We start from the raw sequence: 67523 nt of genomic DNA, 5'->3' as shown, positions 1-67523 counted from the left end.
TAGTACGCGTCAAATTGAGACTACCGACCACGAACCAACAGTCGAAATAACGAAAGACCCATTACCATTCGCAGATGTAGAAACTGAACCTCATGAGAATTCAGGATATATCATTTATGCAGCTGATACTCATGTTATTCCTCCAAATTCAGAATGTGTCATCCCAGCAACATTTAAGGACAATTATATAACTGAAATAACGGGTTTGATTGAGGTTAACTCAAATTTACCGAAGCGATTTAATGTTTGTGGCGCCGCAGCGCTTGTGTACGTATCCCCATCAGGTCTTGTCCCCTTCGGTTGGTAAACCCTACTGAAAAACCGGTTAAAATTTATAGGTATACTACGTTGGGCACGTTTTTTAAACAAAGTGAGATTAGCAATATTATGTCTTTATCAGCAGAACAAACATATAACCATGATTTATCCACTGAGCAGAATTCTTTAGCTGAACAAACAGATGATGAATTTGACATTTCACCAGACCTGACGACTGATCAATTGAATGCATTACATGGCTTTTTATCAGATAATGCAGATATTTTTTCGCAAGGCACACACGATTTAGGAAGAACTTCCATTGTTAGACATCAAATTTTTACTGATGGTTCTCCACCTATACGACAGAGACCATATCGCACTGCACCAACACAACGTGATACGATAACCGAACATATTCAGACAATGCTTGAGGCCAACATTATTGAACCTTCAGTCAGCCCATGGGCAAGTCCAGTAGTGCTTGTAAAGAAAAAAGACGGTTCAACTCGTTTTTGTGTTGATTACAGGAAACTGAATGCTGTAACAAAAAAGGACTCTTATCCTTTACCACACATTCAAGAATCATTGGACTTATTAGGCCAAACACAATTCTTTACCACCTTAGATTTGTTTTCTGGCTATTGGCAAGTAGAAATGGACGAATCGTCCAAAGAATTAACTGCATTCACCACTTATGATGGCCTATACCAATTCAATGTACTGCCTTTTGGATTATGTAACGCCCCGTCTACGTTCCAGCGGTTGATGGAAAACGTTTTACGCGGACTAAACTGGAAAATATGTCTGATATACATCGATGACATAATTATATTCTCGCATTCCTTTCAAGAGCATCTACAACATTTGAATTTGGTATTTTCGCGCCTAAGACAAGCAAACATTAAACTTAAGTCTACTAAATGCCATTTTGCATTTTCTAAAGTCAAATACTTAGGCCACATTGTTTCGAGAGAAGGAATTCAGCCAGACCCAGATAAAATCAGCGCAGTAAAAGATTTTCCTGTTCCAAAAAAGATTAAGGATATTCGTAGTTTTCTTGGCTTAGCTAATTATTATCGTCGCTTTGTGAAAGACTTCTCAAAAATTGCCAAACCACTGACGCAGTTACTCCATAAGAATGTAAAATTCCAATGGACCGATGCTTGTCAACTAGCTTTCGATATCTTAAAAACGGCATTAATATCAGCTCCAATTCTGTGTTACCCTGATTTCACAAAACCATTCGATCTTTATGTGGATGCAAGTTTAGACGGATTAGGCATGACTCTAGGACAAATACAAAACCACCGGGAAGTTGTCATTGCATACGCAGGGCGCAGTTTAAATTCGGCAGAGCTCTCGTATTCCGCTACAGAGAAAGAAGCGTTGGCAGTAATCGACGGTATAAAGAAATTCCAACCGTATTTGTATGGGCATAAGTTCACGGTTCACACAGATCATAACGCTTTAAAATGGCTTATGAGTGTCAAAGATGTCACCGGAAGATTAGCGCGTTGGTCGTTATTTATCCAGCAATTCGATTTTGAAATAAAACACCGCCCAGGCATAGCTAATGGCAATGCTGATGGTCTTTCGCGACGCGCTTATCCAAGCACTGATACCTTAGCTGCTTTAAAGCCTGTCCCAACTGAGCTAGCACGAATTCATGAAATGCAACGAAAAGATGCGGATTTGGCACCACTTATTACATATCTAGAAACAAAAACACTGCCAGGCGATGAGAAAAGTTCCAGAACTATTTTACATCAAGCGGACCAATTTCTATTAGACGAACATGGCTTACTGCATCATTTGTTGACTCCGGCGGGGCGAAATCGTCCCGATACTAAAATTCAACTAGTCATACCCACTCCCTTGCGTTTCGAAATATTAAAATCATTTCATGATAGCCCGCTAGGCGGACATTTAGGCTTAGAAAAGACGTACGAGAAAATTAGGACGCACTATTATTGGTCCGGTATGTTCACTGACATACAGCATTGGGTAAGGTCGTGTATTGATTGTCAAACGCGTAAGACACCGCGAAATAGGATTAAGGCTCCTTTATTACCAATTCCTGTCGACGGAGCGTTTGATAGAGTCGCTGTGGATTGCTTAGGGCCATATCCGGAATCGTATTCAGGCAACCGATATGTTGTAGTGTTTTCAGATTACCTTACACGTTGGCCAGAGGCATTTGCAGTTTCGACAATTGAAGCCTCAGTAATAGCTAAATTGCTTGTGAATGAAATATTTTGTCGACATGGAGCGCCAAAAACGTTGCTTTCAGATAGAGGTAAAAATTTTCTGTCAAAGTTAATCCGTGAAGTATGCGGTCTCTTAGATATTAAGAAACTGAACACAACCGCCTATCATCCACAAACGGACGGGCTTGTCGAACGATTTAATAGCATTATTTCACAATCATTATCAATGTATGTGTCGGCAAATCAAAAAGACTGGGATGAGTTTTTACCATCAATATTGTTCGCGTATAGGACCTCACCACAGGCGACAACTGGGGATTCCCCATTCTATCTCCTATATGGGCGCGAACCACGCTTACCTATAGATGTCAATATATTACCGCCGCAAACTGATAAGCTCTCGACATCCATTGCGGAGCACAGGGCCCGTATCGTCTCTCAGTTAGAGGAAGCGCAGCGATTAGCTAAAGCAAACACAGAACGAACACAACAACAAATGAAAGCCCGCTATGATTTAAAGTCGAAACCAGATACCTATAGAATCGGACAACGAGTCTGGGTATTTACCCCAAAGACCCAAAAGGGTTTGTCAAAGAAATTGTTACATTGTTGGCATGGTCCTTATCGCATTGCGGAGAAAGTATCACCTGTCAACTTTAAGTTGAGGAATTTAGCAAATCGCCTAATCGCGACACCAGTACATGTCAATCGTATGAAACTCTTTTATGACGCAAATGAGCGACCAATTGAGCCTCCTAATGACTTAGTTGATGATGATTTTAGTATGCGCGAAGACGATATTCCACTTGACAGCTTTGAGACCACAAGCGACACTGAATCACACCCTGACGAGGAAACGCAAGAAATAACGTTGAAAACGCATGCCTCAAATGTGCCTAATCAGCCAGATCATTCTAATGACGATGAAATATACCAAATTGAAAAAGTTTTAAAGACACGCTTAAGAAAGGGTCAGAAAGAATACCTAGTAAAATGGTTAGGTTTTCCGAGTGAACAAAATTCGTGGGTGACAGAATCTGATATGGTAACACAAGAACAACCCTCTATCAACTCCTTGACCTTGACATCGAACCAGCAGCGGAATTCCAAGTTAGCACAACGCATTTTCAGATCAGTATATCATCTGGTCGCAATATTGATATTACTAGTAACATGTATCACAATAGGGTCTGCTCACCCCATTAATCTTGGACCTCTTTACGACTGTTCACGCGTATACCATACCGCACTATATAAGTTTACCGATTATTCACATTGGAACATGATATGCACCTAAGTGATTCTAAAGTTAAATATTTCGAAGCTGATGTTTTGCAATATTCGCCAAGGAGCTCCAGTTTGCCTATTTTTCATTGCACTGCCCAACGATTACGGATGACGTGTTCTGAAGTTTTTTCGGTCACAAAAGCAGACATCATACCTTGCATACAATTTCGGTTTCTAATCGCGAATGTATTAAAGCGGTAATTCATCATAAGACACGCTATGGAAAACTGAAACAGCATTCACATGGAGAATGGCGAACTCATACCCCTGATTCATATAGCTGTAAGTGGCTGAAAACTAGGACGAATACTTATATTCATTTTCGAGTGATTCAATATTTAGCACGACTTACAGGAAAGGATAGGTATATTCAACAGCACTTGACACATACTCATTGTCGTTATTCTCGATATTACTGTCGACCCCGCGAAAAACCTAAAAGTTCGATTGTTTGGAAAAAACTCAGGCACCATGATACCCGGTTGTATCATTCGCTTGGTAAATTTACAGCGCATCGCATTGATAATTACATACTCATTCCATCTCTGAGCATTAGCGGCACAGTTGTAGAAACCCGCGAAAAAACAATTATGGTTCTTGATACCGGATATATTATAATTAATTTAGCACATCGTAACGGCACACTAGCCCAACTCGAAAACAAACTGAAGTCATTAAAAGTTAGGGATGTGCACCTTAAAATGGCTGGTCAGGCTACTAGAAGTCTTGCACGCGTGTTCTCCGTACAAGTTAACTTATTCGTTAGTCATTTAGCTGCCTTGTCTGAACAGGAACGTATAAATATGATTCGTTCATGGGAAAACATATGTCGCCAACGCCAACAAATGTCTAGGATATACAGGTGGGCAATTGAAAACTTCCCCCACAGTAGCTCCCGATGGTTCTCTAGCAGAGAAGGTCACACAATAAGCCCAAATGGAGATGCATATCTGTTGAGTCGATGTTATAATGAAACCAATTACACTTTATTTTTAAATCGGACTTATAACGGTACATGTTATTCGAAGTTTCCAGTTTATCGTCATGCAAACAATCAGATTCAGTATCTCTCACTTACCGAACGTCGACTTTATAGCCATTCTAAGTCAATACCATGTGATAATATTCCGGACGCCACATATATTGCTGATCATTCAGGAACTTTGTGGTATATCAACCGCAATGGCACTGCGTTTAAAACTAATTATACCAAGACTTATTTACCGGCCTTCTCCAATTCCATACTAAAACTTGGCGATCTTAATCCACGATTACTACGATATATTCCAGAGCCATTTGAAACATTCTCGCTCCTTGATATTCTTGCGCAGACTCAGGAAACAATAGAACAACTAGACAACATTCGAGCAGCAGACGAGGATAATAACGTCGCATTAGGAATAGGCAAAATAATCGGTATTACTCTATCAGGCATATCTTCCGGTGGAAGTCATATCATAAAGGCTGTAGGATCAGCGTTACATGACGGATTAACGGGCCTTGGCAATCTCGATGAAAAAGTCATTACCAGCTTAGGCAAAGCCACAGGAAACGTTATAGATTCATCCGGTCGCGCATTTGAGCACGCTGCCCGTGGCGCAGGTGGATTCTTTCATGATGTTTTGGGAGGTTTAAGTGGTTCCCTACTCTGGGGTGCGCTCGTACTTTTGACAGTATTCTGCCTTTATCAATACATACTGAAACAACGGAACTGTTTTCAAAAATCTGATACATCAGCTGACGTTGATCAAACTGACATTAACCAAGGTGACGTTGACGTTGAGATAAACAACGATCAATATGAGTTACAGGACATGACAATGCAGAACGAATGTGTTGACTGTGGGTTGCCCCGATGCCCATCCGTTTCTAACAACTTGTCCCAGGAGTCATCCGTTTAGGAAGGCAAGCAGTTTCGCCCCTGCCTTCATGTAAATAGTTGTTTTCGTCTATATTGTGCTACGCTTAGTAAACGGAATATTCTAAATTGTAGATTACCCCTGAGGTGCATGTAGGCATAAGTCAATTATATTTAGATCAGTTGTATCTCGTATAATCGATTATGTAGTGTTGTCATAGATTAAAACAACACGTACTATGTGTATAGTCTCAGTTATTAGGCATTTGGTAATATGCCCGTGATAGCCACGCCGAGCTCAAAAGAAAATTAAAATAGTTGGGAAATTGTAGACACATATATGTATGGTATATATTTAACTTAAGTTCGTTATAGCTCACACGAAGCTGGGGACAGCTTATTCTAGGTGAGGAGGATTGTTACGCAAGGCTTTATTATGTTTAGTTATATGCATACAAAAATAGTATAAAAACAGCTGCAAAAATAGGAATATCAAGAGCATGACAGGGATTAGTGAATGATTTTTGCCACAAGACGCCTGAGTAAATATAATTTTCGGCCATTTGCAAACATTAATCGCTTTTCCCTTTCATGTATGACATATCGTGGGATTAAATAAGTAATAAGAGGAAAATATTTATAATCCTCTCAGAACTAATACCTGGATAAACAGTCTTAAGTCGTCACTTATCTTAATGGTTGCATTCTTTAAAAAAGTGTGCGTGCTGTAGGCCATTCAAATTCATATGTCAATCAATTGTGTTAAAAATGTTGCTCGGTCAAGCATGTAATAGATTACGTCATCACAAGTTCAATTCGATAAAATAAGAGTGAAAATAGTTTAAGTTGAAAGATATTGTTCACAGACGTATTGTTGGTATATTTTACTAGTTGTTGATGATAAACATTTTAAGTTGTGAACATTTTTAAGTATTGATCGATTGAGCAGAAGACCAACTCGACTAGTGCGACAACGCCTTAAATAAACAAGATATGAGAGCTGGAACGAGCTTCTAAGACCAACCCACTGGTTACATGTACAACGCTGATTGGCTGGATAAGGATCAGCCCACTATGGTTGATGACGTATGCAAGAGTCACTGAACCCTCATTATAAAAGGGCGTGCACAGCACCTGAACCTTCAGTGGACTGACGGAGTAAAGATTAACTTATGAAACGTTAGAAAGCTCAACCTACAGGACAGACGACCAAAGACAAGAACGCAAAACGACGAAGATAGAGAAGTAGAGAAGAGAAGAACGGAGAAAGAAGAGAACAGTAACGAACTTTAGTTGAATTATTGTAAAGATCTCCTACCTCGCGTATCAATTAAAGAATCTTATAACAATATAAAAATCCCACCCAAACAAACTCTTTGCTGCATAATGCATTAATTTTACTTTTTGTTCCAAATAAAGAAACAAAACTTTGGGAATACCTAAAGACCTCCATGAGTTGACTTGCTCACTTCAGTGGCGTCGCCAGCTTGATAAGTGGTGTGGACTTATTCATATACATTCGGGTTTTAAATTATTCATTTCTTTTCAAATTGATTGTTTTAACGGTCTGTGAACATGAATATTTGAGTATGTCTACCCCACTTATCGATGCTGGCGACGCCACTGCCGAACTTTCTTGTCTTGAGTCAACAAAATTTTTACACAAATGTACAAGATAAATCTATTTCTCTTTTCGTAAGAAAGAAAAATTGAAGGAGAAAATATGTAAACAATCAAATATAAACACGTTAACACGAGGCGGATTCGGCCAATAAGAGTTTTTATGATTCACTTTATCGTATTCTTAATTTTGATTGGTTAATTTACCTGCAGTTAACTGCGTGCAAATAATTCTCTGAGCATGTGCGCGGACATAGTGTTATCTGTCGGGCCCGCCAATTTTTTGCCAGCGGACATAGTGTTATCTGTCGGTGCCCGCCGTATTTTTCAGCGGTTAGGTTGTTCTGTAGAGGTTATATTTGAAAATTCTGTAGAGGTTATTGGTTCGCGCCCGCGGTTTTACAGCGGTATCGTGCACAAGCGCGGGAAATTCGCGAGCTTGTCGTCTCTTTTACATAATGAAATTTACAATGCCTGCAAGCACGAGTGCTCAGTTTCAAGGCAGGAAATGGAAAAATTACTCGCTAATAAAGATTTGAAAAACAGGAAGGAGTCTACAAAGTACTATTTTTGAAAATTGAACGTAATCATTGAAATACGACTAGTAAATTTGTTTTGAATATTTACGATTTATTTACACTCATGTGCTTGTTTTTCAAAATCCAATGAGTAATCACGTTGGTCATATTCGGCAAATTTTCTCCCGGTAAAGAGGGCTCAGTTTTCCAGCGGTCTTCGCATAAAAAATTAAAAGCTTTTCGTTTTACGTCTTGCTCTCAATTTTGTGTAAGTTGTCCGCTGACAATATGAGCCTGCACGAGTGGGAGAAACTTAGCTAAGTTGGACCTGCGTGAATAAAACAATTATTCAATTCGGCTTTCGCGGGATATCCAGAATAATTCAGGCCTAGGTCAATGTTATCTGCTTCAGCCTTCGGTAGAAAACATTGACCTCGGCCTGAATTATTCTTGATATCATGCTCAGCCTCTTCCAATAATACAATAGTACAAATATTCTCGCCCTTGGCATTTAGTGTCACCTAGTTGCTTTAACCAATAATTGGTCCAATAAATTACTCTGAGGTGACCATTTTAAAATTGTTACTATTTTTACAGGGGTTTGCTTCTCGGACTCACAATTTTACATGGATAAAATAGGCAATATTTATCTTGTAAATGCATTGCATTGCATATTAATCTTGCGGATGGGCGGTTTAAAGTGAGAAATCTGGTGTCTCTTTGGTATTTTCTATACGCAATTCCTTGTTGTTTTCGAATTTTATATCACGTTGAAAATACCAATGCAGTACTTTGATTTAGTTTTACATCGCGCTTAAGAAATTGTACCCTAAAATGCTGAAAAAACATGCAATAAATTACAGATTAGGAGCAACAATTATTTAACAGATTCCCTAAATTAAGAACACAAATTAGGTTTATTCAAAGTTATACTCTAAACAAAAGCAATTTCGGAGCGTTTAAAAAAATACTACGTGGGATGGGAATTAGGAAATGTTATCAAGCGCTCGTATATAACCGGTCCTTTTTGTTGAACAATATTTTAACATTTCTTTTTATTATCACGTTTTAGTTTCAATGCAATATTTTGCGCGCCCTATATTTCCGGCGATAAATACCTAACGCGCGGATATTGAACGATGGGTAAACAAGATAAAGTTATCAAGGAACAAAAATATCACATTACAAACAGCTTTTTATAGCTATTGAATTAGTTGTTAGAAACGCTTCCCAAAACTTGAAAATTAGAATCCTCGTCAGCTCTACTTGTCTTTTTTGTAATTAAAAAACGAACAAAAAGTTTTCAAACAAGTCACTGATGTTGATTCTCCATTTGGATGACATATTCATATCTAATTCGTTTCGAATTTGCATGCATATTTTATAGTCATGCGATGGCGAGTACCATTCGGATTTGTCTCTTCAGGACTGTTTGGTTTGTATGCCAAAACTTTTCAATCGCCCTTCAGTAATTTTATCATGCTCATAATAACACAGCTAACGTGGCAGCCGTTTCTTTATCGAACATAATTTCAAAAATCTAAGCAACTTTTTGTCCCATATGCCATATATGAGTGGGTTGACGGAATTTGATCCGACAGCTTGTAAAATGTATGCGGAATATGAAATCCATGGGTTCCTTATTAGTACATCTTTTTCTCCAGCCATCCTCAAGATGAGGAACAAGGACATGAAAATATTTCCAATACCATAACAAAGGACTGTAGCAAGGCAAACAAACAAAGTTCGTCGATCGCGAATATAATTCACGATTCTAAAAGATGAGTCATTTAATGCCACTCTAGTTAAACCCAAGCTCTTCAGATATTTATTTTGTTTCGCCAGTGCTCGATATACTTTATAATACAGCACTGCCATGAACGAGGTTGGGGCAAAATGCAGTAGCAATACAACGTATGCGTAAACGAATTTCTGCATTGAGGCTACAACGTTTTCTTGCAGAAAACATCGGGGGACACTTGTTCCACATTCTGCAATGAAGCCAAGAATGTAACCAAACGCACAAATAATATTCAATTTCCGTCGATTGAAGAAATTTTTAAAAGGATGTATCGCGCCATGATATCGCACTACGGCAATGATCAACATCGTGTATATTCCCGCGACTTGAAAAACGAATCTTATATCACTTAAGAGACAATAGATGTAATGTTTAGAAAGTGAGTGTTTAACAAAATAAAGGTTAATAATGACGACTAGCAAAATAACGAGATATCCAAGATCACAAATCGCAAGTTGTAACACAAGAAAGTAGTAATTATTTTTCAACAAACATCTTCGTCTTAAAATGGAGATGATAACCAAAGCATTGCCAAGAATGCCAAAAGTAACAACTACCACGTTGAGAAATCTGAAGACATCCTCTCCTGTCATTTCTTTAGGTCTACTTATGGTATACTTTCATTGGAAATTATACTTTTATAGACAGCACGATCGAATGACATATGGCAGATGATGTTAATATCGACTTCTGAACGACAAAATTTAAGGGAAGTATATACACTTAATCTCGGCCAATAAGAACTCTCCGCTACAATGGTAAACTTTAAAAGCATTATAAAAAAGATAAGCTATCAAAGAGATCTGTATTCAATGAAATGCCGTATATCCCTTGCTATGCCTTTTGTGTTCTCGGGCATGCGTGCACTATCTAAAGGAGTGACGTGCAAGATGGCAGTCGCATGCGTGTAATGTAATCGTGGCATCTCTATACATATCACTAAACATTTTAAATCAAGTGGTTACAAAACTTCTGCTTTTTAAGGTCGGCAAACAGTACTCAGACTCGACAAAGCAAAGACTTTAGCTCCATTAACATTAGGTTCGGCATGAAAATGAGTGTACATTGTAATATATATTGCATGTATTCTAAAAGTTCATGCACTCACATCAGTCACATGCACTCAAACTCGTTCAGTTGAAGATTGAGATCTTCGCATATAGTTTCCATTACAGTATTTTAAAGTGAATAAGAGCTTGATTTTCAGTGTTTTACCTTAGATCAGTGATAACAATATTTCATGGTCACACTCAAAGCACCAGTGTGTGAGTGAATGAGCGTTTTGAACACAGACTTCAGTTACATCACAAACACTCCATAATATATACGCTTTGACGTCACGTGCAAAGGGTCTGATATAGGTTACGTTTTACAAGAGTATATAATTGCAAACATAAAATGCACATATAAACATCTATTACAACAACGTATCTGCATGTCTAGAGGAAGGAATAGATCAGTCAAACACAATTTTATTGTAGCTACAGTGGCCGAGGGAGCTCGATAAGTGGGATTTAAAAAGAACTAGTTTAGTAATGCTGACCGCGAATGTATGAATGTTAGGCCTAGGTCAAACGTCGGTCTTCTCATGCACCGAAACTAATGCAAATGATCTGAAACCAAGTTCATTTGCATTAGGTTCAGTGTATGAAAAGAGGGACGTTTGACCTAGGCCTTAGCTCCTTACTAAACAATACAGTTAGCTATTATATTATACTATTGAAACAAATTAATATAATAATTATCTTGAATGCATGCATGCATGTAGACTGAAAATGGGACAATTTTAGACCTTATTTATGAAATAATTACAAACCGCTAAATTTCATAGTAATAAAAGTAATAATAAAAATGAAGTTCTGTTCCGAACCGAAGAATTTTAAAACTCTGTAAATTTCTTTCCCAAATTCCTAAATAAATTTTCCAGCCGGTGCTATTATTATAGCGGCTATGTCAAGTTTATATATATACATACGAAGTAAATAAATAAGTCTTCATAATATATGTGCTGTTTGTCTACCATATGCTACTATTTAACTGTAATTGTCCCGCCGTCTTCCTGTCTTTCTTGAACAAATTTTCCAAAATATGAGAAACTTTTTGTCTAATATTCCATAATTACTGGATTTAACAGAACACGACCCGGCAACTCTTATAACCAAACCAATATATTGTAAAAGTAGATTAGATTCGCCAGTGATCTTCAAAATAAAAACCAGAGACATGGGAAGATTTCCAACTCCATAGCAAAGAACGGTACCGACACAAACAAGGAAAGTTCGACGATTTTTAATATAGCTCACGATTGTCTGAAAGGACGAGCCTGAAGAACCTTGTGTCGCTGGATTTGTACCTAAGCTCTTTAAGTAGTTGTTTTGGTTCACAAGTTCCCGATATACTTTATAATAAAGTACAGCCATAACTGCCGTCGGAGGGTAATATAGGAATATATAATATGCATCACCGAACTTCGAATAGATCGTATAAGCAAGGGAGTTCTTCTGTACAAGGCACGATGGTGCGCGTGCCCCGTAGCCTGCAATGAATCCAAGCAAGTAGCCCAAAGCGCAAACAATTTTTAACTTCCCTCCGCTGAAATCTGGTTTCAAGGGATGAACAGTAGCGCGATAACGAAGAACAGCAATGATCAACATCATGTAGACTCCTGTGACGTGAAAGACGTGCCTTATTCTGTTGGAAAGACAATAGGTTTTTGTAAAGGTCTTGCCAAAGAATGGTTCGCGCAGGACATAGGTGAAGAAGACCACAACCAGCCATCCCAGATCACAGAAGGCGAGATTTAAAACAAGAAAGTAGTAGTTGTTTTTCAAAAGTTTTCTTCGCCTCAATATAGAGATCATGACCAAAATGTTACCGAGAATCCCGAATAGCACAACTAAAGTATAAGAGTACTTAAATGCCTCTGGTTCCTTCATCGTTTCTTTAATTCAAAGAAATTTTGAGTTTCGTTGCTGAAATCCAATATGATATTTTTTGAGAAAACGATAGCTCCCTTGTTTTGTTCCGTTGACAGACAAAACAAATTAAAACAATTGAAAATTCACCTTGAGCGTCTCGTTGTAGAGTAAACGACAATATATATTTATATAACAAATTTATTCGACAATCTGGAAGTCATGATCAACAAGCGTAATTGAACCCAAACGTAATGGAACCCAATTGAACCCAAACAAATTTCACTGTCTTGCACTTCATCTAATATAAAATGCAGTCGAAACTTTTGCACATTTATATGCTGTATGATTTTTCAACCTTTTCATATAGCATAACCCTAAGGTGGCTGAATCTATATACACATGCAGTGGCGGAGAATGATCATTAAGTGATTGTTGGGGCTAATATTTTACAGACCGTAGGAATAATCAACTTCAAAAGGAACTAATAATGCCAAACTCGTGAATCAATAATATATGAATATTAGATCCCCCAGTTAATGATCTTCCACGGTCCTTGTTTATACAAATAATGAAATAAAAGTTTATGCGTATATTAAACTCTTAAAAACACAACGAAGTGCTTGACAACACACGACAGTTCGCCAGTTATTATTGTTGAATATTTACACAGCATTAGCCGTAACATAATTTGACAATTTGGCATAATTAGATTTGCTTTCCACAATTTTTCGTCTTCTAAATGTAGAGCAACCTTATGAAACGTTTTGCTTATTGATTTTTTACCCTGCGTGGATAATTTAACAAATCGTTAACTAAGATTTCAGTGTTGATCAGACGTTGCTAATGTTGATCAGACGAAATATTATTATTATGCATTACTAATGCAATCTCGATTGTGATTGGCCGAAAACCTACAGATAATTCTCAATGTCTTGCCACCTACGCGACATTGAAAATTATTCGTAGGTGACATAATTTTTTACCGCTATAGTTTGTTGTCAATAATGGCGCAGCGTTCCTCTCTAAAAAGAAGATACGTAATAAAACAATTGTTGAATTCGGTTTTCGCATGATATCGAGAATTATCAAGCCTCAGTTTGCGTTATCCGCCTCAGCTTCGCTTCGGCAAATAACGCAAACTTCAGCTTTATAATTCTCGATATCACACTCAACCTCATCCAATAATTGTTATTTAATTGTTGCAACTGATTAATTGGAAGCGTGTCGACAAATTTATGTCGCGAATACAAAGAACGGGATCCGAAGGAAATTTCGTGGGATTTTACACGTTATTTAACTATCTCAATCGCAAGTAATATATCCAAAAGTCACTCATTTGTTTTTTTCTTGTTTGCAGTTGGCGACTTTATATCTGCAATATAATTGAAAAACCAGTATCGTAGCCAGGGGGGGAGCAGGGCAGGGGAGCTAAAGCCATCCCAGAAACGTGGGGTGCTTAGCTCTCCCCCCAAAAAACACATGAAGAATTTTCATAAAGAGAAGTAGAAAAAAAACTGCGAATAGAACATTGAATAAGAACTTCGCTATACATAGCAATGTATTTACTGTGTTTATTATTAACTATGTGTCAAACCGGGAGTATGAACTACCAGATGAACAGACAACAAGATGAATTCTTTTTTACTTTCAGTCCCCCCCCCTCAAAAATAAAATTTTCCGCTGCGATGGATGGAAATTTGTAAGCAGTCGTAATATAAACAAACGCATGGACTAATACAACTAGGGAGCAGCCAGCGTGGCAGCGTCTTTAAACAACATAGCATAAATGTGGCGTAACAACTGCCTAAATTAGACAAAACACTTCTCGACGTTACGATCTGAGGGTATTCATCAGGAGAGTTAGTATGAAAATGAAAATGAAAATGATGACTAACTCTCTTGACGAAGACCCTCAGGTCGAAACGTCGAGAAGTGTTTTTATCTATTATAGGCAGTTGTTATGCCACATTAATTTTGATGTTAAAATGCATGCACTATATTTTTGGACTGTATGCATTATTTTTCTACACGCAGATGCAAAGCACAGCTGTTTGTTTTCATACATATGTTCCGTTTTTGTAATGCTTTAATAAAGTCAATAAAGATAAAGATATACTGATGAGTCATTCGCTTCGTTGTTTTGTTAACGAGTGTTCGCGCTGTGCCGTTATATTAATATTGCAAGCAAAGTGCGATAAGCAAGATGGATACGATACAAAAAATGAGAAAAATATCGATCAAAACACCCTGGGGTGGGTTTAGCCGGCGTCGTATACTTTATTTTCTAACATAGTTTACCTAATCGTTTTGTCATTGGAAATTTAAAAAACACGAAATTTTACCACACTTTCGTCAAACATTCGGTTATGTTCTTTGGCAAGTATATCAAACTGAATTTCACGAAGTAGGTAAAATTACCAGCTTCGATGAATAATTTGATGACGTTGGATGTAAGTGTAACTGTTTTTCAATTAAAATTTACGCACTTTTATAACGCATTACTGAATCAAAACAAATTTTGCTGGTTGGTGCTCAAATCAGTCATTTGAATACATTTTCATAAACATCTTATTGCTCTTAATTTCATACTAGCATTATATCAGAATTTAGAAGGAACATGAATAATATGTTTACAAGTTAAACTCACTTAATCCACATTTCATTGCTTTTAACATGCACAAGCTTAAGCCGTATTATAAACATTTACCAAAAGATGAAATTATATGAATTATGGAAAACATAATGTTTTTTTGTTGCGGCTTTATTGATAATAATAAATCCGCGCTTAGTAAGGCCAATACTGTTTATGTTTCGCCAAAGGACATTATCTTACACCTAATCTTTCTATTTCCCTTCTAGTTCCTGTTCGCGGCATGTGCTGTTCGGCTTTTTGCCGCAAGAATATGATTTGTATATTGTTCACAAGTACAGCTATTTTGAGCGTAACAAACACTTCCCATATTTACCCTCTCACGATAAAACTACTCGATCAACTTTATATAAGGCTATTTTTAAAATATTCGACGAAACGGAATAGCCCAATCCAAGTTTTCCACTACTTTTTCTTAGAGCAGAGAAATCTCGCCCAAGGTCGTGTCGTTTAGGCTGTGAAAAATGGGAAGATGCATGTATGCATGTTATTTATTCACAAGCTTGAGATCAATCGGTATCAAAAAAATTGGTTTGGCAAAAGACGAATATAAAATAATGTTTTTTCTGCGCTCTATTCAGAGTCTATACCTGAAGAGACGGCCCTGCAACCCCTGCACACACAGCAAGAATGAATATTTTCGATTACATGAAGAGTTTGTTAAAATACATGGTTTATCTTCAAGGGTGGATAATCTATTCAAAGTTAAAAATACTCTCAATTGTCTTTTGAACGACTATATATCGGTACTTCCATTAAAAGTTGAAATATTTACATCAAAATATTTCAGCCCAGTTGTTCAAGAAATAGCTAGATAATTTGCACCAAATTTGAAACTTAGGCAGGCCAATGTTTAAGCTGAACCCATATCGAACAATCGGCCTTTTGCTTTTTAAATGTATTCAAGGAGCATTACTGTCAAATGACTATAATTATGCATCTGAGCATATGCGTTTAATTTAATAGAATTTACACAACAATAGGAAGCATATTAGACTTGCTTTTAAGCTCTTGACTTAAGCTTTGCCGACGTCAACGTCATATAGAAACCAGGCTTTAAGCCGTTTTCCACTAACGATATTTTTCGCGCGAAGCGACATTATTCCTTTTGAATTTGAGCAATTTGTTCCAGATGGCTGCAGTTGAGAGCTTTGAAACAAAAGTAAAATGTCGCTTCGCGCGAAAAATATCGCTAGTGGAAAACCGGCTTTAGGCCTGGTTCTCATTGTTTCTTCGTCATTCACCGGCCATTTGTTTGCTTACGCAATCAGTCAAAATTCGTAGCCGTTGGGCTTTCGAGTACGAAGTTTATCAAAGAACTCGTACTCAAAGAGCTCGGCGACTACTTTTGACTGATGGCGTAAGAAAACAGCGCGCGAGAATGACGAATCTCGTACTCGTAGTCGTTGCTAAAGCTCCCTAATATGAGAACCGGGCTTTAGATTACAGCTTACCCATGTCTAAAATTTCTAGGGAACTACCATAATTTTGAGCAAAGTGGACTAAAATGTCAAGGTATAAGCGCTGTCTTTATAGGTCTATATATAAGATGTATAGGTGATTATAGCTATGTAACTTTTTAAATGTGGTTACAAGATGTTTCTAGTCTCCTGCAGTCTTGATTTTCGTCCGTAGAAAATTTTCCAAAACTCGAGTAACTTTCTGTCGAAAATCCCATATATGAGAGGATTTAATGCATTTGACCCGGCAAGTCGAAGAAGCAAGCTGAAATATCGTATCCAATCCAAATTTTTCGGCGGATATTGTTCTGTCGCGATGAACCACGTCAAGCACACGGCAACGGGGAAGGTACCGACTCCGTAACAAAGAACGGTGCTGAAGCAAACGAGAAAATTTCGTCGATTTTGAGTGTATCGGCTTCTTGCTGCATTTGAACACACCTGCTTCATATGTTTATTCTGCCTGACGAGAAACCGGCTGATTTTGTAATAGACCACGGACATAAATATGGTCGGAAAGACAAAAAAGCACAACACGCTGAGACCAAAGAAGTATTTAAGATAAGCAGTTTGAACATCGTCCGAATGCATGAAGCAAGTAGGGATGACTCCTCCGTACCCAATGACCAGTGCAGTGATGTAGCCAAAACCACAAGTAATTTTCAATCTTCGTCGAGACATGGCAATATGCAAGCCGTATACGGTGGAACGATAGCGATGCACTGAAATGAACAACATCATATAGAGACCAGCGACTCCGAAGACCCAGTCTATTCGCATGAAGAGACAGTATGAAACGGGGTATCGTTAAAGTCGCGGAATCGGATTTTAGGACGTCCCCGAATGTTAGAACTAAGCAGGAAAGATCGCAGATTGCCAGATGCAGGACCAAATAATAGTAGTTGTTCCTCAGCAGTCGCTTCTGCTTCAATATTGAGATAACAACAAAAGAGTTACCGAGAATTCCAAACACAACAAGGAAGATATAGGAATATTTGAAAACTCCGTAAATTAATGTTTTCGTCTCCATTATTAATTCAACGTATTAATTCGAACTGTGATTTGACTTTGCTTTTTTGGGAAATTTTTAGCTCTTTTAAATGAGACAAATATTTTATAGACGAGCAGCGAACAGATGTAATAAAGTTTCCCCTCTTAAGGCAAGCTGGACAATACTAGACAGGAAGATTGACATACGACACTTGATTACCGTGAAAAGACTCTTGTTTCGTTTTTCTTCTTCCGTCTCGTGGCTTATCCGGATGGTTGCCTTGGTTTTCGCTATTCTAAAATGAAGTATGTTTTTCTAATGGATTTCAAAATGAAAATCTGATGATTAAATTTTTAACACATAATCTCATAGCTGGAGTAATTATGTACACATTTCTTATCATGCACAACGGCATCTACCGTCTGATAGAAAGCCGATACTATCATGCATGCATGCATATTTAATAGATGTATATAAGGGAAAGATTAAAGCCGTTTACTGAAAATTTTTACAATCATTTTTGCGCGAAGTTGGGAACAAATTCATACATAACGAAAAAATTTTCTTATCCGCAACAAAATTTGTCTTTAAAGATGTTCGGACATCGCTAACCACCTCTTGAGATACGACTAATGAATATTTATCTAAGACTCGAGGACGTTTTTGGGCATGGAAACATAGCCTACGGTCATTAATTTGTGATTCTATCGAACCTGCATGACAACAATCTACAAACTGGAAAATTGATTAAAATTTAGACAAAATCAGTGGGGGACTTCAATCCATTGCCTCTTATAAAATACTTTTGACTCATTGAGAAGAATCACCTGACAACACAAACTTTCGGCCATAGCTACATCATAATTATTAGTAGCTATGAAAAACGTAATGCTGTTTGTTGACTTGATTTCCAGAAATGCAAAGTAAAGTAAATACCGATATTTTGCTACTTTTTACCTTATATACGGGATTCATTTACTTTTGTATTTATCGCTTCGGTTTTGATATTTCCAACGCCGCGAATGAAATTCCCATTACATTCGTTTTGACAACGTGAGCGTTTGAAGTGAAGTAGTTTTTGCTCATAAGTTTTATAAGTTTAAAAATGACTAGACTTCATGATCACCGGGCATTAGAAAGATTAGAACTTTTTTAAATTTTTTGTAACTGCATGTAATTATAATTTGACGTTTTATAATTATTTTTTTCTCTTAGAATTATCTTAACCGTGCAGATAATTCAGTCATGTATTGAAAAGGCATATGCGTAGTATTATTAAACTTATTATTATTATATTAGTTGGGTTATCATAATCTACATTACTGCCATTAGTATTTATTAAAACACTCGTTTCTAGGGTTCGCGAAGGGTTATTTTAATTAGGTCTCCGGCAATGCATTAATTCTGGTTTTATCTTTGACTAGCATAATTCAGTATGCATGCAGGTGTCCCAAAAAACCTCAAAACTATTAAAATCGCTTATTGTTAAAATTTGAATGACTTGTTTGCGAATTTCTGCTCCTGGGGATTAATGCAACTTATAAAATGCTAAAAAGGCCTAGATTTAAAATTTAGAGAATTGTTATAAGAACATGTCGAAGGCCATGGTGCTTGAGTTGTAAATTTAAATGTTGTTATCCATATTTGTAAAGCGTATATTGGTAATAAAAGTCATTCGTATACAAACAAATTTCACTGTCTTGCATTATGCAGCTATTCTAAACTCCAGCTATTACATTGTTATGGGTGATTTCAATGATTTTGGGGTTTTTTGGTACACCCTGCAGGTATAAGTATATCCAGTGTACTATGAGTTTGAAAAGCGTATTTGTAATAAAAGTCATTTGCATACAAACAAATTTCACTGTCTTGCATCATGCAAAAAATGCTTATGTCAAACATTTATTTATTCACTTGTGGGTTCCAACAGGGAGCCTATGATACATACGATCGTTCTGGAACAAAACAGTGTTACACGACAAGGAATATAGTTAGATAATATGTCAAAAATGTACTATGATCATTTGCCATCTAGAAAGATTTTTACATACGCAAATACGGTTCATTGACTTAAAGTTTACAAAGAATAAATCAGCAATTTAGGCCCGCTTCACTAGACATATAAAATAAAAAACGGAAAACACTTAAAGACGATTCCTACTCTTATACCGAAATATTCAAAGAGTAAAAAGACCCAAAAAAGTTATTCTTCAAGTTATTCTTCCAAAAAAGTTATTCTTCAAGTTATTCTTCCAAAAAAGTTATTCTTCACGTTTGTACGTCACCAAATCAAGCAAATCTGAAATTCGGTCACCAAATCCAAAACCTGTTGTGCCATGAATTACAATACGGATTTCAAATGTATAAACCTGGAGGATGCACCGATAAAGGCCTGCCTAAATTAATCAGTGTATATGGTTATAGTCGTTGTCATCGTTATCGGTATCATCCTTGTATTTATCGTCGGAACTGCTTCCATCCACTGGTCTCGTTTTGAGACGACGTCGCGGGCAATACAGTTTGATACTTTTGCTATACTCAAGCCCAGCAGGGAATGTGATAATACCACGCACATCGAACGTACAATCGTTCTCAAAACAGTGTTAAAGACACTACGGTTATACTTACAGAAATAATAAAGAGTAATTCAAATAATAAAAAGTCCCAAAAAAGTTCTTCTTCAAGGATACGCTGTTTGTACGTAATTCAGTCACCTCACAAATCGGAAATAATATAAACTATACTATTACTTTTCATTCATTTATGATATATAGGGACTGAGTAAAAAACCGATACATGGTCATGATTCAAGTTTGCCACAGATCAATGATCCCTGCTGTAATTTGACAGAAGTTCTATCAAGAGAATCATTATAAATTCTTCGTCTTCAGGGAGTTAAAATGGATTCAAAGCTTAAAAAAACTGTTTAAGGATTAACAAACATTTTCCATACTTAAAAGTCACCATGACTACTAAATGTATCTTAATCATTTTCGCACGTAAACACGGACGGACCCAGCATTTTGGCTGGGCATTCTGAATTATACTGCACACCTCTGGTGGGGTGCATATTTAGGTATATTCGGCATTACCAAGATAGAAGATATCATATTCCTGTACCACATTCTGGTATATTCGACCTTACCAAGGTAATGGGTTATTTGAATGAGATCGCCGGAAGTTTATTAATTCTAATTTTTATTTTCAAAGGATACTTCGGTTTAGATATAAGTGTATCCAGTGTACTATCAGATCAGTAATGCGGAAGTAAACTATAGCAACTAAAAGACGAATCTTGTTTCCATAAATATCACGAACATCCTTTCAAATCAAAGCCACTTCGACACATCAATCTCTTTGTCACGAATGGAGTGTTCACGAAAAATTATATTTTACTGTTTTATTTTGTACACAGTGCTTTTCCGTCAAATAGAATGCAAGGAGTGTGATTTCCCCTCCGACTGCCCGGGATCGCAACATTGCTGCTTGAGAAATTCTGCCGTAGACCATGTTTGTCGGGACAACTGTATTGGCGAGCCTTGTGGCCAAGGTTACCACCACTGTGCCCCGGGTGAAGTTTGCTGTGGCTATGATGAACAATTTGCTGGTATCTGTGCAAAATCTTGCAGCGGTGAATCGTGTTGGTGGAGACGCGGTTGCGTAAATCCGAGAGAAACTTGTTGTTCCGTGAATGATAATACGGATTTCAAATGTAAACCTGGAAGATGCATCGATGAAGGTCTGCCTGTATGGTCAGTCGCTGCCATCGTTATCGGTGTCATCATCTTTGTATGTATCGTCGGATTTGTTTTAATCCGCTGCTACGTCGCTTCGAAACGACGTCGGGCTCACAGAGAGGTATTACAGCTTGATACTTCTACTTCTCAAGCTCATCAGAGAATGTGATGATAGTGGCACATCGAAGGTACGATCGTTCTCAAACTGACAAAACAATGTTACAAGAAGAGGAGTGTAGTTATAGATATAATAGAAACTGCCAGAAACTGTACCATGATTAATTTACCTTGAGATATTTACAGATATACACGCAGTTAAAGTATATCATATAACTTATTAGTATATATAACTATAATTCATAACTCGTAAGTCGGATCTTCATAATTGATAACATTGCACCGAAAGTAGTGATCGAGTTCGCATCAAAGTAAGGCTAAATTTATATGAAAAACTGACAGAATAGAAAAGAGTTTAACATCGGAAATTGCAAAACCGAAACAAGCTTAAGCGAGCAATTAGGCCCGCTTGACTGGACGAATAAAATAACAAACGGAAACACTAAGAAAACTCCTATACTGTTATACTTATGTCGAAGTATTCAAATAATAAAAAGTCCAAAAAAATTATTCTTTAAGGGCACTTTTTTGTACGCAATTCACTCATCTCACAAATCGGAAATAATATGCACTATATTTAACGAATATTTAACCTTTCCAAGAATAATAACACCTATACACGAAGACGGCAGCTCAAATTTTCAAATCACATGCACTCTTGATATACAGGGTGTATAAAAAAAAACGCAACCACTTAATATTCATGAATATCCTCTTTGTTCTACAACACAAAAGACGTTTGGCCCCTGGAATGCGAGAAAGCTTGTTATCATATTCTAGCGGCACAATCGTCGGTAAACAAAGTCGAATGCGTAAACCAACGAGCTGAATTGAAAGTATTTAACGAGTAAAATTTACAATTTACAATTTATTTTAGAAGGTCGACAGTTAGCATTCAAGTTATCATGCACGACAATAAAGACTCGTTGTTCGGTTGTTAGCTGCACCAATATTAGTTTAGCTGATTTGACTATTAGCAGTTGAACTGTACGATTAGAAGCCATTTTAAAATCCCAGGGGCGTAAAATCTATTGAGCTTATGAACAATATGAATTTTAGAATATTAAGTGGTTGCGTTTTTTTTTATACACCCTGTATATCAAGAGTGCATGTGATTTGAAAATTTGAGCTGCCGTCTTCGTTAGTTGTGAAATGAAAGACGAGGAAACAGCACTGATTGGGCTGTCGGGTGACAAATTTGCCCATGTTCCTGCTGTCTACTAGTGTGTTATTTGTCGTGATTGTCGACGGTTTGAATTGTCTGTAAGAATTGTAAAAGTTAGATGTAGACTCTTTTTGCCGCATTAATTATTAATTTGCAGGATGTATAAAAAAGAGAAAACAATTAAAAATTAAAAAATTGACATAATTTAAATGCCCCGTCACTACGCTAATGAATATGAGGTTTTTTTAACACAAATAAGACGAACTAGTAACAAAGGAAATAGATAAATGTTTATAAAAGGTAAGTCTATTGTTGATGAATAGTTCTTATGAGTGTGTAAAAAAACGTATGTTCAACACCGTATAATTATTAAAATGTCTGTTTTTGCAGCCATACGGCAAATGCCTCGGTCTCCACTTTGGGGCAGTGTTTGAAATTGTCTTTCCAGATGGTAGATGATGACCATGCACAGTTCTCCAACAAGCCAAGTCGTGAAAGAGGTGCTTCGCTTTCGGACAGCCAAGATCTTCCAAGTCAACGTACGGAATTTGCAGCTTTTGGAGCAATTGTTTTTCGTTTTGCCCGCTTTTAACAGCCATTGTTGAGAAAAGATGTTTTTTGTTTTCATTGCAAAAGGCCTGGTTAATGGAAGTGAGATGAGATAGGTTGTTAGCTGAGCTGTTGGATGGTTCGTTGAAGGGTAGATGATGAATGCGACGTGCGTAACGTATTGACAGGATTTTCTATCCTTTGCAGATAACGTATGTCACGACACTCCAAGAGGTAAGACGATGTAAATGTCGCACCAACAGGCAAGAAAAACAGGAAGAGAAAAGAGCCGGAGTTAACTCACTTTCGGGAGTTTTATAAATACGTTCAAAATAATTATCCGTAAATCCTGATTAGTCTACCGGGATGAAATAAAAGTTTCAGTTCAGTACAGCGTACGTACGCGATCATAGTTTGCGTACGTACAAGATGATACTTTGCGTACGTACGCGATCATAGTTTGCGTACGTACGCGATCATAGTTTGCGTACGTACGCAATCATTCTTTGCGTACGTACGCGATCATACTTTGCGTACGTACGCGATCATAGTTTGCGTACGTACGCGATCATACTTTGCGTACGTACGCGATCATACTTTGCGTACGTACGCGATCATACTTTGCGTACGTACGCGATCATACTTTGCGTACGTACGCAATCATTCTTTGCGTACGTACGCGATCATAGTTTGCGTACGTACGCGTTCATAGTTTGCGTACGTACGCGTTCATAGTTTGCGTACGTACGGGATCATAGTTTGCGTACGTACGGGATCATAGTTTGCGTAAGTACGCGTTCATAGTTTGCGTACGTACGGGATCATAGTTTGCGTACGTACGGGATCATAGTTTGCGTACGTACGCGTTCATAGTTTGCGTACGTACGGGATCATAGTTTGCGTACGTACGCAATCATAGTTTGCGTACGTACGCGATCATACTTTGCGTACGTACGCAATCATTCTTTGCGTAGGTACGCGTTCATAGTTTGCGTACGTAAGCGATCATCTACCATCATGGTCATCATCTACCATCGAAAGACAATTAATTCACGTACAATAGCGCGCCAAAGTTGGATTACCTTTTTTTTTATCCGCTGTATAGCTCAGTGAGTCAGTGTACCGTAACCGTGTGGGTATAAAATCGATTATGATTTTTGGCAATTCACTCGATGTAGGTAAATTCTAGAGGTTTAAAGCCAAAGGGTCTTACATAATTTTGAGTGGAATAATGGAGTTATACACACTTCAAATTCAAGCCAGGAGCAGTTGATGGAAAATGAGTCAACTATCGGTCCTCCGGCAGGAATCAAAGCTACGCTTTTGCGATGCCGGTGCAATGCTCTTGCCACCGGGCTACAGCACAACTGTTTTTCCATCAACTGTTCCTGGTTTGAATTTGAAGTGTGTATAATTCCACTCGAAATTAAGACCCTTTAAACCTCTAGAATTTACCTACATCGAGTGACGTGCCAAAAATCGTATCGATTTACCCTCACTTATTCCCGGCATTACCTATTACCATCCTATACACATTAACCACGCTTGCTCTTGTCAGCTACCTCTGTAGCTCAGTGGCAAGAGCATTGCACCCAGTGATTGCACCGGCATCGGAAAAACGTAGGCTCGATTCCTGGCGGGGACCGATAGACTCATTTTCCATCAGCTCTTCCTAGCTTGAATTTGAAGTGTGTATTCCACTCGAAATAAAGACCCTTTAATAAACCCCTGTACGGCTGTACCACTGTACCGTGTCTTTAAAGATCTTACGCGAAAAAAAGGTCGGGTAATTTTTGTCTGCAGCAGAGCTGATGCAAGACTGCAATCTTTGAACTCTGCTCTTCGAGTGCACAGGCAAAGGTGAAACCAAATTCTTGTTGCTTTTCTCTGTAATAATGTCTTCAGAGGATACTACGGCTAAAGTCGGCAGCATGAGCATTACTGGTGAGTATATTTTGGCCAGCTAAATCGTAAATCCTTTGTGAAAAACTTTGTAGTAAATGAATTTGATAATATATTTGTTTACACGTGCACATTGCCACATTCGCTGGTATTCATTGTTTTGAAGCGATCGATTATCATCATTATTACGACGAGTCGTATTCTAGGTACCCGCAAATAAAGGGGCTCATTTACTTTGATTATCTAAATGTTTCATTTAGCGATCTTCAATTAAATGAAATCTTTCGATAATATTTATCCTGCATTCCTAGTCCTCAGGTGTCGAATTTTCGAACCAAACAATGACAGACATTCAATATCATTGCTTGGCAATATATTAAAAATCAAAAAAACCCTGTTTCCCCAGAATAAATACATGCTCTAGGAACAGAAGCCTGTATGACCAGGGTGAGGTGACAACCCAATATTTATAGTATATTTTGTTTTCAATACAATGGGGTATGTTCAGTATTATTCCTCAAGGATCTGTGAGTTTTTTTAAGATTCTGCTTATTACAAATGCTATTGTGTGTTTATATAAACTTGTTTTGCATGACTCACACAAATCTGTTAACTATTTTGGGGCCTTGCTTAATTAAAATAAATAATTTGTTTATAAATATTATGTTGTATTCTCAGAATTAGGTTAGTGCCTTTGCCTTATTATGAGATGAGCATAGGTGAATGTGATATTTTGCAAAAACATGACCTCTAGCAATGAACTGATTACAACCCTACAATGTCTTAAAAGTGTACAATCCTGTCTGGGTGAATTTTCTGGCTGGGCAGGATAAAAACATTTTGGCTTTCCAGGATCACATTGATCAACATGATCAAATCCATCTGCACTAAATCACTGCCCAAAGTACGATGTTTGCAGATCATACCGAAAGATAATAAGAGATACTCAGAGTAAACTTATATTCTAAGGTCTATGGGTTCAGCTTTGAAATAGAGGTTTCCAAAATTACTATTTTATGGACAATGTGTGAGGAATATACCTTAGACGTCTAGACGCACTTAAAATTTTGGGTTGATAATACAATGAATATTATAGATATCATAGTTTGCCCTCTCTTTTCAGACATGTAACGAAATTGATGATGAGACGTTCCTGCCTGTCACTAATAATAAAATCATCCAGTTCACTAAAGTGCACTGCACAATCTATGACAACTCTCTGCATAAGAAACACCTCTTTTCATCCTCCTAAACCCTTGAACAGAAATCTGGGTTTAAAGTTTAGACAGTGCTTTAAGAAATTTAGTGGAGTTAACATGCTAGGTTAGTTGATTTGATATCATTTTTGTGCATAGAATACAGCTTACCAAAATCTGGCCTTGTGGGATGTTTCTTATGTATTGATATAGTGATGTATAAAGTGTTTGTATATATTGCTTTTCAGGTTTTTATTTTGATTAAGACTTGGAAAGAACACCATTTTCAAAGTAGTTGAAATATCACTCATGAATTCATGTTTAATGTTATGTTATTAAAAATGTTGCATTAGAGATGCTGTTCTTTAATTTTGAGAACTGTAATTGTGAGATAATTACCAACTTGATGTTGGCTTTGCATATTGAGTTATGAAAATTTATTGGATATATAGAATATTTGCATGACATCAGTCTGGATGCAATTCTATGAATCAAGAAAATTTAATTATCCATTATAAGGAAGTAAAAATTGAACTTTCATAGTATGAGCCAGCTTCTAAAAATCCTATGGAAGGTAGGCTATCACTAAGGTCCAATTTTGGAAAAAATCGACCCAATACCAACATAATATGGTTATATTGTATTCTAGATATATTGTATTCATCTGAGAAGTTTGGATGTGATGATAGTGGTGATGGAACGGAAGGAAAACCATTTAAAACTGTTTTAAAAGTAATGGAATTTTTGTTGATGCAGCCTATTGCAATACAGCATATATAATGCCTTAGCAAATTTGTATGCTAGAATCATTGACAAATAAATAAATCTCTTTTCATGATCACTTATTAGATAAATGTGATAAAAATTTCTATCATATTTCTATCTTTCATATACATATCACACAAGTTGCACACGAGATGCAGGCTTACAATTCAAACCTGTGTTTTTCCTTTAATTATATAAATTTTTGTGTTAAATTAACCTTTTAGGTCTATGAATTTTCAAAATGATTATTAACTTTTTAGACAATGAAATTTTATGGAAAAGAACCTTTTCCCAAGATAATGGTTGATAGTAAAGAGGAAGGCAAGGTGCTGGAATCATTCTTATAACATTTTCCTTTTTATTGTACCCTTTGTAGTGCATAGAAAACTACTATTTGTTGGGTCGCTCCCATCTTGCATTATGTATGTCATCATATTGACTGGCAAGAAAAGATGTGAGATGGCAATGTCACTCCACATCTTTCATTGCCAGTCAGTGTAATTTTATGGCCTGCAAACATGTTGAATGGTAGTATGGTGCGCTTTCCTCTGTCCAGTATTTAGGTATACCCTGTTATCACATGTTAATGATGTGATAAGCCCATAGAAATCACAGGTCTATTCAAAATATGTTTTTCAAGGTTCTTAAAACTGTTAAAAGCTCATTTTCAAAACTCAGTTAGGACCAGGGCTAGGACTATTGAGTTTAAAGCAAAAGAATATGATATGGATAACTTGTTCAAAATGGATTACTGGGACAAAATTCAATATAGTTCATGACCAGTTTTTCCCATGAAAAGATATGAAATACACTTCCACAAGAAGTCTCTTTAATTCACAAATTAATTATTCATTTCAGAAATTTGAGGAAATTGCCAAGGCACAGCTGAAGAAAGTGACAAAGATATTTCAACAAGAACAAAGAAAATCAGAAAAGCGAGAAGAGAAAGAGGTATAGGGCTAACATTGCGGTATTTAAAAGCAATAATCCTGTATGATCAGTTCTAGCATATGGCTTTCAAAATTAAGGAATTTAGTAATCATTTTATAACTTGATATTTCAGAGAAGATATCAAAGGTTTTTTCGTTTCGTTTTTGTTTAAATCTGTGTTATTATGGTACATGAGGTTCTTCATATTTGCGGCTTGTATAATTAGTATGTACATACATATCTGTGCACATTTTACCACAGTATGATTTTATGGACACTTGTTACAAATTAGCAACTCAAGGATAAACACAGATGTGGTCCCAACTTCCTATACCTAGGTAGTCAAAAGAACTATCTGATATGGTCCTGACTTTTAATATTGCTTTTTTGTTCAAATATTTGACGATATATTTGGTTTATTTCTTCATTTTAGTTTGTTACACAAAATTTTAAAGGTCATAATCCCTGATATACGTTTGTTTCTCTCTCAGGCAGAGAAAGCAGAACAGCGTGCGAAGAATCTCGAAGAAGCCAAACAGATTGTTATTGAGGAGGATTCCTCTTTGCCCAAAGCACTGAAGGTACCTAAGAAAAGAAATAGACCTTTCTTATAATGACGTCAAACGCCGAAAGTATGATTTACACGAAATTTGATTGGCTCCACAAAACTGTCAAACCAATCAAACTTCGTGTAACATTAAGGGCTGTTCACATGAGCCCGGTTACCTAAGATTCAACGAAGCGTGAGAGGACTTTGAGGTATTGAAATAAGTCTTTATGACACCAAACAAGCACATGCTATTGTTGTGGTGATTATACGACTGTCAGGATCATGTTATCTGCTCATTTCAATACCCCAAAATCATCTCACGCTTCGTTGAATCTCGGGTAACCGGGCTCATGTAAACAGCCCCTTAGCGTTTGACCTCATTATGAAAAAGGTCTACTTCATAGAAACATGGATAGTTAAAAGACTTTGTGACTTTATTATCCACGATAGAAATAATAGACATGTCTGATTGGCAGCTACATTTAGCTACAGGAGTAATCGATAACACGTCAATGGCACGTCCATTCAATTTTAATATGCGCTAAATTGCCACTCAATTGTGATCGCAATTTTTTTTTTAAATTTGAAAAAATATAGCTTATCTCAAACCACTCATAACTTGATTTTAGATAAAAATAAGAGATGCCGCAAACCACCGCGATCAACGCGTCAAGATTCAAGCTTGGGTTCACCGTATAAGGCGACAAGGTAACATAACAAACGAATGAAGTTTGTTAACCTTGTTTAAACTATAAAAGTTAAACAATTTCATTGGGGGATGTATCCTAAAGATATTAAACGAGTCCGAGGCAAATGCTGGGCGGTTTACGATACTTCATTTTGTGTGATTTTGCATATTATCAAACCAGCATTAATGTAACTACTTTTACCATTCATGAAAAGTCAGAAATTGTTTGGTGTAAGAACATTAGAAAAAAGATTTTTTTGATTTACGAGAATCGTCCATAGAAACATTCCCTGATTTACGAAACTTTTGATTTCCCATAAGTAATTTAGCTTGTAGCTAAGTATACCACGTAAGTATTTAATACTGCAAAACTTTCGGTCCGGGCCTTCAGCCAGGCCTTCATAAATGCAATACAAGAATATTACAATATAAGAATATTAGTTTGAATTTCCCGTTGTCCATCTTCAGGCAAAACCTTGATGTTTCTTGTTTTGAGAGATGGTACTGGATTTCTTCAATGCGTTCTGTCAGACAAACTGGTAAGAAATTTCAATTTCTCATTCACGTTTCATATACAGACAATATGTCATGTTTTGTGCAAAATGATAGTCCAATGTAAACATACAACACACATGGCAGTAAAATTTATTTGATTATTCTACAGTGTCAAACGTACGATGCTTTGCTGTTGTCTACTGAATCAACTGTCACTCTTTATGGGGTCATCTCTGCAGTACCCGAAGGAAAATCGGTAAGTCGACGATTAGCTAGCGAATACGAATGACGTAAGCGCGATACGGCATTTCATGATCACGTGCAGAAATCTAGCTTTTTCAATGGACAGTTTGAATTTAAAGTATAATATAACTTGATGTAGAATATGATGTAAAAACGCCCGCAACATTTTTATTTTTGTCTACAAGTCCGTTGGAATTGCAGTTCCTCTTACTGCCATCATCTTGTTTTGACAATCTGGCGCATGCGCAGACAAATTGCACCTATTTCGCTGTATATATGTTTTTCTCCATAGGCACCTGGTGGACATGAGATGAAGGTTGATTTCTGGGAGCTGATGGGTTTGGCTCCAGCAGGCGGTGCTGACGCCATCATGAATGCAGTATGTATCCCATCGTTCAATCCCTATTAGTCCAGTTTTCATGCCGCCAACCCCTCAATTAGTACGACAAACGTGAACCGAGGGACAAAGTGAAGAGTTTGATGGAAAACTCCGAATAATTTTCCGTTTTTTAGGAATCTGGTGTCGATACACAACTGGACCAGCGCCACATCTTAATGCGGGGTGAAACGGTGAGATATTCCTTTTTTATTTTATATACGTATTAGTGGGCGGATCCAGGATAAGACAGAATATCAACCGCAATTTATTTAAAATATTCTTTGGAAATTCATACCAAAAAGCGTTATTAATACTACCTAGGTATATTGAATTTAAAATGTAAATTAATATTCTGCCTAACCCTAGATCCGCCCATGAAATGTAGCTATATTTACTTACACCTGGGTTTTTGAAGCGAGGTTTCCTTTAAAACAGCAATTTAAATTGATCGCTAAGCATGTCTATTTTTATACTATTTAGATTTCGAAAGTAATGAAAATGAGGGCAATTGTTTCGCAATGGTAAATATTTGGTTTAATTTTTTTTAAGAAATAGGAAACTTAACGTGTATCTAATATTGTAATAAAATTGTATCTATAAAATCTAATATTGTTCCTCCAATATTTCAGGGAATACGACAGTTAATGAAAATCTGTAAACTTTTGCTAATGTAAAACGATAATCATTGTGTTTCCATAATAATTTCTCTTCCTTTTCTATTTTGCAGTTTCCGTCAGCATTATATTGACCGAGGATACTTCGAGGTAATTTGTTACCGTTTTTAAAGAGGATTACAACAGTTTCTACTAATCGATTCCACTCATAACAATGCCAGACTGCCATTTATTTTTGAACATACTCTCTAGACCCTGTTCATTTATATAAAATTGCGGACCTAAATGCCGTTTAATAACATTAGTTCGTCGTTTCCATTTTCCCAGGTCAACCCACCCACTTTGGTTCAGACGCAGGTTGAAGGTGGATCGACTCTGTTCAAATTTAACTATTTTGGGGACGACGTAAGTCCTAAGCAATGTAGAGTTATGTATGTACGCCATCACTGAATATTTTGTTCGTTTGAACTAGACACGATTTTCTGTTGTCAAAGTATTTTAAGTTCAATTTCAACATAAATTGAACGTGTACTACTATTTGTTGTCTAGGCCTACCTAACTCAATCATCTCAACTGTATTTGGAAACTGCTTTACCGTCTTTGGGTGATGTCTTCTGCCTGGCGCAGTCATACAGAGCTGAACAGTCAAAAACTAGAAGACATTTGTCTGAGTATGTTTCCGAATAAAGATATAACCATCACCTAAAAATAACCATCACCTAACCATCACCTAAAAATACCGATGATTATTCGCCTGTTTTTATTGCAGAAAATTTCGCTGTACATACTTTTCACTGTACATAATTTCACTGTACATACCTGTGACAATAGCGACCTTCAAATTAAAAGGCAGTCATACAGTATTCCTTTAAAACAGCGTATGTACAGCGGTTTCGACATTACAAATTATTCCGCATTGTATCATTTTAGATACACTCATGTTGAAGCAGAATGTCCCTTCATTACCTTCGAAGACCTTCTGGATAGAATTGAAGATCTGGTACGTAAACCAGTTGCTTTTCAGACCTGAATTAATAAAGGAATTTTTAGAGCATTTTTCGGCAGTTGAAAACATTGCTCTAGCTCCAGTGGATGGTGCTTTAATTAAAACCTTCATACAACTGGCCCCATTTTGATTTGACGAACCATCGCTTCTGCATCTGTAGGGTCTGGATATCAACTTGCATTCTAATGTTTTTATTGCATTTCTAAGGCCTGTGATGTTGTTGATCGTGTTTTGAAGTCACCTTACAAGGATCTTCTGTACGAACTCAATCCGGTATGTTAATCGGTAGTGATATTTTGGGTTCATGTACAACCTTAATGATTGCCCCGATTTATATACCAGAAACGGATCATCCGTCTGGACAAATTTGGACAAGCAAAAGATCGTCTACTAGTTTGTCTGTGTATAAACACGAGCAAACAGACGGATCATCCGTCAACACGAATTATCCGCATAGTTCGTCTTGTTAGACGAATTTGAATGGATAGTTCGTCTTGTTGCATCATTCGTTAGTATTGTTAGTATAAATACAGGGTGGGGGCGATTTACGAAAATTCAGCAAAAAAACCGGCTTTTGTGGTAACTCTTCTTACCACACAAATAATTGACCGTGCACTTTCTTAACGTGCGATTCTGTTTCGTCTGTCATATTCATCTACATAGTTCGTCCTTATGTAGTTTGCCGTGTGTTTGACGAATGACCTGTCAGACGGATCATCTATCTCGACAAAATTCTCGTCCCGACGGATCATCCATTTTCCGTATAGCCATTTCCTAATCTTGATTTTCTCTCTAGGACTTTAAACCACCAAAGAAGCCTTTTAAGTAAGTCAAGTGCTACAACTGTCAAGAATCGCTTTACAGTTTTTTAATGCGAGTATATATATACTTCTCTATATAATATAAGCAGGATTAAAATTAAAATAAGTCTGCTTGTTCGGGTTTCTCTCTAATTAATTACCAGACATCTCAGTAACGTGGGATGCGTCAATTTGCATACCTTTTAATCTCATCAATTTGGGTACCAGATCTTATAAATTTTATTACCTCTTAACAAGATGGCATATCTGCAGGTAATATATATTGTCGAGTCTTGTCTATGTACTCTATGATTTATAGACGAATGAACTACACTGACGCTATAGTATATTTGAAAGAACATGACATCCGCAAAGACGATGGAACCTTCTATGAATTTGGTGAGGTAAGTGCTTTGGTGGTGTATTTGAAAATATTCTGTTAACACATTCATTTGTGTTTCGAATCTCGTTCTAATTTGAGGCACAACAATAATTTAATAAGGTTATTGCATTTTAGGATATCCCAGAAGCACCCGAGAGGAAGATGACAGATCAGATCAACGAGGTATTATGCTTTAAACCCGAATTCGTCTTCTGTTCATATGCATTTTGTCAACTCGACGATACCTTGTAATATTTAATACCATTATATATATGATCCGCTGTTTGAGAGTCGTATAAGTTTTGACGACTAATATATAGCAATTGATAAATCATCGAAAGAGAGTTCTGAAAAGTTATGACAGTATTTTTGTCACTGTGCAAATGGCACTGAACGCCATGCTACTTTTGGTTGTTATTTGGACTTTAATTTGAAATTCATTCATTTCAGCCTATATTCCTTTGTCGTTTCCCAACGGAAATAAAGTCATTTTACATGCAACGATGCCCCGAAGACAGAAGACTTACAGAATCTGTGCGTAAATCAATACCTACAGCAAAATCGGCAAACATCGCAACAGCCCTTTGCAAGTAGCATACATGTAGCCACAATTTTATTTCCTATTTCAGTGGAAACGAACAGTACTTGACCTAATTTTTGGTCAACGTTTAAACTACTTATTATAGGTCGACTTGTTGATGCCAAATGTTGGTGAAATCGTTGGAGGTTCAATGAGAATTTGGCAATATGTAAGTATTAAAATTTTGAAACTTTTCAGGGCAGTGTTCCCTTTCTTCCTCTTCCGTTTTAACCTGAAAATTTAATTCGTCAATGGCGGTTGCTGCATGCATGTATCGACGGCCCTATATTTCTTTGCATGTAATACCATATAGTTCGCTCGAAACTGCCCTATATTGATTTTACTCGTCTCGTCTCGTCTCGTCTTGGTTTGTAAGCCAAACTATGAGAACGTATGTCATCCTGTTTTTACCAATTTCAGGATGAATTGCTGGAAGGCTACAAGCGTGAAGGCATTGATCCAACACCATATTACTGGTACACAGATCAGGTTAGTTCACTGATGACAACTAACTGTTTTGACTTTGGCACAATACTTGAACTTTGACAATCCCATCCCATCCGCGCATCCCATCAATGCCCGTTTTTGGTGCAATCTTGGTCCTGTTAGGGCTGTTTTCCACGGAATTTTGCGCGCGGAGCAGAATCAGTTTTTGATTGTCTGCGCGCTTTCACGCAGAACTAATGTGAGAAAATTCCGCTCATTGCGCAAAATTCCGCTCCGCCTAGTGGAAAACAGGCTTTACGCGCTGCAATTTTGCAACTTGCAATGCAATTCTACTTTTGAAAGATGCAAATTTGGCAACTACGACGCTTGTGTTACTACACTCCATGGACGTCCACTTACATTTTGAACTCTTTCACTAATTTACATATTTTTAAAGTAGAATTGTATTGCAAGAAAAGTTCCACCCCGTGTAACACGGCCCCTTAGGTACTACGATTTTTAAATTTTGATGGATGAGAGTGATCGATACACGCTGACATCACAGCACTCATAACTCGTTCACATCTATCAAAAGAAGGAAATCGCACGGAAAATCGCAGGAAAAATTGCAAGTGTACTTAAATAGATTCATCGTCATCAATTAAGAGATAATAAACATGAACAAATGCATGTTTTACATCTTTCAGCGTAAGTTTGGCACATGTCCCCATGGGGGTTATGGCCTGGGTTTGGAGCGATACCTCTGTTGGCTTTTGAACAGAATGCATATTAGAGATGTCTGTATGTACCCGAGGTTCACTGGACGATGCCGACCTTGAAAAAACAGCTCAAGTCACATCCAAAATATTCAATACAAGTTGTATTATTTAGGAAATTCTATAGGAATGAATATTTTCAATAAATCTCATCTCTCAATCTCTCTCACAAATGTTTTTTCTGTCTCCATAGTGAAACCATAGTGAAACTGAAGCTAATCATTAAAACAGTAAAATGTCGTAATCCTAGAATATATAGGGCTTTTTCGCGCCGAGAATGTCAATGATTGCCTTCATAGTTCTAGCAAGGGATTCTGGTGTTACTGGTTACGTTTTTCATATCCTGGGTTGCGGCATGAAAACTGGACTAATAGAGAACTTCTATATAGCAGTGACTACTGGCACGAAACTCGGTGCTATTTGCTGACGCCATCTGACAAAACACGTATAGCTCAAAAACCAGGAGTTTTCTGTGGTTTTCTACGATGGCGTGAGCAAACATTTGAGAACCACGATCGAAATTTGTACTCAAAGAAGCCTTCTAAGTGACAGTTCTTAATATGGAAAATTTTCCTCGTATCTTAGAAACATTCGTGGTGCTTTAATTTGTAAATTTGATTTTTTAATTCTAATTTAAATATTTTTCTAATATTAAATATTAACACGAAGTTCTCAGAAACTAATAGTCCCGGTGTTGTGTTACAGGAGCATGATGACACACGTACACACCAATCAATTGTCCCTTAGACAAGCAAAATAGTCTTAAATTTACGAAATTGAGCGCACGATGCAATGAGTGAATAATGAATATGGTCCTGAGTAGGTTATCTACGATTGTGAATATTAAAGTGAATTTGTTTAATAATACTATAGGTTCTAACGACACCGCAGAAATTGGTGTTTAAGACGTTTCAATCCGAAAATCTAATCGCTGGTTCACAATTGTGCATTTCTGTATCGCCCTATCAAAGAGAAACCTTTTGAATATCTTAAAAAAGTTCAATTTTTCTTCTGAATACGCATTCTGCAATCTTTTGACAGCTCATCACACACATCTGACAGCTGTGAAATGGCCATTTTGAGGCTTAAAGTATACACAAGGTTATTAATTCAGACGATTCGTTTTTACCGTGAGCAAGCTTCAAATCTTTTGTGCAAGACATATTTTCTTGAATATAAATCTTTTTCCTCACCAAGTTTGAAGTCTAAGTATCGAGAATTGCGGCTAAGCCTATACCAATTTCCGCGGTGTCGGTTCTAACGGCGTTGAAATCATGTGGGTCGATCCCCAACACCACCAGCGAGATCATAAACTTTGCCGGAAACGGCCAATGCTAATGAATCTGCGCTCTCCTGAGTTTCACCTTCTGCATACACGCGCACAACATCCTCAGTACCCGAGGGACGAGCAAACGATCTTCCCTTCCCAACCTTCGCCACCAAAGCGTCGATCTCGCTTTGCAAACCTTCGGGCGACACCGTCTTCCTTTCGGCGTCGGTCGTCGTAATCACGGTACGATCTTTGACGCGCACCTTCCTCTGCCGGTTTGGAAGGTCACCGTAGCACTTGTCCCACGATGGTAAATCCCATTTCCACTCACATAAAATCGCTTCGACCATCAGCATGTCAGACAAGGCATCTCCAACGGTCTCGTTTATAATATTCATGGCCGATTCTAAATCCTCTAATGCTTCCCTTTTCTCTGTTGATAAGTGCGGCTCTTGTTTCGCCCGGCTCAGTTCAGATTTAAATGCCTCGCTGAACAGTACCGTGCCGTGACCATTCGCCTCAAAATAAACGCCCACGTCGAAGTCTTGTGCCTTCTTGTGTAGGTGCTTCACACCCGTTTTCACGCATGCAACAGGGATCTTAAGGATGTCTCTTAAATACGAAGTGGAGCTACCGTTTGCGTAAGCAGTTTGAACCACGCCAAGACCACGGTCGAGATTCAGGGAAGAAGCTTCTAACTTTTCTTTGAGATAACTCGCGAAAAGGGTTGATATTTTATCGCCATCCAGGAGATGGAACCGACCAGAGGAATCGTAGTAGAAGTATACAATCCTGTCTGCATCACCATCAAATGATACATACCTGCAATAATATGCATTTCGGTAAATTGCCAATTTGCCATACATCTCTCAACAGCAACTAACAGGTACAGACGTACCAACTGTATGAAATATGCATGAAAAACTTCTCTCAACGTTTTAAAATAGGGTTTTTTATCAGATAATTAGTATACAAAGAACGACTGTAGAAAAATATATTACAGCAAATGTATTGTATGAGTCTGAAATAGGTGGTACTTATATTTGCTTGTGCGTATTTTTTCACATACTCTCTTACTAAAGTAACTTAGTTGTTCTTAATACTGGGTTAAATCGTTATACATACCTACAACCAGCTTTAATATCTAAACCTTCAGGACCTTTTTGAGCAATTTTAACAAAATCGGCTCCACAGTTTTTATTGAGCTCTCCAGAGCTTCCATCATTAAAAACACACACTTGCAGGGCATTCTTCAAATGTTTGCCTAATTCTGACATCTTGGGTGCTCCGACACCATTTGCACCATCAATGTTGACAGGACTTAAAGAACTAGATTTGGTCAACTTGAGGAATGCTGAAGAAATTTTATGGTAGTAGCCATCCTCACTTGCAGATCCATACTTAGGGTCATTGATACATCGAACAATGAAATGAAGTTGAGGTGTTGTTAGAATACCTGTATAGACGTTAAGATCGAGATTAATGATAAAATTTAGGTAGGAAAAAGATGTTTGCAAATTCTAACTGATGGCACTTAAACATTACTGGTTAAATAATCTGGTTTTAGGATGAGTAAAATAGTGGCAGAACAATATTAGATGCCATATTCCTAATAAAAGTGTCTGCCAAAGACAGAGTTAGATAACAAACTATATAACTTAAGTCGTTTTTTATGGCAAAATAGAGCATCTATCTTACAGATGAATACATCTGTCTTACAGATGAATGGTAGCACTTTTCAACAGCTGGCTAGATTTTCAGGGTGTTCTAGGAGGTATAAGGGGTATTTATCTTGTCCCAGTCTGTATGTCTGAAAGAGTGAAATTTATCAAAACTAACTGGTTAGGCACTAACCTAGGTCATTAAATTTGCCACCAAAGGCATCAGCACCATCTACAACAGCTTGGGAAAGGTCATTTCCAGAAGGTCTGGTATCTCGTGCTACCACTATATTGCCAACATCATTCCATTCGCTACTTGTCAACATCAGATGTTGGGTAATCTCTTTTAAACATTTCACAACATCATCGCTATTGGCCAACTGTGTAGCATATTTCTCCCAATCAGCCTCAAGCATCTCTCCCATGGGATCAATCAATTTCACGCCATTGTCCTGAACGGGGTTATGCGAAGCAGTGATCATGAGTCCAATCGTTTTGCTCCCAAGAGCGCGAGAACGTAAAACAGCAAGCAAACCCATGCGATACATCACAGAGGGCAAGAGCTCCGCCTTAAGACGAAAACCAGCTGTTCCATAAGTAAACTTGAATTCGGGCTTAGGATATTTTGATGATTTTTCTGAAACATTCTCGAACAATTTTTGTGTCAAACTTTCCATCTTGCGTGCGTGGCAATCACTTACAAGTTACAATTACAAATCGATTACAAAGTTCACCCCCCGTTTCTCTTGAGGGATTCAAATCTATCCCCCGGATTCCTGGTATCTCCACACTCCACAGTATCTTCCCTGTTGTCTGTGCGGCCGTGGTTCTCTTTCGAAGTGGCCATTTTGAAAACTTGGTCGTACATTAAAAATAGGTAAAGTAATCCTTCTATATCATCTACATCTGAGCTTGTTTGGTAGAAATGAATTGAGTTTTGACTTATTTCGGTTAATTCCCTTTAGTATTTACTATTCTTTCCTATCTTTGCCTCCTTTTGTTATTAAAACTGTCGTCCAGTAATATTGGATATAGACGTTTAGACCTCAGTTGTAAACATGTTTATTCATATCAAAGGGCAGTGATAGTGTCTTATCAGTATATCTATTTTTGGTTTAAAACCTTTCTATATATCGTACGGCAATTGCTTATCCATTTACCCGTCAGTATGGTTCCTTAACTTGTACTTAGCTCTTAATAGATCGTATCTTAGACTTTGTTTACTACACGTGTATAAAAAATCTCACACCTTGTAACATGTCTTGTTCCAAACAAGCTGTAAACAATTTAACCCCATCTATATTGCAAGATAAAACAAGTTGACTCAAGTTTGTTGAATTATTAGACATCTTCCTTGATTATTACAGTGCATTACAATTCAATTTTATTGCATCCATGTTGGTGTACACAATCTTGTGTTTCAGCCTTGCAACATGGCTGTATTAGGTTTTTTAAAAGAACCTTGTGCAGCATCTCTTAATGATTGACAAATTGGCTTAACTTTAGAATTCCTCTGGCCACTTTAAACATCATAAGTTGAATTCTTTCCTCTTGAGAAGAACAAGCCTGTGATACATACTAGAATGTTTAGTTTAAGGATTCGAATGTGGATCAGGAAGCAAAATGAACAAATCAGTTTGAATTTCTCATGTTTTGTTGAGATAATTTTGAACAGTGCATAACAATATAAAATGGTTAGTTGCCAGGTCTAAAGTTGTTCCAGGCAAACTTGGTAAAAGACAAGCTGTAAATGCAAGTTAGGCCACACTACTTGTTTACAGACTTGTGAGAAGTTGCGTACAAGTTGGTATTCCTTAAGAGCAATATTTTTAAAAGGCTTTTCTTTCCAAAGCTTGCTTAATATTCTGATCTTGGATTCTATTTGCTTATCCCATACTTTATGTGATTTACTCAAAATCTTTTTAATGTCTGTTGCTAGACAGAAACAATGTCCTCTCCAAAGTTGGAGATGGCTGTTGGCCTCCAAAAAGGTCACAAAGTCACAAAAAATGCAATGAAGCCAAAACCTTCAAGAAGAAAGGGAGTAAGTGGCACATCCTCAGAATTTTTGTATTCTAGCCTAAGTACTTTTTATTATGTGAAGTCCATCTGCACTATTGGGTACTTATGGTTACTGATGCTTTGTCTAATGTTGTCATTATTGTTCACTTAGGTTTGCAACAAACGTGTGAAACTTATCCGGGATTTGATCAGGGAAGTTACAGGATATGCTCCCTATGAGAAAAGATGCATGGAAATGTTGCGCATTGGGAAAGACAAAAAAGCTCTCAAATTTGTCAAGAAAAGGGTAATGTAGAACATTGATGTTTTGATTAGAGTTATTGCAAGGGATAACAACATGATCTTGATTTTCAAACCAAGTCTTCTTGCATAAGATGTTTCAACAACTGCAGCAGCTTGGTTAAAAATTTGGCTTTTACCTTTGTCTAAATGCATATGCCATAACTCAGTAGTCTCATACAAATTGTTTAATCAAATATAATTATATAAAAATTACATAAATTTATGAATTTGAAGTGCATTGTCTCCATCAAAACAAATTAATCTCAATCATATCAACTATTTCACCAAAGTTTTGGCATTTTTACAATGTTTCAGAGCAAATTTGCTTCCAAATTTAATGTAAAAATGTAATGCTTTGATTTGTCCTATTTTGACATGAAGACCTGAGTGTTTGTGTCACACAAGTTTTTTTCTTCTGATCATGGTCATTACCATATACATATTTTATTTTGTTTTAGCTTGGTACCCACTGACTATGTATCTTATTCTGTTGTAGCTTGGAACCCATCGACGTGGCAAGAGAAAACGCGAAGAAATGCAAGGAGTTATTGCTGCTCAAAGAAAGGCTCAGCATTAAATATTTCGATCACATTGTGCTAATAAATGTTGAAAATTAATTTGCTTAGCACTGTTCATAATGCATAGTTACTTGTTCTTAATACTACAAGATAGTCATGTTTGAAGTCTGTATTGCGAAGCTGTACAGTGTCAATCATAAATCTTCCGAGACAGTCAAACTCTGCATTCAAGAGGTTGGCCCTGGGTGATTTTATTAAGAATTTTGCTACTACGTGTGCAGGGCGAGTCAAAAAATTTTCTTTCATATTCAAATTTGCTGCGAACTCGCAAGTCACGGCTCATTTGATTTCACAATCCCCTTTTGTCCAACACGAGACACCTAGCTACATTATTTTGCAAGGTTAGCATGCATTTTAAATGACAAGATTTATTTTTTTCTTCTCTTTAAACCCTCAAATGTAATGTCCTGCCAGAGTCTTCGCATCAGGTTTGCATATAGCTAATAATGCCGGGAACGGCATTGAAAATTGCGTAAATTTCGCATGGCTGAAGACATCTCGTTTACAGCCATCAGTTTATTCAACTTGTCGGCAAAGCTGTGTCCGACTGATTGCTAGTACAATTTACAAAATAAAAGAGGAGGAGTTCTCGGTTCCGGGTAAAAAGAATACAAGAATTTACACACGATACAAGCAGGCTGGTTTAATCGGTTTTGAATTTCTTTAGGGCCACAATTGGGGGTTACAATACAAAGTTGCTTGTTCAAAGTTCGCCTCACGAGTGGTTTCTTCAGGCGATGAAGCTACTCGAATCAGTGCCTAGGCACCATTATGAAGTCGACCGGGAAATATTTCGAAGATAGTGTCAGGATTACTCTCGTTCATATCATGATCATATTTCATATCATAATATATTCCAAAGGTAACACGTTGCGATGCTAACATTGCCCCTGCCGTGTGTCGCGTGTAATTAACCGTCTTGCGAATTCCAGCCAGTATTTAATATACACTGTACATTCTACGAAATAACCGAACCATAACCTTTGCACATCAGCCGCCAGAAGAGTATTTTCTAGCTTTCTTGTATTAAAACAACCTTGTATACGTTTTAGTTTTAACGTTAGGGTTACTTCGTTCTTGGGCGGTTATCTGGGTGATGTAACGGCGTGCATTTGAGAAATTAACCTGATTAGTCTCACAACTCACCTTACAGCATAGCTAATTTTAAGACTGTTTTATCTCTGCAGATATCATCACAGGAGTATAGTAGAGAGGGGGGACATTAAAAAATGCTCCTAACTGAAAATTGGTAATTTAAAGAATGGGGTAATTGTCTGCAAGATCTGTATTTTTCAGTCCCTAAGATTAGTTGATTTCTAGCATTTCGAGGGACAATTACTGACAAATCCATCTCAGCAGAGTGAGTTCTGTTGAGAAAATATCATTTATCGTTGCATATTTCTCAAATTTTTATCACTTTATCATCGAGTAATCATTGCTACACTTGCATCTATAGATTCTATGGGATTATTGACCACATTTAAATCTATTTACAGTTGATTGATTGGAATATATAACAAGCCTAAGGATGTTTTTCAAGCAACTGTAATCGGTATAATCATTCCCAAAAGTTCGTTTTTTGCATGCCTGTACGTTGAGGGAAAATGCTAGATTAACGTCAATTGAAAAGATTTCCAGTTCAGTTAATATCATAATTTCTTCCAGACAAAGAGTTCGCAATTAGACAGAGAAGACTGGCTATTTTTGGACATCAACAGCGTCATTTTCTTCGCTCTATAGAATTTTTACCACAAAGATAATTATTGTAGCACATACCGACAAGGAAATGAGCCGCGATCACTGTACTGAGTCTGTGTGTTTTGAACCCGCCTTCTCTGGGAGGTGCTTAACGTTTAAAACGTTTTGTTTCAATGAGTAGCGACTCAAATCGTCACCTCGCTTTAGTGAAGTAACTTCGAAGACTACAGTACTGAAGCTCGCGTAAGTAATTAAATATAACATCTATATATGATCTAAAAGTTATTATGATATTGCAGTCATTCTCTGCGCATGCTATGCTGGGCAGCATAAATGTATAATTATTAGTGTGTCCATTTCATTGTTTTGTTGTAATTCAAAGTCTTTTTTAAATATCAACCAGTATTACTAGTCTTTAAAGTTCTTTGTGCTTCAGTTGCCAGTACGGCTTTTGAACCTTTTGGAAGTTATCTCACTTAAAAGCTTGATGAAATAACCACACATAAGAGATGCATGTGGACACGGCTACGGAGGAGGCTATATGCGGCTATAGCCTATAGACCGTGACCGCACTGATGAACTAAATATCGCCTTGTGAATGCGATACAATCTCGGTAAAAATATATATATTTTAGCTGCTCATATTTCCAATACGTCTGTCTCGATGCATTGAATGGAACAAGTGAGTTATGAGTACTCAGTCTAAATTCTAATAACATCAACTTGTATATAACTAGCATGTATAATATTTTCAACACCATTTCAACCGACGACGGTCTTAGATTTTCGACCAAAACGTCTTTTAACTTTTTTAATAAACGTTGTTTTACGTTTTTATAGCCAGTGTCAACCTTTCCTCTTATATATAATGATTACTCCTGGCTGCAATTTCAGTACGTAATAAGTCCACGGTTTAGTAAATCGTAAACACCCAAATTTAACTCCTAAGATTAGGTTAGGATTAGATTTAGGATTAAAGTTCACTTTAATCAATTATAAACGTCACCCTTACCCTAATTTAAGATCTTAAGATTTTAAGATTAAATCAGGGTATTGATTAATGGAACTTGGATTTACGATAAGTTAGGTCCGATAACTATAGCAATTAAGCAAACGAACTTGCTGGGTATATTATTGATTGAACTTTCAACTAGAAAACGTTGGTAAGATAGGATTTGCTACCATTCCATATGCAAAGGAATAACCAAGTCTCTAGGAATGAATGATTTAAACTGTTGACCAAACTTTAATCTAAGGAGTGGCGGTTCTACCCGACTACCCGCCGATTTCTTTTGTAAGTACAATAGCTAGAAATTTGTCTGGCAGAACTGAATATATGAATAAACACCCCCCAATTATCATTCTAGTCACGCCCCTGTATAAGGCAACATACATGCATATAACACGATGCAACTAGAGATGCAATAGCAAATACGCGAAGCATTGTTATGATAAACAAAAATACAAATTTTGCGAATTTATTAGAGCTATATACATTTCTCAAATTTGACAGCATTTCTTAACTAAACGATGTTTTTTGACTTATTGAAATTATGTTTCACAGTCTTGCGTAATGATATATTGAGTCTATAGTTCCTGGATAACTCGTTTGTGTTCTTCCGTGTACACCCGACCGTGATCCGACTAGATTTCTTCACATAATGGTAGCAATCAACTAAGTCTACGCATGTTTTTGATGCCCCATGTTTTAGCAGGCATCACAATTTTGTCCCGAATTTGCTCTCAGTTGTCTTGGCCTCTATCTTTCAGGTGGTAACAACCTTCAAACCTGGTGTTTTCTAAACAAAATGGCCTTCAGCCCGCGGTATTTCGTGCTGGCATTCCTTGTGTTTACGCTTCACACGGAGATAACATCGTCCACCAGAGAGGAAGATTTCGATTCCATGAGAGACGAAGCATTTGAAACTGAAGAAAGTTTTGGAGATAAGGAACTGGAACCTCGCTCTGATAAAGAAAACCTGGAGCCTGGCTCTAAAGAAGAGGATCTGGAGCCTCGCTATGAAATAGAAGAGGAGCTGGAGCCTCGCTCTAAAGAACAGGACTTCGAACCTCGCTCTGAAGAAGAAGAAGAGCTGGACCCTCGCTCTGCAGAAGAAGAAGAGCTGGAGCCTCGCTCTGAAGAAGAAGAAGAGCTGGAGCCTCGCTCTGCAGAAGAAGAAGAGCTGGAGCCTCGCTCTGAGGAAGTAGACGAGCTCGAGCCTCGCTCTGAAAAAGAAGAGCAGCAGGAACCTCGCTCTGAAGAAGAAGAGGAGTTAGAGCCTCGCTCTGAAGAAGAGATGTCTCAACCAAGCACTCTCTACAAAAGAGGACATCGCCGTAGAAGACGAGCGGGCAATTCTCGCGTGCGATCCCGTAGAAAATCACGCAAACGCATACGCATACGTCGACCAAGTAAGAAATTAGCTTCAATTCAAATTCGATTTTAAATTAACAATCAATTGTTTATACCTGTCACTGTTCATGAAAACACTGGTTTGTACTAAATGTACTAATAGTAAATAATGAATGGGACTGTCGAGTTTTTCTACGGAAATATAGTGTGGAAATGAACAAAAGGATAAAGGATCGACTTCTCACTTGCCTTACAAAGAAGTGCCCCCTGATTAGCCTTACAAAAATAAGGAGCGTCCACTGATTAGCCTTACAAAAATAAGGAGCGTCTCCTGATTAGCCTTACAAAAATAAGGAGCGTCCACTGATTAGCCTTACAAAAATAAGGAGCGTCTCCTGATTAGCCTTACAAAAATAAGGAGCGTCTCCTGATTAGCCTTACAAAGGAGCTTCCTCTAAAAGGAGGCTCATTTTCGGGTCATTTGAATATGTGATGTATTTCTTAGGTCGACGTCGACGTCGTCGTCCCTCTGGTAACCCCTGTTCACCCTCACCTTGTCATAATAGAGGATTATGCAGAAAGATCAGATTGCGTCGAAGAAAATCCTATACGTTCATGTGTCGATGCAGACGAGGATATTATGGGAAAAAATGTGAAAATGGTAGCTAATATTAACTGTTAATCATAGAGTGCAGAATAGGTTATTTTTATTATTTCCGCGTTTATCAGGGGCTGATCCAGCATTTAGAACTATATTAAGCACCTATAGTGGGGTCCATACTTTAGTATTTTCGATCTTAAACTAATTCTAATTTTTTGCCAATCTCGTATTTAATTTTTTGCATTTGTGACTTTTTGACTGATGAATTCCAATCAGTGCCATTAGTCTGTCCCTGCCCCTGTCGCCGGTTTATCTTCAACTCCGGTTTAACTTTGCCAGACCGGATAGAGTGGGGTGGACACGAGGGTTAAGATTGTGGACATAGACATGTTTTTTAATTTGTTCTAATCTTAATTGCAACAATATTTTTTTAGCTATTACGCGCTCCCCGTGCAGCAAACGGCCATGTTTAAACGGCGGGATATGCAATAGGTGGGGGAGAAGATGGACTTGCAAGTGCAGACATGGTTACAGTGGCCCCAGATGTCAATATGGATCAAGTAAGACTTGTCAAATCTTAATATCAGTTCAATTTCGTTATATTAACATATGCGAAAGCATTATCCAGCATTATATTCAATTTGGTAGATAATTGCAGAATGCATCAAAATTCCTAAGACCCAATTATTCGATATCGCTGAAATTTACTTACAAAAATTCCTAGAAGTACTTCTTGGAACCCCAATCATTCGATATATTAAACTCTGCCGTTTTCCAGAATCACGGTTGTATTAAAAGTAGTAGGATCAATTCCATGCAAAAGTTTAACCAATTTGAAGGTCAAAATTTCCTGCTAAACTCAGTCTTCATTCCACAAACTTCCTCTTGGCATGCAAACATGCAATGTTTTTATGAAACCTAAATTTAATTAACTGGTCATGCGTTTTTGCTCTACAGGCACGTGTTACGCACGAGGTGACCCACACTATGTTACATTTGACAAAAAGAGATTTAACTTTATGGGAACATGTGAATACGTCTTGACCGAAGATTGCGCCGGAGGTCCTGCTAAAGAGTTCGTTGTTTTTGTAAAGAATGTTAGGTGTGGCTTTGGTTTCATATCTAGGGTTTCGTGTACGGAGTCTGTAAAGATACAGCTAGCTGGTGATAAGATTGAACTGACCAGAAACGCCAATTTTGTGTTGATAAACAGCGTCAAGACCTCCGATTTCCCTGTGGTGAAGTCAGGTAATGAAAATCATTGCTCTCCTAAGGAAAAAGAATGTAATATGTTCCATTACCTCTGATGCAATATTTCCGAATGTGATGGGGGGGGGGGGTGTTTATTCATAAATTTAGTTCTGCCCGACGGTTTTCTGCTGTAAGCTATTGCACTTACAAAATAATCTGTCAGGCACTTGGCGTGCGGGAAGTGTTTGTTCATCATATACGGTATGCATCACTACAACTGCGTCACTGACAGCAATGTATGAAACTGGACACACAGGTGTACAATAAGCCGAACCTTGCGAACGTAATTATTTGTATAGTATAAATAGCAAGCTTGTGAATAGTCTTTTTCTTTGACAAGGACTTGGCATTAGGATCGAAATATCTCCGCAAAAATGTTGTCTTGTTATTTAAAAGCAAATAGTTTGAGTTTACAAGATCAAGGTTTTTTAAAGTTCGTTTTTCTTTCCTATTTCATTAAAATTGTTCGCTGGAATAGTAAATTAAGGTTTCTTTCATAAGTCCTTATCTTACGACTAAAATATATTTTTCCAGATTATGAAGTAACGAAACCTAGCTCCAGCGAAATATACGTGACTTCCAATAAGGTGGGTCTGAAATTGACCTGGGATTGTAGAAATTCAGTGACAGTGACCCTGAATAAGCGTCACAAAGGAAAAACATGTGGACTATGTGGAAACAACAACGGAAAGCGGACAGACGACAACCCGCTGTCTAAAATTTCGAAAGGATGCAAACCGCTCCCCGAACGACCCTGCGTCCCAAACGCCGTCACAAAATCTCAGATTGACAAATGTAAATTGATGAGGTCCTCGCCTTTCCGAGCATGCAATTCGGCCGTCGATCCGAGTAATTTGATTGCTAATTGTGAATATGACGTATGCAGATGTGAGAACCCGATCGATTGCGTGTGTTCGTCTTTCGCCAGCTACTCCAAGCAGTGTGCTGATAATGGCAAGATTGTTAATTGGAGATTTGCAGGATCCTTCTTGTATCCATCTTTGAAAGCTTGTGGTGAGTATTGTGTTTTTATTCCTACTACCAATTCGATATCCTTATTACCCATAAGTTATCCTAAAGGCGCATCTGCATTCAGTGCGGAATGTCGCTCGATCGACGTTTTGCGGTCGCTTTCTTTTAAAATAGTCAAGCGAACTGATCCCATTAGATAAGCTTGACCTTATTTCTATGAGCTTGACTGAACACATTTTGAACTGAATGGAGGTCCGCTTTTGATTTAGTACCGATTTAGGTGGTGCACGAATCTGATCTGAATCCGATCCAATCGGATTTAGGACACTATTTCGTCTTTCTCCTCAATGATACTTACATCACCTTCGGATTGGATCGGACCGGATTATGTAAACTTTTTTCGCATCGGATCAGGGTTTTTTTCAATGAATAGACAAGTTTATTTCGCTTTATGCGTTCCAACTTAAAACAGAATTTAGATCCTCGTCATTTCCTGAACGAAGGAGTTTGCTGTCTCTATATGTATGTGGGATTTCAATTTGATATTGTAATCGTATGTCAGTACGATTCAGTGAACTCAAATAAGTGGAACGCCCACTCTCTGAATTAATGAGTGAAGCCAAGATGGCAGATCATGACGGACTTTCTTTTAGGTACAGTGACCTCAAATAAGACTGGAACGCTCACTCTCTGACTTTCCCTCATTAATGAGTGAAGCCAAGATGGCGGATCATGAAGCCTCTCTTGTAGGTATGATCCAGGCCTCCGGCGTGGAAATTTCAAAAGGAAAAATAAAAATTGTCGCCATTTTACCTACGAAATTTCCGCGTGGAGGCCTGGATCATACCTACAAGAAAGGCTTCAGTGTCCGCCATCTTGGTTTCAAAATTTCGACAGAGTGAGCGTTCCAGTCTTATTTGAGTTCACAGGTACGATTTGATTGGATTGTGCATGCGAACGTTTGAATGATGGAAATGAGTCATATGGTGTTTTTGAACGCGTGTTGAATATCATTCGCCTAGGTTTTGTTTTGATTTTGTTTTTTTGTTTTTTTTATTATTTTTCTTCGTCGCAAGTGTGTTTTGGCGCGAAATATACTAGTATTTGAAAAGCGAATGTGACTGTATTTATCTACGTCACATTTTTGTCTCCCAAGAGTTGTGGTGCACAGCTCTCAAAATCTCTGACTAATTTTCCGATGCGCGATTTGATTTCGCTCGCATGATACGGCAGTTCTTCCAAGAGGAACAAATACCAATTAACCGTTCTAATGATGTTGTTGTTCGATTAAGTTTACATTTATGGGGTAAGAATGGGGTAAGAATATAATTAATACATGTAGATTCTGGTCCTATTTTAATAAAATCACTGCTATTTCACCGTTTAACAAGATGTGGTCGTTTATGGGCGCGTTGACACGTCGCAGCTTCCACAGGATTGAAGATAATATAAGCGCGAACTCCAAAGTGTAAGAGTAAGACAAAGTGATCATGCGGTTTATTTAAATTGAACTTCTATACTTTTTAAAGTACGATGTGCTTCAGAATGTCGCGATCGAACAACATTTAGGTTCGCAAGGCATATAAATGAAATGAGTATGAACTATATTGTTTATGTTCAGTGGCTTTATATTGAAGACTTTATATTGAAGACTTTATATTGAAGGCTTTATGTTGAAGGCACGTGCACGGCACGCCGGAGTTAACGTCAGAACAGCCGTCTTGTTTCAATAATATTATAATAACTACCTGAACGTTGCCCCATAACCAATCATCTCAACACCGATTAATGTTTCAAATCCAATTATCTGCGCATAACTTAAATATGCGGTTTTTCTTTTATAGTAGCTACATGAAATTTTACAACGAGTTAGCTTATTCACGTTTAATGTTTCAATGGTCCAGAAATATTTCAATTAAGTCGTATACACTGCTAATAACAGTCACGAGTTAATGGTCCTGTTTTACAGAGAAATACTTCTTCCAAGCTTCTCTAAATTCGTTGTAATCCTGAACGCCCAATTCTTTACCAATCGTCTCAGTCCACATTTTTTGAATATCTAGTTTGGTACACTCCTCCATCATCTCAAGGGCTTTCGTAGCAGAGCCTGTCGCAACGCGTTGCAACCGGGTCTCTTCAGGAAACCCCATTATATTATTTCGAGCACGAGCTACGCTATGACATGCGAACTTGTCTTGATTTTGTTTCATGAAATCAAACGTGCTCATCTTCACAGCATTCGCTATACGTGCTTCATCATCAATGCCTATGAAGGATGCAATCGCTCTGACTGAACATTCCAAATCTTCCAACATTTCTTCATAGAACAGAAACAACACATTGGGATCATTTCTCTGTGGCCACCAGCTGAGAATGTGCTTGAAGTAATTCGAACTCTCGCCAGTTGGTGCGTCGGTGACGAATTCATGAACTGATATTTCACCAGTTTTAAAACATCTTCCTTGGAAGAAATCAAATAAACTGTAGAAAGCTGCGCATGGCTCTCGAAAGACGACAATGTACTTGCCAGCGCCCTTTGCGCAGTTTTCGTAGGAACAGTGAGTCTTGAAACATCTCGGTTGATATTTCTGTTCGGCATCGAGATCTTGCCCAAGGTCGTAAGCCATATCAATGTATTGCACAACGTCATCGATATCTGCAAAGCTCATATCACCTCCACTTCTTAACTGATGAACAATCTGTTGCATCCAGGTCGTGCCACATTTCGGCGAAGTGCTAATAATCACATCAGTCGATCGAGGAACAAATTTCATGCCATATTCGATCCCTTCGATTGTCATGTAACGTGAAAGTTTATCTTTTAACAATGCCATCGCTGCACTTGACTCCTGTAAACTCGACATGTTATACGTGTGGCTATGTTCAACTATTATATCGTCAATTTTCGGTTATCTTTTGCCCGTGTTAAGCCCAAATGTAACTCTGACTCTCCTCTTCAACACAATTAATATGGCGTTCCATCGCCGCCAAAAATCAATGTTGATACTCAATGTTCAATATTTCGTCACAACATGTAATTTCATCACTCAACTTTCAACAACGCACGCTCGAATGTCTTGTCTTTTGTTCGAATAATGTATTTTGTAAACGTCGACATTCGAGTCCACTCAAATTGCAAAACCAGTCGCAATTTTCACAAAAAACGCGCACGATGATTCCGGATTTCCTTTGGTGTGTAAAATGGACTGAATTGCATCTACGTCGCATTTTGAGGGCATGCGCAATAGTGAGTTTAGTCAAATAAGATGCACCAAATATACATGAAGTATTACTGCCGTTATGTCTGCAGTTTTTTGGTAAAAAAAAATAATCAGTGCTTTAATTAAAACTAATGACCGGACTGGATTTCTAGCGGCTGTTTTCATATAACGTCTGCGTCGTGTAGATTAGTAATATTTAAGCGTGCCCGCTATTAACTAGACCATATATACCTGGCAGGAAGAATGTCTTTTACAGCTATATAGATATTTGCACAAATATACAATGGTGATCATACTAAAACAGAATTAAGCTTTTCAACATCGAAAATAAAGTCATTATAAATTGTTTCAGCGAAAAAGTGTGAAAACTCTGGCGAGATTTTCAAGGAATGCGGCTCGGCGTGCGAAAGAACGTGTCGTGATCTAGCACGTGATGTTCAGTGCAGTGAGGAGTGCATACCCGGATGTCAGTGCCCGGATGGCCAACTTCTGAACGATGAAAAGCGATGCATTCCGATTGCTCAATGTCCGTGCCAGTACGAAGGGCAGGAAATCAAAGCGGGAGATGCGGTTGAAGTCGGGAAATGTGAAACTTGGTATGATATGATCAAGCAATATCCATAGTTCACAGTATCTGAACCCTCGATTCCCCTATTTGCCTTCTTCAGATTATGTTTTATTTTTGGCATACCATGTATGTGGGTATATACTGATAAGGTCAGAAAGCATGCAAACTGAAATGTATGACTGAATATATTAATTTTCACTCATGAATTGAACTTATTCATTAGGCAGAATATACCCGATAGTACGATTGTACTTATGCTTGATAATCCGTATGTTTTCACATTTGTTTAAAGAATATTCTATCTGCATTACTCAATTTAAAAAATGAATTATTTCGTATTGACATAAACATCCACCTTAGATGCGTACTTTTATTTCATCCTTTCATGCAATATGGAATCCATGAGTTTGGGACATGGCTAATACATATGCATAACGAGAAATTGGTTTTGATTTTCAATTAGTTAATTTACGCAATCCCAAGATGAGAATTATACGTTTACCAAAATGCTTTCCGTGTTTGAAACAATGTAAATTTTTACCAGCTCGTGGGAGCAAGTCAAATGAAGAACAAAAATTGAGATATATTTCTACCCCAGTCCAGTTGCCTAAATTAAGTCAAAAGCCAATTGCTCGAGGTGAGGCGTTCAAAAAATGAAATAGATATGTCTCTTTTGCAGCACTTGTACATCTGGGGTGATGGCTTGCGTTGATGATAGAGATTGTAATGAGAAAGGTAAGAACGAGTCATTTCGGAATCTTTCGAGCCTATAGAGAAATAGAAACTTAATTTTGATGTTCCAAATAAAGTTCCTTTCTATAATGTAAACGTAATAAAATACTTTTCAGGATCGTCTTCTGTCCTGACAAAGGCGATTCGTTCCCACATACAAGCAAACAATTAACCTTCATATATAAGCCTCATTCTTAGACTAATAGCCGCGTTTAAACTTCAGGCCTAGACCTGGCTTGGACCAGGTCTAGGACAAGTCTATAGGTAATATGTGCCACGTTCACACTGTCTTCCTTGTTGATGATATCGGATAGCCAAACCCTTTGACAAAATACTTGGAAAAAGACCCAAAACACGCCGAAAAGTGATAATACTATAATGTATTCTATACAAATCATACTATTAAGTTTAAAATTTGTCAGGACTAGGTAAAGCCTGTTCACATTACCGAATATTGCCCCAGGTCAGGTCCAGGTCACCTTCTACTGTTGGCCTTGGTTTTGTGGCCTAGACCAGGCCTGGACCGGGATATATAAACAACGTTCACATCTAGGCCTGGACCAGGTCAAAGCACGTAGTACAAACGCGACTTCATTAGCGTTTCAATGACCAAACAATTCAAACACTGTCAACTGATTTACAATTAATATAAAGCATATTTTTCCTTGGATCGTGTGGACAGCGCGTCAAAAACAATGATAAAATAAACAAAAAAATTGAAAACGCTCGAAAATGACGCACATAGCCTTATTATGTTTGGATATAGGCATTTTAAATTTTCTTTCTAGGACCATGTGAATCTTTCCCCTGCAAAAATAATGGAAAATGCACGGAGAACGGAGCATTGTTCAAATGCGAATGTGTTGGAGATTTCCAAGGGGAGACATGTGATGGTAGGTACCAACCTATTATCATGCACAAACCCATCATTCCAAGCTGGAATAGCTGGGAGGGCGGAGGCGTATTCATTTACTCATCTTATACCTGATCGATTAATTCCGGAACCCTTGCTTCATGGCTGATTGACAATCCTTATACAGATCCTTAATTTTTTTGGAGCCACCTAGCTTTGAAAAACTGGCCCCAGCCCTTTAAAGACAACCCCATCTGCCCGATTTGGCCGAAGCAAGCTTTAACATTTCTCGTTAATTCATTTTGAACATTTAGTTCAGTATGTGTTTCCATCTTTTTTTATTTTCTTTTTCCTCCTTGTACAGAGCCGAAACCGCAGCCATGCGATTCGTCGCCGTGCAAAAATAATGGGATTTGTAGCAACGAAGGAGCCTCATTCTCCTGTCAGTGCAGAAATAATTTCATTGGCAGGACATGTGAGAAAAGTAAGAAGCGGTTTGTGTGTACACTTGGAGAAAAAACTTAGTACAATCAAGACTCGGCTATACTCATGATTAAGACACTTCATTTCGAGTGGCTGACCTGGTATCAGACTGCATGTGTATGAACTGTGGCTACCGATATTAATTCGAACATGTCTCGTGAACCAGGCTCTGTTTAATAAATAGCATTGTTTTTTCTTCCCGCAGAACCACCAAATCCTTGTATTCCCAATCCTTGCCTTAACCGGGGCGTTTGTCGTGTGATCGGAAATGGATATTCCTGTAAATGTCCTGTGCTCTTTGGCGGCACAAATTGCGAGGATGAGCAGTGTAAGATGATTGAATAAAATTAAAACGGACGTTAGGGGAGTAGGAAGGAGGGGGGGGGGGTCGGGGAGGGTCGAGGAGGGGTAAATATCTTTCAGTCTCCGATAAACAGACTGGTAAAAATATTGTAACTGCTAAAAAATGTTGTGTAATTCTCCTTAGCATCATGTAGAGCTGTTGGTGACCCACATTACACAACGTTTGACAACAAAAGAATCGATTTCCAAGGAAAATGTGAATACATCTTTGCCGAAGATTGTGGTCCAGGGAAGTTCTTTAGAGTGTGGACGAAGAACTTGGCTTGCGGGCGCTCGGCTGCATGCGTTTCATTTGTGAGAATTCAGATCGATGGTGTCGAGATAAAGTTGACGCGGGAACTGGGAACGGCCATCGTGAACGGGGCAAAGATCAAGAATTTCCCTCTGAAACGAAAAGGCAGGTTTTTTGTTTGTTTTTAAATTCAGCCTATACACCATGACTTTTCAGAGAGATGCCTGTGCAGTGTACATACTAATTTGATGCGACATGCATGACGAACGTGCATGTCAAAAACATGTTTTATGATATAAGTGATCGAAAAAATTGTTTTATGAATGACATGCTGACACCTTTCATATAGTTACCATGGCAATTTAAACCTGAATATATCGATCGTTAGCTTGAGTATTTTTCTGTATCAATTTTCATTTTTGTTCTATACCATGCCACAGGTTTTGTTATTACAAGCCCAAGCGTGCGGTGGCTCCACGTGACCACTGATATTGGAGTTACAGTGCGTTGGGACTGTCGTCACAGCGTGACAGTGGTCATCCCCAGCAAGTACAGAGGGCAAACGTGCGGACTTTGTGGCAACAACAATGGAAATCCAGCGGATGATACCATCAACGCGAAAGACTATCCGTGTGTACCCCCTGTGGGTAGTTGTGTGGCCGCGAACAGCGACGCTGCAAAGATCGTGGCGAAGTGCGAGCTGATGAAAAAACCACCATTTTCCACGTGTAATGCGAAGGTGAATCCAAATGATTTCATAGCTGACTGCAAATTCGACGCCTGCAGATGCAAGGACCCGATGCTATGTGTGTGCGATTCGTTTGCAGCGTACAGTCAGATCTGCAGCAGAAATTCTATCGTGCTTGACTGGAGGTTTGTTGGAAATACCGTGGCTTCTCTGCCGCTTCCTCAATGTGGTAAGTGCCAACGAAGTGACAACTAAAGCAAGAGACGCTTTAGCCGCGTTTTTACCCCATATTATAGCATGTAACAACTTTGTAGTTTTTAGTTAATAATCATGGTGAATTTTGTATGGTGAATTATGTATGGTGAATTTTGCATGGTTAATTTTGTATGGTTAATTTTGTGTGGTTAATTTTGTATGGTTAATTTTGTATGGTTAATTTTGTATGGTTAATTTTGTATGGTGAATTTTGTATGGTGAATTTTGTATGGTTTATTAATTCAATACTGTTGCCAGAGACGTGCCGGGCGGAAAGCATATTCGGATGATAAATATTAAAGCCCAACATAGTGCTTTTAGTAAAGCCAAAAAAGACAATTTCAACAGTTTAAAAGTATAAAATATTTTTATAGTGACGTCTCCTCTTAACTTAAGACTTCCATAGACCTTTACATGCAAAATTTGAATATGTAGACTAGTAATACATATATTTACAAGGTATCAATTTACAAAGGGTAGAAGCTAAGGGCAACGTAAGGACAAAACAGTACGTATGAGGACTAGAAACGTTACAACACGATGACAGTTACGAAATGTCACTATCAATATATTTTTATACCGTTTTAAATGGTTGAAATTATCTTTTGTTTGTTTTTTTATGTTTGGCCCTGGTAGCCAGAAATGCGAGGTTGTATGTTGGGCTTTAATATTTCTCATCCAAATTAATAATTTCCCGGTAAGGTAGAGGAGCGTAGGTAGAGTAAGTTAAAGAAAAATTTTGCGAGTGCATTTTAAATAATTTCTTTTTCTGTGATTTCAGTTCAGCAGTGTAAAATTCCTGGTCAAATTTTCACTGAGTGCGGTTCGTCATGCGCGCAAAGTTGTCGCGACTTGTCACGTGTTACGAAATGCAACGAGCAATGTGTTCCCGGATGTCAATGTCCTCCTGGGTCGGTTCTAAGCGATCATGGTAAATGTATTTCAATTTCTGAGTGTTCATGTGAATTTGAGGGGAAAACACTCCAACCAGGCGAGAGTACAGAAGTTGGAAATTGCAAAACTTGGTTAGTAATGAGAAAGAATATAATGTCTTTTGTCGTTGTTATTGCTGATATTGTCACTATTTGCTGCTGTAGTTATTATTATTGTTTTATTTGCATTACAATCTTTAATGAATTGATGGCGAAGATAACCAATCATACGCACAAGTTCGTTTTGAAGTTCCCTTCCCTGCAATCCTGGTCAAAACATTGACGACACTCTGTGTTAATTGACACTACAGTCAGCAGTCGCGGGATTTATTTCAAAATTCTCCCCCAGTTTTCCCCACAAATCAATGTTGAGTGATGTGTCATAAATCATTCAAGCATTTAGCATAGATTCAACATTGATTAGGGGGGCGAGGGGGGGAACGAAACAGAAATATTAATGTTTTGCGTAAAAAAGTGCAAATCATTCAGAGTGTAGTCGATGGTCTTGGCCAGGATTGTGGCTTAGCACACAACAAGCAACTTGATTTTGAGGGAGTAACATGTGCTAAGCTCAGCTAGGGCCGTAGCTATTTGGAACGGGGGTGTATATTGGTATATTATAGCTATATACTGGTCACACTCTGTAGGCAAAATATTAACAAAAGCAAAATTACACATCTTAAAAAATGAAACTTAGCCGCGAAATTTTAATCAGAGATGATATAACTATAATAACAATCAGTCATGAATTATTGTTGCCATGCAACTGTATGAAGTATTGTTGCGGTTTTGATCGCTGTTGTTCTTGCATGCTTTCATCATTTGTAATTTTTCTTTCGTTCACCTCTCCAACATATTTTTACTTGTTTTACTTTCTAATAGCACGTGTGATATGGGAGCAGTAAAGTGTGTGAAGGACCGAAGTTGTTCAAACGAAGGTACGCTTTCCAGTCAAGGCTAAAACATAATTCCTCTTTGTTTTGGGGGAAGCAATAGGGCATATGCATTGAAACAGGTATTCCAATCTTGGGTGGTTCTAATTTCGCGTGATTTAGGTCCGTGTGACTCGTTTCCATGTCAGAATGATGGGATATGTTCCGTGAAAGGAAATTCATTTTCATGCAATTGCCCAAGCGAATACCAAGGAGCTACGTGCGAAGGTTGGTGACTGCATGCTTTTTTTGCGCATTTGGCATGCCAGAAAGAGTGTGAATGGCTTGAGCTCATCGATTTACGAGTGCAATTTGTACATGTCACAAAAACAACAGATTTAGGGGCTGTAGACATTATCTTAAACGTCTTTACATTATTATCCGCCTATATTAATTTTATTAGCTGAATATATTTTTTGAAGTCTTGGAACAAATGTTTAATTTTTCATCGTGTGTAGTCTTGATTAAAATACATGCATGGCCAATGGTAATCAATGACAAGTTATGAAATAGAAAAAAATCGATTTCCAGTTCTTGCTTGACAACCTTTAAAATGCGTTCATTAACATTCATTTTAATATAGCTATATCTTAGGTCTTATTTGCATGTGTCTTTCAGAGCGAAAGCCAACACCATGTGATTCACAGCCATGTCAAAACGACGGTGTTTGTACCGTCAAGGATGGCTCGTTCACGTGTGAGTGTCCCGATGGGTTCATTGGAACGACTTGTGCAGGTATAATATTCTGTTAAATTTACGCATGCATGCATATATAGGATTTTTCGTACGATTCTTACGCTGCATGACTTGTGTGATCGTCGAGTATTTAAATACACATGTGTGCGTCAAAGTTAATAGATTGAATGTTCGACCAAGATGTTGATAAAATCTCGTATATAAAGCTGAATGAAAACGATGGAGCAGTAGTTTTTTATTACGAGCGGTCGACTGCGTTAAACTGCATAAAACGAACTTTGACAGATATGTTGTTTTGCCTTTGAATAAAGCTTTCCATGTCACTTTGCTTTACGAATGCAATGCTTTTCAGTTCAAAACTCCACCCTGAGTTAAATAAAGCGTTAAACTTCCTTCCTTTCAACGTAATTGCAATTATATTTTATTTATGGAGCCGTATATTCGCAAAAAAGAATTTATTTCATTCATAGAAAGCGAGTTGAGCGTACAGGTTTAAGTGAGTTTCAAAGGAGGGTTATGTCAATAGTCCTCAAATGCACATCTCATGTTAAGTTGCTTTTAAACGTTACTCACAGATGGCGTAGCCAACCTGACTGATTTTCTGCCGCTATGTAAATTTCGAGTTATTATAATTATTCATTTCTTTAGAAATTTATTGTTTTCACAGTCAATGAACACCAAAATATTAGCATAGCGGGACAAATCGTCAGGTTGGCTACGCTACTGGTTACTCAGTTACGTCACATCACTATAATAATTTAAAAGTTTCAGTCTTACTGTGAAAGATTTAAAAACATGCATGTGTGAAAAAGTTTACTTGCAAATTTTGACATGCATATCCTCCCAATGGTCCAACAAATGAGAATCGGCTATAGAAGGTTATGCGTTTCGACGTCTTTTACAGATGCAGAATGCATGGACACTAAACTGGACATACTCTATATAGTCGACGGTTCAGGCAGTGTTAGAGAAACTAACTTTGAAAAGATCAAAGCAGGACTAAAAAAGATGAACAAAAAATTTGCTATCGGGCCTGACAAGGTACGAATAGCCCTTATGCAGTTTGGGAGAGCAACTGAAACAAAAATTGAATTCAATTTTGACGAGAAAACCTCTTTGGCCGCGGTTAATGAAGGTGTTGATGATATGAAATGGCTTGCATCGTTGAAAACCGCAACTGGTGATGCATTGAAGAGAGCCAGGGAAGGGGTAAGAAATTCAAACTCTTCAGTTGAAACTGCATGGTGTTTCAAACTTTCACACATGCTACTCTTACAGTGATTTTGCTTGCCAATACTGGGTAAATTATAATAATTAATAATTCCGCTGTATATAGTAACAATAATTAATATATTTTTCCATGCACTATAATAATTATAATAGATAATAATAACTCATACTAACTCTCCGGACGAAGCAGCCTCGTACCCAGGCGCTTTAATAGCAAAATATATAACGTTGCATTCAGGTCTTATATAGAGGTCAGCAGAAAAAAGCAAGCGCGCAGGGGTGCTTGGGGTGGTTTTTTGCGAGGAAGCTAAATTTGGCAAAACCACCCCAAGCACCCTCGCGCGCTCGCGTTTTTTTCAGCTGACCTCTATGCAATAACTGAAAGCAACATTATTTTTTACTATTAATGGGTACGAGGCTGCCTGACGAAGGCCCTCAGGTCGAAACGTCGAGAAGTGTTTTGTAAATTTAGGCAGTTGTTATACCACATTTGATGCTAGATAATAATAAGTTATATAATTGAACTTCCATCAGCAAGATTCCCTTGCAAATGTGTCACCCAATTGTGACAAACGTTTTTTGTTGATTGCACAGATCTTCAACGGCAAAAACGGGGACCGGAGCGATGCTCCTGATGTTTTGATATTGTTTACGGACGGGATAGCGACAGATACGGCTTCGGTTGATCAGTTTGAGGAGGCAAAGAAGTTAAAGGACGCTGGTGTAAAAATTATCACCGTCGCTATGGGAGGCCAGGATTTTATTGACAAATATCGGGAAAACCTTCAAAGGTTGGCAAGTGTGGATGAGAGTACTGACCAAGTACTGCAGTTTGAAGCTGATTTTGAAAATTTGAATAAAATCACAAGTAAACTTGTCCAAGGCGCCTGCTAGAAGCTGTGTTATATACCAAACTCACCCACAGCATAGTAAAAATGTGCCATAATATCAGCGTTCATTTTGTTACCTCTGAATGGAGAACATCCTTACAATTAATACACTTAATACTTATTGCACTGTTGGAAGTCCGGGTTAACGGACCGAAAGACCTGCATAATTATAATTAACAAATACATGCACGTAGTGTTTTCTACAAATTGATTATTTAAGTTAATCGTTACATTTTTTCTGAATAAATGCAGTATCTATAGTTGAAGCACACGCTTTGGTGTTCAAAATTTGCGCGCTTTTCCGAGCTTGCAAAGAAGGAACATAAGCGGTTATTACGTTGTCAATGCATGTAAGGCTGTTTTCCACTTACGCGTTTTTCATACGCACGTACACGCACGTAGAAGTCTAAATCCTTATACATGTTACCTTTGAAAAAACTAAGTGAATAAATCAAAGGAACATAGTTTTCTGCATATTTTAGTATGCATTATTTGACCTAGATGTTAAATAATAAAAATTTAAAAGCATTTAAAATTTTCCGTACGTGTACGTGCGTATAAAAAACGCCTAAGTGGAAAGCAGCCTTTAACCCAACGTGCACACGGTTACGTTTTCGAGCGTTTTCACATTTGTTTTCATACCAAAACGGTTTCAAACACCGGCAATTTACAATAGAAGTTGAAGCTGATTCAACAAGTCAGTCGTGCATGTGTACAAAGCTTAACGGGGCTGCTCTCCACTGTCGCGTTTTGCATACGCACGTACACGACCGTAAAAATCTAAACCCTTATATGTCATATTTGAAACGAAGTGGCTATTCGTACTGGAACAGTACGCCGAGTGTGATTTGCTATTCGTACTGCATTCGAAATGTTTCTTTCAATTGTCGCAATAATAAAGGTTTTTATCGACTCTTGTAATCGCACCTTTATAAAGGGACAGTAAGCGATTGCAACAAACGTTATTTTCGTATCGGAAATCGATGTTTGAATCCTCGGGATACCGTACGGCGTACGGCCGAATGAGACTTGTAAAATTTTTCATACTTTTGTTTTTATTCGTGTGGGCACACGCGGGCGCGCGAGCGGGTAGCCGTTAAGGCCGACACTAACTCGGTTTGTGTGGCCTGTCCACACAAACCGAGAGTTTTTCATTCACCAGAAGCTAGTAAAGTTTATCATGTCTTGAAGGTTACTTAACGATAGTATACTTTGAATGCTCTGGCGCCCATACCTTGCAAAATTTGCTTTTAGAATTCATTTTGTCTGCCACAGAAATCTGAAAATTCGCGTCCGGTGTGCGTATTTCGGCCTTTATGGTCTCGCGCGCCCGCGTGTGCCCACACGAATAAAAACAAAACTATGAAAAATTTTACAAGTCTCATTCGGCCGTACGCCGTACGGTATGCCGAGGATTCAAACATCGATTTCCAATACGAAAATAACGTTTGTTGCAATCGCTTACTGTCCCTTTATAAAGGTACGATTACAAGAGTCGATAAAAACCTTTATTATTGCGACAATTGGAAGAAACATTTCGAATGCAGTACGAATAGCAAATCACACTCGGCGTACTGTTCCAGTACGAATAGCCACTTCGTATTTGAAAAGCCAGCTGAATGAATCGAAAGAGAGCATTCGTTGACCCATTCATTAAATAATACTAATTTGGAAGCATTTAAAGTTCTTCGCGCCTAAAAGAACGCAATAGTGGAAAGGGCTATAGCCTGCGTATGCATTATAGAGTGAACAGTTCCACTACTATACGATTCTCTACGATAACTTCTGTTGGAGGCTTCCATGCATAGATAGGGTCATTTGCATGATTTATGTCGTAGTTTGTTGTGATTCCCGTTGCTAAGCATATGCCAGCAGTCAGCAGACATATGAAATACTACGAATTAGATTACCAGGAAGTGATGACGAGAAATGACGTATCAACAAGCAATATCAATACGGCACATATAAACGACGGCTTATTCTAGCACTTGATAAGACTTGATTTGGCGGTTCCGCTAAGGTGATTCAAATCAAATTAGGTAACCAAGAAGGTAAGCTCTTGTTATGTTTCTTGATGTGTTAATGACGGCGTACGCTGCCGGCTATCTTTAAAAGGGGGAACGGGGAATGGGGGAACGGGGAATCGGGGAACGGGGAATGGGGGAATATCGGGGAATAACGGGGAATAACGGGGAATATCGGGGAATATCGGGGAATGGGGGAATAACGGGGAATATCGGGGAATATCGGGGAATATCGGGGAATAACGGGGAATATCGGGGAATAACGGGGAATATCGGGGAATATTAGATTCACCCAGCAAATTTTTAACAGTTAATCATCCCAATGTAAAAGTAGCATGGCGTGTTTAAAAAGAATAATGTTAGACTTTTTCTACCACAGTCCAATAACACAACATATCAAAGTATCACAACCTACTAATAAATAATGCATTATCTAGTCATAAAATTAGGAAATGTTTAGGACGGAGGACCGTTTGACACTAACTATGGTGTAACTTCATTAAATACCAGTACCTAAAAGAACATAACGTAACATAACATAACATAACATTTGCATTTTTTCATGCATTAACACAACCTAAGTTATCAAACCTAATAATCAATGTCAATAGTCGATACAAATACTTATATTCATTTTCAAAACATATATTTCTTAAGGTTTCACGGTTCAGTTATTAACGTCTAAACCAAACTCATTAGTAAGTCTCTCAATATGCTCCGATCGAAAATAACGTGCGAAATAAAAAGTAAAGTAATAAAGTTTTTCGTCTCAGACGGAAATCCGTCTACTAGTACTAAAATAAATTCTGCTGATATGTGGATATATGAAAACCAGGCTTTGGGACCGAAGTTGTAAGTGGGAATTTGAATTCCCGTCTGCGTCGAGTTTTTCCCGATATTTAGGTCCTCCGTCCTAAATATTTCCTAATTTTATGACCAGATAATGCATTATTATTTAGGTTGTGATACTTTGATATGTTGTATTATTGGACTGCGGTAGAAAAAGTCTAACATTATTCTTTTTAAACACGCCATGCTACTTTTACATTGGGATGATTAATTGTTAAAAATTTGCTGTGTGAATCTAATATTCCCCGATATTCCCCGATATTCCCCGATATTCCCCGTTATTCCTTCATTCCCCGATATTCCCCGTTATTCCCCGATATTCCCCGTTATTCCCCGTTATTCCCCGTTATTCCCCCATTCCCCGATATTCCCCGATATTCCCCGATATTCCCCGATATTCCCCGATTCCCCGATATTCCCCGATATTCCCCGATTCCCCGTTCCCCCGTTCCCCCATTCCCCGTTCCCCCTTTTAAAGATAGCCTACGCTGCCTGTGGCTTTATAAATTATTTGCAGGTTCACATTGTATGTTGACTAATCATGTAATTCCGGTGTTTTGAAATAACAACCGAAAACGCTTGAGATCATATTTCGTAAGCCAAGTGGGCTTAAAAATAGTTAATGAACTTGTTATAAGATGTTCCGAAATCCGAAACATGACGGATATGCTTTTGCAGGAGACAAAGAAAATTAATTTGATTGTGTATACTGTATACATGCTATAACATGAACTTTCAGCGGATATAGAAAATAATTGTAAGTTTATTCCTTTATATCCTATCATTCCTATGACTATGTGGTTTAGCAGAAACAAATAATAATTTAGGAGAGATTGTTATTCTATAACTATGCCGATTTAAAAATACATTCACTAGTTTTGATAATATTTCAATTTATAGTGACTGCTTAGTCGAGTTTCATTTCAAACTTCTGGCGAACCAATTCCAAGAAAGAATAAGAACACACAAAGGACCGGTTTTCGTAGAAATCCCTTTAACTGTTAGTCTAAAATTTCAAACTAATATATACATAGCTATATTGGAATATGAGACTATATAGAAATATGATTTCGAAAAAATGTTGTAATTTATCGTTTGTGAATTGTGATTATAAGCCTTCAAAAGGCTTCATTTATATAGTGACCAAAAATATGGACTTTAGTCTACAGCGACCGATTCTGTAAATCCGGCTTTCGTTATAATAATTTATAGGTACTGTAGCTTATTTTCGCTTTCACTCCATTTAGTTCAACATGTCTGATATTTCGCATGAGAAATTCGCTGAACCGATGCTCGAAGGCGAGGATTTTCTCCGGCGTTATACTGACAGGCTAAAAGAATTGCTAAGAGATGGCACAATCCCCGACTTGCAAGAGAAAAAGGAATTTCAAGTCTATTCCATAAAAGCAAGTGGATTTGGTGCCCATAAATCCATCGTGTTATCACCTGACGGAAACCGCTTCTTTTCCGTCGAGCTTGGCTTCCTAACAGTTGATGGAGTAAAGCGAATTTATCCGGTGACAATGAAAATATCATCAGCTAACAAACATAAGCTTGTTCATCTCGGCAAAATCGAGGCAACTTCTGGTGACCTCATATCAAAGGCTGTCGCAATCATGAAGAATTTTGGCTCGTATTTCAAGTGGACCAACAACTGCCACGACTACTGCAACCTCTACTTGGAGGAAATTGGTCTCAAAAAGGCCCAAACCCTGACTGATGGAGACAAGGGGATTATAATGGGCATTGCAGCTGCCATACTGCTCATTCTCTACAAGTTTCTACGCGGTTAACTGTCTTATTATCAGTTCATTTTTTTAAAACATTCTTACTTTTATGTCACCACAGTAGAGAACATAGCATGCAAAATATTGTTACTACGCGAGTTTTATATGCACTGCCTACTGGTTTGTGCCCTGATCAAGTCATGAAGTAGCCTGTGCACAAGCTGATTTACTTACGCCCTGGGAAAACTCGCACAATAGCTTGTCGACCCCTAGCAAAGATGCTCGATTCTAAGTAAGTGTGTCCCATTGGCCGAAATTTCTTGGAGTTCTAAAGCGTATGCTTATTGGATAGTGCCATGGAGTACACCTTGGCTACACCTCCATTGGACCAACAGAGTAAGCAATAGATACAGAGATCTAACTAGCTTGCGCACAGTAATTTATTGTAATTAAAAGTGACGTTTTTATGTACCCACCTTTTTTGTGTACGTGAGCTAAAAGTAAGCAACTGCGCATGCTCGGCAAGTGCATTGCAACTAAAATGCTCGGCAATTGTTTATACTTTCCATCTTAGGCACTTGACGGGCATGCGCACTGAAAAAGTGGGTACACTAGTTGGACTCTGTATCTATTATTTCCAATTATTTCCTCTGTGATCGCACTATCCAATAAGCATACGCTTTTGTATTACGGGCGTAATTCAGGCTGTGCACAGGCTAGTCATGAGACACTGGCCTGAATTTAATGATTGTGAATTAAAGTTGAAGTGAATTTAATCTTTGGGTGATCACTAGATCATATAATCTAACGACACCCCTCCCTGCCATTGGGGTTTTAAACAAGATAATAGCGTGGGAATCAGGGCTACAGGGCCGACACTAGAATGATAATTGGGGTGTAAAAGCTTTGCTATGGTTGATGATGCACATCAAAACGAGGTTGTTATTAAATGATATTGTGAAATTTGGAAAATCTCACATGGAAGTTTTGGCGGGAAACACAGGGCGCAGAACAAAATAAATAAAACAGAATTCTATGAATGAACTAGTGTTCAATAAAACGTATAGATTCGGGTTTTTTTTGGGAAATTTTAAGAGGACAGTATTTAAATCGCGGTTTCGCAATTTGATATTGATGGATTTATGTATTACTTCACTCATAAAGAACATGAAACTGGACATTTGGACTGTATACATATTTGTAGGTAAAAGTTACCTAACTTTATATTATACTTTATAGTCGAATTTAAATCGGTTGGACAATGGCTAAGCTTCTTGGAATTCAAAGACGACTCCCATATTTTGGTCTTCGACCCAATGATCATCACAGCAGCACAAAACTTGTTCCCTGCAGATTTGTTATGCATATTAGGTATTTCACATCAACCTCCAAACTATACCAAGCCCGGTATAATCCACTTGACATTCAAATGCTCTCAAAGTCCCTTCACAATCAAATTTTTGGGCATGTTACAAGTGAAGTTGAGAATGTTGAAATTAATAAAAGTATTGACCACTTATCGAGGCATAATCTTCATGGTAGACACAAAAGCCTGATACCTGATGTAGACTTCAAGTTGCCACAACTTCGGGGCCAAAATATCGAAGAACATTTTGAGATTATTGCCAAAGAACAGACTAGAAATTATGTAGAAATGGCCAAACGACTTTCCCAAGTTAGTTTACCATCAAGACCAAAAGAATGGTGTTTTGAGCCTGGGTGGACAAAATATTTTCATGATGGTGATTTTATAGTTGGTATGCCTGTGGAGTGCCCTGATGGTGATGCAATGGTTTTTGATGTTGAGGTTTGTGTCAATGAAGGACAGTTTCCAACCCTGGCAGTTATGGCAACACCAGATAACTGGTATGCTTTTTTAATTATAAAGAGGATCAGCCTTTAGATGTAATAGAGGTTTTCCTGTTAGCCTTTTCTAAACAAGGTATATATCATGAGCTTGGGTACAAGAGTATAAGCCTATAAGGTACCAAATGATATGCATTAAGATGTCCACACAGATTCCCCCGCTGTGTCTCCTTACAATTATTAACATGCGTTATTATAGTTTCTATGTTTGTTAATACTAGAGAACTTTTGGGGAAATCATGATATGACATCATTGAAATGTTGGTCAAATGGAAATTAGGTTTTGGTGTTATAGACGGGGCATGCAAATTGTCAATAAATGTCACTATGTCATGGTACTGGTATCTTAAGATAGTATGATGTAAACACATTGACCAGGCTTCCTATAGTAGAACAGAGTTCATTTATAACTTTGTTTTGAAATTTGCAACTAACACATGGATTCTTAATTGATCAAATCAGGTACTCCTGGGTGAGTCATCGGCTTGTTGAAGAGAGGAGCTATCAGTGGTTTCTCCACCCCAAGATGCCAGACTTGATTCCATTTGAATTAGAACAACATCAAGGCAACATTTGGCAGGAGAAGCTTGTAATAGGCCATTCTGTGGGCTATGATCGCAGTTTCATTAAGGAACAATATTTGATCAAGGTTTGAAGCTTTTTAATTCTACAGTCAACCCAGAAAAATATGCATGCAAACAGTACATGTACATGTAATTTGTCCCAAACCAAAACCACTAACTGCTAGACTATGAATGTGTATATTAATTCATATATATATAAATTCATGTTTATATACCCTTAGGAATAAAAGAAATCAGACTTGCATAAGACCTATATATGAATATATATATATATATATATATATATATATATATATATATATATATATATATATATATATATATTAAAATCAATGAAATATTACAAAATTTTAAATATATTGTTCGCTACACTCTGTGTTTCACGTTTCTTCTGAAACGATCATCAGGCAAATATATATATATATATATATATATATATATATATATATATATATATTATATATATATATAATATATATATATATATATATATACCTTCCAAATAAGCTTCTAGCTATGGCCCTTCATGTAATATATAAGGGATACTCTAATGATCTTGAGGGATGGGGATATAAAATTCATGAATCTTGTAAATAATTTGCATACTGAAATGGCTAGCAGTCTCCTCAAGTAAATGAATTTCAATTTTCAGGGACCGAAGATGTATTTCATTGACACACTAAGTTTGCACATGTGTATATCAGGCCTTACGGGTTTGCAACGTAACATGACTAAGGCAGCCACTGTGGGCAAGTCTGAGAAGGAGGATTGGATGGACATTAGCTGCTTGAATAATTTACAAGATGTTTATCAGTTGTATTGTGGCGGTAAAGAGTTGG

The 67523-nt window shown here is 37.7% G+C and overlaps 6 protein-coding genes across 7 annotated transcripts; 4 read left to right on the top strand and 2 right to left on the bottom strand.

Annotated features, from left to right (window-relative positions):
• The first annotated feature begins 24932 nt into the window (after positions 1-24932).
• On the top strand, positions 24933-35034 carry LOC114539681 (asparagine--tRNA ligase, cytoplasmic-like). 2 transcript variants are annotated; one of them, XM_028560293.1, is made up of 24 exons: positions 24992-25083; positions 26165-26364; positions 26887-26969; positions 27263-27328; positions 27861-27953; positions 28424-28513; positions 29112-29190; positions 29639-29709; positions 29835-29921; positions 30201-30287; positions 30422-30478; positions 30768-30808; positions 31015-31051; positions 31229-31306; positions 31451-31572; positions 31832-31901; positions 32115-32180; positions 32704-32732; positions 33027-33111; positions 33225-33272; positions 33540-33623; positions 33776-33838; positions 34090-34158; positions 34803-35034. In XM_028560293.1, the coding sequence occupies exons 2-24, from the start codon at positions 26181-26183 to the stop codon at positions 34932-34934; spliced, it is 1821 nt and encodes a 606-aa protein (XP_028416094.1). In that variant the 5' UTR covers positions 24992-25083; positions 26165-26180; the 3' UTR covers positions 34935-35034. The 2 variants fall into 2 exon arrangements, with proteins under 2 accessions (XP_028416095.1, XP_028416094.1); XM_028560294.1 differs by lacking the exon at positions 26165-26364 and having other exon boundaries at positions 24933-25083.
• Positions 35035-36052: 1018 nt separating this feature from the next.
• On the bottom strand, positions 36053-38502 carry LOC114539670 (phosphoacetylglucosamine mutase-like). Its single transcript, XM_028560280.1, has 3 exons — positions 37996-38502; positions 37267-37597; positions 36053-36963 (listed from the first exon to the last, which is right to left on the bottom strand). The coding sequence occupies exons 1-3, from the start codon at positions 38477-38479 to the stop codon at positions 36144-36146; spliced, it is 1635 nt and encodes a 544-aa protein (XP_028416081.1). The 5' UTR covers positions 38480-38502; the 3' UTR covers positions 36053-36143.
• Positions 38503-38585: 83 nt separating this feature from the next.
• LOC114539672 (60S ribosomal protein L36-like) lies at positions 38586-40723 on the top strand. Its single transcript, XM_028560282.1, has 4 exons — positions 38586-38679; positions 39742-39846; positions 39976-40110; positions 40603-40723. Exons 2-4 carry the CDS (start codon positions 39751-39753, stop codon positions 40681-40683), a joined length of 312 nt encoding a protein of 103 aa, XP_028416083.1. The 5' UTR covers positions 38586-38679; positions 39742-39750; the 3' UTR covers positions 40684-40723.
• A 744-nt stretch (positions 40724-41467) lies between these two features.
• On the top strand, positions 41468-59897 carry LOC114539669 (von Willebrand factor-like). The gene is made up of 21 exons (XM_028560279.1): positions 41468-41546; positions 41872-41950; positions 42350-42625; positions 44153-44794; positions 45241-45396; positions 45771-45896; positions 46294-46584; positions 47122-47601; positions 51133-51376; positions 52028-52083; positions 52869-52973; positions 53298-53417; positions 53622-53744; positions 53904-54176; positions 54452-54928; positions 55736-55979; positions 56769-56824; positions 56942-57046; positions 57437-57553; positions 58419-58723; positions 59339-59897. The coding sequence occupies exons 4-21, from the start codon at positions 44191-44193 to the stop codon at positions 59636-59638; spliced, it is 4182 nt and encodes a 1393-aa protein (XP_028416080.1). The 5' UTR covers positions 41468-41546; positions 41872-41950; positions 42350-42625; positions 44153-44190; the 3' UTR covers positions 59639-59897.
• LOC114539671 (amine sulfotransferase-like) lies at positions 49188-50676 on the bottom strand. Its single transcript, XM_028560281.1, has one exon. It carries the CDS (start codon positions 50421-50423, stop codon positions 49509-49511), a length of 915 nt encoding a protein of 304 aa, XP_028416082.1. The 5' UTR covers positions 50424-50676; the 3' UTR covers positions 49188-49508.
• Positions 59898-65270: 5373 nt separating the features above from the next.
• Positions 65271-67519, top strand: LOC114539676 (DNA polymerase subunit gamma-1-like; the record flags this gene model as incomplete). Its single annotated transcript, XM_028560285.1, has 3 exons — positions 65271-66100; positions 66563-66749; positions 67337-67519. Coding segments are annotated over exons 1-3 (975 nt in total), but the record flags the coding sequence as incomplete, so codon positions are not given.
• Positions 67520-67523: the final 4 nt, after the last annotated feature.

Source organism: Dendronephthya gigantea, unplaced genomic scaffold, assembly GCF_004324835.1.
Source record: "Dendronephthya gigantea isolate DGI-Jeju-01 unplaced genomic scaffold, DenGig_1.0 000212F, whole genome shotgun sequence".
Taxonomy (NCBI): Eukaryota; Metazoa; Cnidaria; class Anthozoa; order Malacalcyonacea; family Nephtheidae; genus Dendronephthya; species Dendronephthya gigantea.
The sequence above is the reverse complement of the archived record's forward strand: the minus strand, read 5'-3'. Positions and strand labels throughout refer to the sequence as shown.

Coding starts and splice junctions, on each gene's coding strand:
- LOC114539681 (XM_028560293.1), top strand. CDS start 26,181: ATGATGAGACGTTCCTGCCTGTCACTAATAATAAAATCATCCAGTTCA. Junction 30,479..30,767: donor TCTTAATGCGGGGTGAAACG/GTGAGATATTCC, acceptor TATACTATTTAG/ATTTCGAAAGTAATGAAAAT. Junction 33,624..33,775: donor ACAGAAGACTTACAGAATCT/GTGCGTAAATCA, acceptor TACTTATTATAG/GTCGACTTGTTGATGCCAAA.
- LOC114539670 (XM_028560280.1), bottom strand. CDS start 38,479: ATGGAAAGTTTGACACAAAAATTGTTCGAGAATGTTTCAGAAAAATCA. Junction 37,598..37,995: donor TGGCAAATTTAATGACCTAG/GTTAGTGCCTAA, acceptor ACGTCTATACAG/GTATTCTAACAACACCTCAA. Junction 36,964..37,266: donor GATATTAAAGCTGGTTGTAG/GTATGTATAACG, acceptor ATATTATTGCAG/GTATGTATCATTTGATGGTG.
- LOC114539672 (XM_028560282.1), top strand. CDS start 39,751: ATGTCCTCTCCAAAGTTGGAGATGGCTGTTGGCCTCCAAAAAGGTCAC. Junction 39,847..39,975: donor AACCTTCAAGAAGAAAGGGA/GTAAGTGGCACA, acceptor TTGTTCACTTAG/GTTTGCAACAAACGTGTGAA. Junction 40,111..40,602: donor TCAAATTTGTCAAGAAAAGG/GTAATGTAGAAC, acceptor ATTCTGTTGTAG/CTTGGAACCCATCGACGTGG.
- LOC114539669 (XM_028560279.1), top strand. CDS start 44,191: ATGGCCTTCAGCCCGCGGTATTTCGTGCTGGCATTCCTTGTGTTTACG. Junction 57,047..57,436: donor CCAAGGAGCTACGTGCGAAG/GTTGGTGACTGC, acceptor TGTGTCTTTCAG/AGCGAAAGCCAACACCATGT. Junction 58,724..59,338: donor TGAAGAGAGCCAGGGAAGGG/GTAAGAAATTCA, acceptor TTGATTGCACAG/ATCTTCAACGGCAAAAACGG.
- LOC114539671 (XM_028560281.1), bottom strand. CDS start 50,423: ATGTCGAGTTTACAGGAGTCAAGTGCAGCGATGGCATTGTTAAAAGAT.